Source organism: Corvus kubaryi, unplaced genomic scaffold (genome assembly GCF_017639235.1).
Source record: "Corvus kubaryi isolate FWS band 111438036 unplaced genomic scaffold, C.kubaryi_AGA036_p1.0 37302, whole genome shotgun sequence".
NCBI classification, from domain to species: domain Eukaryota; kingdom Metazoa; phylum Chordata; class Aves; order Passeriformes; family Corvidae; genus Corvus; species Corvus kubaryi.
Genome location: NW_024581095.1, coordinates 3,737,504 through 3,809,592, shown reverse-complemented (window position 1 = coordinate 3,809,592; position 72,089 = coordinate 3,737,504). Strand labels below are relative to the sequence as shown.

The following is a 72,089-nucleotide window of genomic DNA, read 5'->3' as shown; positions in this document are numbered from 1 at the left end:
GACATACTGGGCTAATTTAAACTTAACATTATCCATGCAAGACATATTCATGGATGCCCAAATAGAATTGTATGACTTCATGAAAGCAAGATAAAAATCTTAAACATTTAAATGGCTAAGAAAAAGTTATTTTGCTGAAGTCTTCAAACATCTTAAGAACTTGCAAACTGGTAATATTATAGTTATATAAGAAATTCATGTCTTTGATCTAAAAAGGTATGATAAAATTGCAGTGTTGATCTTCTAACAGTTTACTTCTAGCAAGAAAAGATCATAGATAAAATTCTTATTATTGAGAAAAAAAAAAGATGCATAAGCACAAAGTGCTGTAAACACAGTCTAACCACATTCATTTTTAGAAACACTTTGTTTATATTTTACAGATATTTATAGTGTATACAGTTGATTTGATTTCTCAAATACAAAGGATGTTTAAGCAATACATTCTTCCTGATCTGTAGCATGTATTTTCTGCTCAGAGCACTTCTGTATAAACAGAACTTCGGTGCCTGAAATGAATCTTGTGAAAATCAGTGTGCTTCTGAGAAGATGCAGAGCCTTCCAATGCATAAGAGCCTAAAGATAACAATGCATGCATGCTATAGTACCAGAGCCGTATTTTCAACCCAGTATGTAACCACATTTGATTTTGACAACTGTATGAAACATATCAGCCTTTCAAGGATCGCAGGCTACCTGCTGTGCTTGTTGGTGATATAAGACTCTCACTCATCAGTGAATATGTGAAGAGTTCTAATTGTAATGCTGTTTTGCAGTTTCAGGATTTTCATTATTCCTTTTTTTTAACCATAACTCGCTTTGAACAACAGCAACAGGATGGAGTACGCTTTTATTCCCTTAACAAAGAAACATATGTTTGATTTCACTTAAATGAAAATTTGTTTCTTAATGGAAAAATTTATCTTATTTTAGACAATATCACCCCAGAGCAATTGCATCTAATTATACACATTAGACCTTGCAGAATATCTGTGGAAATTACATCTTCTCCCTTACAGTTATCAGTCACAATACTTCTGGCTGACCCTTTTTCATGTTGCAAGAAGAAAAAAAAAGCAGACCTTAAATCCATCCAAACTCCTGTTTTCTCTAAATGAATGCTCATGCCTGCTCTTTTGATAGTGGTGGTAAAAAATCTGTATAACAGCAGCAGCAGTGACACCCAATGGTCACTCACATTTTATACTTTCAACGGGGAGCATGAGATACATACTCGGAATGTGAATACATGCCACTGAAAGTGAATAGCTCAAAGTAGTAGTACAAACTGAATTTCACATCCACACATTTCTCATCATAACCGTGCTACAAACATGGTATTTTAAGTTCACTTGAATTCATCTTTTATTTGGATCAGTCAACAATAACAGCCAAAATAAAAACAAGCTACTAGCAAAAAAAATCACAACCTGTTAAATGTTTATACATTGTAAAATATTTCTGCACCTCTAAGACATTTTAAAACATGGACCATAATGGGGAAGAAAAAAAGACTAAGAGTACTTTAAAGTGGTTGTTTCAAATAACAATAAAAATTCCAAGCATCTGTCTTGGGGTGACTTTATGACGTGTATCCCCTATCACCTGCTCTATGCGCAGACATGAATCCTGTGTCCTTTTCTGTAGCTTTAAGGCAGACCTTTAAGAGAGAAGCGGGGGGAAGCCAGTGGAATTCCTTTGGTGCTGTGTTCAAAACCAGAGATAAGCTCGCTGGCTTCTCCTGCCCGGCTGCTCAGCTCGGCTCTCTGCAGCAGCGAAGAAAGTGGCATTCTCCCGCTTTCTAGCTAGCTTTTTTTTCATTAGCTAAAGCAAGGAGTTTTCCTGGAACTTCGGATTCTTCTTCTTCTCTTCTGGACTCTTCAACAACACCAAAACATCGGCCGGGAGCCCTCACACCTAAGCCCGGGGGGCCCAAGCCGACCCAGCCCTGGAAAGGAGAAAGCCACACCCACAAAGGGCTCTGAAATCTACCCAGGTTCTCTCCACAGTGAGAGGTTTTATTATTCAGAATTATTCTTTTCCCGTGCCTGCGTGCATTGTGTTTGTTAAATAAATAGGTTTTTTCCCTTCCACTTTCCTCCAAGGAATTTTCTTTCCGAACCCGGTGTGGGAGGGGCGACTGAAAACTGCCTTCTTTGGCAGGGACGTTCCTCCCAGAGCATTTCCCTTAATTTGTCTCAAACCGGGACAGCATCATATGAAGTTCCTTATTAAAAGTTAATCAGTTAACAATTACTGTTGTGAGTGACACATAATTGTTTTTTAAAGCATCTATGAGCTGTGACAAAGCACTGTAAACATCACGAATATTACCAGTTTTGATCTTACAACAGAAACAAGCTGCTCTCACCCCTAGTGATAAGGATGCTGACCCTGATCAGTAAATTAAACATAAATCATTGAGGTTTACTCTCCATCTCTCATCTACTGATTGACTTGCCGAACAAGATGCACCCAGTAAAAGACGTTTATGTTAGTGAAATGGTCAGTAACAGACCAAATTCAAAATGTCTCTGTAACACTTAGCCAGGATTAATACCGAACCTGGAGAGAAGTAAGACCACTGTTTCTGACACCAGAGGACTGAAATTTGTAGGAATTTCACACCACTAAAGGAACTGTCCATCCAAAAACACTTTCACAATCAACTGGGTGCAGCAAATTCCTCCAGGACAGATTCTGTCTGCACTGTAAATTGTTTGCACCAGTTTGGGAAATAATGGACACCCCAAGGAGGATTTATTCCCTCACGTTTACTAGCAAGTCCTGGAGGCCACCTTCACTCCCACACAGCAAAGGGCACAAAGCCAGGAGGTTACACAGCCCTAAGGTAGGTAGAGCTGAGCTTTACCCTCATGGGTGGACAGTGAAGGTATTACCACCACCTCTGCGAGATGCTGTTCTCTACTTACTAATAAACCTTGCAAATTCAAGCTAGATCAAACATCTCTGTAGCTGACTTTTATTCTAGGCACTCTATGAGGTCACAGATCCAAGGCTAAACTAGTGCTTTTTCCTCTAAGCCCATAACATTTTAATTTTGTTGCCTTGTAAAATTGTGTTGCCTTGTTTTTCTCACATCTTCACAAGAAGTTAATTGTATAGAATAAAGATCTAGAACAACCCCTCAATCACATACTCCCATTAGTGATATTTTGTATAAATCCGATTAAGAGTATTTTCAAATGGCAGAAATTACAGAAGTCACAAAAAATACACATACACAATATGTGATGCCACATATGCAAATACAGCCTACATAAATTTTGAGAAAACGTGATTCAATAGGAAGAGAAACTGCACTGTGAACTTTTCCAGCACCCTTCATCTTGTCAAAAGTAAATAGTGCTGAATCTTTCAGCGCCTCAGAAAAATTTCTTTTGGCTTCAACTGGCCTTTTAATTCAATTGCTATCTACATTAGTAGTTTTTTGCTCCATAAATTAGAGAAAGATGGATTCAATGGATGGGCTGTTGGATGGATAAGGAATTGGTTTGGTGCTCACATCCAGAGGGTCGGGAGCCCAGGGGTATCTCTTGTATTTATGACCAAGTATATATATGACCAATGTATATATATGACCAAGTGCTGGTGCTGCACCTGGGTCAGGGCAACCCCCAGTGCCAACTCAGGCTGGGCATGAACAGATCGAGAGCAGCCCTGCCCAGGACATGGGGGTGCTGGGGTGAGAGCTGGACATGAGCCGGCCATGGGCACTCCCAGCCCAGAAAGCCAAGTGTGTCCTGGGCTGCATCCAAAGCCCCGTGGGCAGCAGGGGAGGGAGGGGATTCTGCCCCTCTGCCCCACTCTGGTGAGACCCCACCTGCAGAGCTGCCTCCAGCTCTGGGGTCCCAGCACAGGAAGGACATGGACTTGTTACAGAGCAGGTTCAGAGGAGGCACCAAGGTGATCAGAGGGATGGAGCACCTCTCCCATGGGAGACTCAGAGGTGAGTCCTGAGGAAGCGGGGGAGCCTTGGGGCTCTCACACGGGCTGTTCAAAACCTCACTCCCTGGCATCCTTGGTATGGTGGGGACTGGCGGTTTCTTTGTTGCTTAGCTAGCATGGGATTTTGTTAGTCAGAGGAAAGATGTGTGCTAACGTCTTTACAATCTGATGGGTGTTAACATCTTTGAAATGGGTCTTAAATGTCTCTACTGACTTGGGGCAGCACCTTCGTTGTCGGGCCCACGCAGCTTGGCTCCTGAAACAGACAAGGGTCAGCACAAGCCTGAACTTCTGAACTTTGTGGTAAAACAGTAGGTTCAAGGGGTGATACGAGGTAGGCGGTTCAGAAAGGCTGCACCTTCCTAGCACCTTAGCCAATGGGGAAGGAAGAGGGCAAGACGCGGCCGGGAGTTAGTATAAAAGGGAGGCTGCATCCTCCAAAACCTTGAGAGAAAACCCCACGGGCATATGCTCCGTTTATTCAAATAAAGTTGAAGGACTCCTCTGTCGCCTTCTAAGATGACTGTGTCTTTACAAACAGACCATGCGAATCTGCTTGTAGATAGGGCTAGGAGCTTAGAGATAGGGAAGTAACAGAAGAAAACTCTCAGTTCTAGAAGATGTTACTAATCAACACAGACTGTTGCTCAGCCAAGGCCACGTTAAATTCCTGAACCCAGAGAAAAAGAACAAGGACTTATAAAATTGTGGATAGGTTTTATTCTTTTATATAACAAAATGGGGGGAGCATATTAGAGGGGGGCATAGAATAGGAGATTTGAGAAGTTTGTACCTTCTGAGTATCTCAGCCAATGGGGAAAGGAAGAGGGTGTTGCGGCCGGGAATTAGGATAAAAAAGGGGTTGCATCCACCAACAATTCGAGAAACCCCATGGGAAATACCCATGGCTTCTCCCGTTATGTGAATAAAGTTACAGGATTCCTCTGTCTCCTTTTTGGACATAAACTTCTGGTGCTTGTGAATTAATTTTCCTGACAGACATAAACCTCTGGTGTTAGTGGATTTTCCTGACATTAGCTTCGGCAAGAAGCTTTTTTTCCCCCCTTTCCCTGGCCTTGGAGACTGCAACCCTCCAGCAGCTTTTGTTTTTTCTTGAACTGTTCAGCTTGATTTTGCTCTGAGATCAGAGAGGACAAATCTATGGGAGAAGCATTCGCTGTGGACCGGCAGGGACCTGAGGAGCTGCTCTGTCCCAGTCCCAGACCTCAGAAAGGGCTGACCTAGCAAAAGTAAGGACCCTGAGAATCCACCAGCTTCATCTGCTGTGAGGAGGAGACCAACATCAGAGATTCACCAGGTTCCCATCTGGTTTTTTCCCGAGCTGCTGCGTGAACTTTCTTCCTTCCCTGAGACAAAAGCCAGCACCATTTTGTTACTCCTTGCCATGTGGCCAGCCATTTTTTTCTTTCCCTGGCATTTTGGGGTTTTTTGTTCTGGTGTGGGGGTGTGTACGTGTGTGTGGGCTAAGATTCTGAGAATTCAGTATCTAGCATTTATTCATTTTTTCCCATGCCATGTGGACACTTTGTCAATAAACAGTTTGTCAATAAATGGTTGGGTTTTTTTCATTTTCATCCACTAGTATTCATTTTCTCATTGGCAGAAACGGATTGTTGGAACCCCTTTTTGTGTTAGTGGAAACACGCATTCCAGCGTTCTTCTCCTAAACTTGTCTCTAAACTGAGACAGCTTCAAACTGAAAGTCAGTAGGTTTAGATTAGATACTGGGAAGAAATTTTTTACTATGAGGGTGGTGAGGCACTGGCACAGGTTACCCAGAGAATCTGTGGCTGCCCCAACTCTGGAAGTGTTCAAGGTCATGTTGGATGGGCTATAAGCAACCTGGTCTTGTGGAAGGTGTCTCTTCCTCTGGCAGTGGGTTGGACTGACATAAGCTTTAAGGCCCATTCCTACCCAACCTGTTTTATGATTCTATGGTTAGTAAAGTCATTGAAAACAAAAAATAACAGGACTTTCTCTGAATTGCTCCCAGAATAAATATTCAAAATATAAACATATTCATAGTTTTCATAAACATAGTACTTGATGTTACGATGTCAGCAACTGTAAATTAAAGGCCTTCGGTATTGTAAATAATTTTTTGCATTTTTATATTAATTCATTGTGGGTTTGGTTTTTCTTTTCTCCTGTTTTATTGATTAAAAGATGCAGTACATGTAGTTAAGTAAGTTGTTTATAGTCAGGAAAGGAGCCAAGGTTAATGTATGTACTTTGCTGCGAGTTCAGAGTACTGACAAGCACTTAACTGGGACTTGAGTAAGTAACAGTTAAGTCTAGAAAACAAACTGGAGTGATGGTTTGTTCAATATGGTGCAACACATGAAGGCTATACATTTCCATACAAGTACTCTGCTGTGGGAGGTCCATTACTGGAGGCGTGCACAGTCAGTAACTGAAGGCTACACTGAGAGAACTGTGTGTCATGTTCCACTACGGGGAACTGCAAAGGATTCTTTCAAACGGCTATCTCGAACAAAATTAAGCACAAACGAGACCAATATTATATCTGAAAACCACTTATGGATGAGAGAAACCAGAGGAGGACACTAAAAGCAGAAGCGAAGGTGGGGAAAGAAGAATCAGAGGGAGAGAGAGACAGAAACAGCGAGACAGGGTGTTACCGCCAAGACTCAGGGGCGCACTGTCAGTGTCCGATGGGTAGGCAGTGAGTGCATGCTGTGAGCCTGGGGGAGTCTGCACAGCTCTTGGGAAGAGAGGCCAAGTGCGACTTGTGGCAGGTGGGTGGCAGCTGCCTCTGCAGCAACAAGTGGCGGGACTGCCACTGACGTGGCGCGCGGGAGGCGGTGGAGCAGCGGGCAGGATAGGCTGTGGGATTGTGGCAGGTTGCTGCGGGATTGCAGCGTCGATCCAAACCGTGGACGGGGTCGTGGCAGGCTGCTGTGGGAGCGAAGACAGGGCAAAAGCACGGTCAGAAGGCAGAGGCAGGCAGGGCAGGCAGGCAGTAATGAAGCAGGGTAGACCACAGGGAGAAGGACCTCAGGCAGGACAAGCTGGACTGAACAAGGATGGGAGCAACGAAGAAACAAGCAAATCAATGAAGCTAAGCCTCTTGTGACGCAGTTAATTGCTTTTATATCCCAAGGCTCCTCCCATAGTCCGATCCCTTGAGGATGTCCATGGGTTAGTCAGGGAAGTCTTCTCATGGCAGCAGGGGTTTCCTGCCCTCTTGGGGCAATCACTTGCAGCCTACTGGTGGAATTTTCTCTCCCTGTATTGGCTGTCAGGCAAAGTCTCCCTGGAGATAGAACTTCCCTCCATTTTCTAAAAGGAGTGCCTGGTTAGAGACCGTAATGTTGGTGGTCTTCTCCCCCTCACGAGTGCTCGCCACCCTCTGCACGTGACAGCGTGTTAACACTGCCAGCACGTGTACAGCCCCTCTAGTAATTTTCCACCCGATGCAAAAAAAAAGGATTTTTAACCCACAGTTCGAGAATTAAACCAAACAATGTTGAGGCATAAATAAAAATTAAATTGGTTCCTTACACTGTAGCACAGACATCACATCAACTGGAAGAAAATATAATGCAATGAATTAACACTGAATGAAACTTATGCGAGAATATTAATTTATTTTTGAAAACTTCCCAGAAGAGCATCAAATAAATGAAGCTCTGTTTATACAAAAGAGATTTCAAAAGTCACAGAAGTACATTTCATTGAACTTCATTCTTGGCAATAAACTTACTTTTATGTGTCAAAATCTCCTTCAAACACTAGTATCTCTGTGCTGTATTACGAAATTCATGTTTGTAACACCCATTCTTATGATATTCCAGAAAAACTTCTGAATATTTGCTTGCTGATGGCATGGCTATTTTTTTTTCTGCTCTGCTGTTGATACTTGCAAATATGATGTTCATAGGCCCTGAAAGGGTAGCTAGAGAAAGTTCAGAGGACAATCAGATCTGTTGAGGGGAAAGACTATGCAAAGTAGTCTTCATCAACCTAGAAAAGAGATGACTCAGGATGGTTAAGACAGCTACATAAACCTGCAAATGGCATGCAGAAGGTGAGTAATAGATGATTGCTTACTGTTTCTATGATTATCCATCTTTTATTCTTGAAAATAACGAAAAATATCTGGAGTTTAAATCACAAGATGCATAATCCTCATTTCCACTGGTTTTAGTAATTTTACAGCTACAGAATCTGTGGAACATAAACCATAAATGGTACAGCATAACATGTTCTGTGTGCTGCAGCTGCCACAGTGCTGAGCACAAGTGAAGGTCAAAAAGGACAAGCTTACGCTCCAGATATAATAAACTGTATTACCAAGAGGTTAATGAAAAATTTCAGAAACTCAAGGTGTGATAAATTTATAGTAGAGTTTACATGAATTGCACACTTGATTTATGTACTAAATTGGTTTATTACCTGCTTGTAAGAACATAGAATGAAAAATACGGGGCAGGTTTGCATGGTACTTTTTGAAGGTAGGACACAGATATCAAATTTAGGCTACTAGAGAAGAGATTTTCTGATCATTAACTTTTTTCTGCTGTCCTTCTACAGGCTAATTAGGGAACAATTATTGCAAATCAAAATTTTTGAAATAGACTTTAGACTGTCATCTCAAACCTCAAATCTGTTGCTGAGAAGGAAAAGCATCCTTTTCCTTGATCTTGTATTAAGGTAATAGGTCTAGACAAAAGACCTGTTTGCTCTCAGAAAAGAGAATGGCAGCAAAATGGAGCTCTGTGATGCAGGAAATATTTACAAGCCTTCTCCACGGGAGAGATAATCTTCTCTCACAAAGTGGGTCAGACTACTAAAGAACATATCTGAGGATACTTAAAAAATGAGAAGCCTGCTTATTAAGACATATTTGATTTGAATGGGCAACTTTCATCTTTAATGTGCTCTGACAGGTCATCTGTTCTTGAAGACTATGTAGTATCTCAGTCGCAGTGAAAAGGTAGGAAAAACTTAGAGCTGTCATAGTTTTAGACAACTGGTTCTACCATCAGTATACCTTCTGTGGGGGAAAAATATGCATATATGTATATTTTAATCCTAAAAGATCCCATTTTTTTAGCAAACTTCCCTGGAAAATAGGACCTCGTTGTAAGTTGTAGCATCAGAACAAGGAATTGGGAGGACACCTGTCAATACAGTTGAAAACAGAATTTTCTCACCATAGATGTGCCGACTTTGGGTGGGAGAAGCCATGCAGACAATCAATGTGATCGATAGAGCAAGCTTCGTTTATTAGCAATACAGAGCCACTTATATAGTATTAAGTGTACGTGCTTATCAGTTCTTTAATTAGTTTAAACTTACAAAAGCACATTCTTACTTCTACATAATTGGGTTAGATAAAAGACTACATTTGGCAAGCTTTATGTTTTGTCTTGAGAGATCAAAGTTTTTCCTCCCTTCTCATGGACAGCACATCTTTATCAAAACAGCACTGTACCTCCTAAAAACTCCCTTTTTGTTCCCAGGCCTGTTTCTCACGCAGGCACTTTCTCATGGAGGTTTTTTTCTCATGCAGGCCTTTGCTTGCAGGCCTTTGCCTGTACAGTTCTGTTATCGATTTGTTCCCTTTATCAATAATCCACGTCCCTGATCCTCTAACCATTCTGCAACATAGATGTTTTCCAAACAATATTTTTGTATTCTTTAAATGTCTTTTACAGTTGTCATGGGTTAGCAAGCATAGTCCCGGAAGGGATGTCCTTGCTAAGGGGTGCTTACAGCTTCCTCTGTGACCTGACAGAACCTATCAGCTGGCCAGTTTAAATATGGACAATTCTTTGAGCCACTTAAAATTGTGACCACCTCTGTGGTCCACACTTAAGAATAGACTAACCCCAGGGCAGGGCTCTCTCTCTCTCATTTCCGGCGCTGGCACAGGTGGCTGCGGGCCCCGTGCGGGGGCCAGCGGGCCCAGCCCAGGCCCTGCTTGGGCCAGGCCAGGCCGGGCCACGGCCATCCTGGAGCCAATGGGCCCTGTTCCACCCACGGAACTGCCCCCCCACCCCCATCCTGCTGTGGGCAGCCAGAGCGGCCCGGCTCCCCCTCTCCAGTGCTGCCAAGATTCAGCTGAAGCTGCACCGCTGTCTGGCAGAGATCATGTGACCAACAGCGATAATCGACATTCCAGCTGCAAGGCCTAGATGAGGTTAACCCTTTTAGTGTTGTGAAGAGCTGAAAACCTGAGGGAGAAGAAAGAGGAGATGCTTAAAGCTGAAATTCTGTTGTAAAGCTATGATGTATCAGAGTACCCATTGTAATTTCATGAAGGCGTGGGGGGTGGAGCGTTCAACTTGTACTTGTAAGCAAAAGCACCTGCGCTGAGATAGGCAGATGCTGACGCAGCTGTAATTTCATGAGAAGTTTGAACAGGGAGAGATGGAAGCGATGAGGACTTTTGCTGCAAATGGAAAAGGAGAAAACCTCAGTTCCTAGAGATGCTTCCAGAGATAGTCCTAAAGATGAAGATGAGGAGGGATGCTCCCAGGGAAGGAAAAGGGCCTCTGTTCTTAGAGATGAAATGCTCCCAGAGATGGGTGAAGAGAACTTTTGTTTCTGAACAGCTCAACCTTAAAATTGTACCCCCAGTAATTCAAGAGTGGACCCTCGAAAGCAGCTGTGGAAAAAGCTGCAAGTTGTGGGAAGGGACTCATATGCAAGCAGAGAACCAACCTGGGCAGCTGTCTTGTTGTGACAATGTTTTCATAGCATGAGCAAGAGAGACCCCTCTTCCTAAATGGACTGAACAAGGTTATTATGGAAGTGGTAAACAGACCGAACATCTCAAGGGTAGTCTTTCTACATTGTCAGTGGGAGAAGGGAGAAAGGTTGGGGGGAGGAGGGAAGGAGAAGTGTTCTGAAGGTGTGGTATGATTTTTTTCCCTTCTTTTAGGTCTGTTAATAAACTTCTTTATATTCTTTCAAGTTTGGTGCCTGCTTTGCGTTTCTCCTAATTCTTATCTCACAGAAGGTAAATAGTAATGAGTATTTGGGACCAAACCACTACAACAGTCTTCTGTCAGTATCAGGAAAAACTGAATCACAAGACAGAGGTTCTGCTCTAGATTAGACAAGGCTCCATGCCCAGCAAATACCAGTCCAGAAGATCTGCACATAAATTAAAACAATGTGATCTTAATTCTCCAGAATCAGCTTCATCAACACTCAAGTGCTGGCAGACCAGAACTTGAGATCTCAGGACTGTCTTTTGCTGGCTGTTCTGAGGTGTGCAGACTACGAATCCTGAGTGCTTCAGAGCTCAGCCCCTAACAGTCCCCAGGAAGACCGTGAAAGCACCTAGTGAAAAAGAGGATGTGATATGGGGCAAGACTCAAGAGCTACCAAGTGGTCAGGGATTTATCAGAGCTTTTACCTAGAAGGGAGTATATATCACCCTTTCCAGCACTTATCAGAATATTTCTTGATACTTAAGGGCAGTTTATTAAAAAACAACAACAACAAAACAACCAAAAAAAAACCAACAAAAAACCCACAAAAAAATCCCACAAACAAACAAAAAAACCACCCACCATGCTCTGTAAAACATTCAAAATTTCAATGAATCACCATGATTGTGTAGAAACACAACCACCCCTCCCCCACCAGGTTCAGGAAAAATAAATTTTCCTCGAAGGAAAGTGAAGGAGATAAAACTATTTATTTAACAAACACATGGGAAAAGGAAAATAATGCTAAATAATAAAATCTTTTGCTGTGGAGGAAAAAACCTGGGAAAGTGTTAGTCCTCCTTTGGTCTCCTCGGAGCTGGGGCTTGGCCCAGGGCCAGGCCCTCTGTGCCTGGTGGAAAGTCCTCCTGATGTGCTCTGGTGTTGAAGCAGTCCAGTAGAAAAGGGAGAAAATCTGAAATTCCAGGGAAGGAAAAACAAAGTTCAACTCTCAGTCTCTCTCTGGAGAAAAAGAAAACTGAACAACTGGCCAAAAGCTGACTGGAAAGCAGCAAGCTGGATGCTTACTCGGTTCCCTGCTGCAGCTGAAAAAAAAGAGTCCCTATCTCTATGTGACCTTAATAAGCTGCAAACTGCTTTGAGAAAGTTTTGCTCAGTTTTCCTTCCCCCTCTCAGGCTCAGTTTAAAGGCATAGAAAGGCACAAGAATTAATTTCTGGGCATAGGGCAGTGATATGGGATACACATCACAAAGTCACCCCAAGACAATAATAAATACATCATTTTATACAACAACAATAGTAACAGAATAAACCCTGTTTCTGGGAAGTTTACATGATTTGAAACATACCATACATCATTACCCTTTTAAAAATTAATTTACTTTTGTACAAGATGTCAGCCCATAAATCTAGTCTTAGTTTGATGCCAAATTAATTTCTGCCTTTCTTGTTTTATATATTCTCTATATTCTTTACACACATATTTGTATCTCTGCGGCCTATTTTATTCCTAGCCAGCCCCAGTACTTTTCCCTACCTTCTCCCTACCCTGATAGGCAAAAAGACAAAACACATTCCAGAGGCTCCAAGGTGGGGGTCCAAGGCCCCTATCCTATCTTGGTTCTCCCTGGGAGCCAATGTTGAAACCAGTTCTTCAAGACACATTTTCATAAACAAAGTTTAGTTCCTGTCTGAGGGGGGAGGATTTAGAAAAGGGTTGAACTGGGAGAGAATGACCTCACCACTTACGTCTCTAATTGGGGATTTTTGTAAGTTATGCTAATTTGCTAAACTTATAAAACTGTATTCACTCCATGCAGGGGTAGGCATTTTCCGTAGTATCTGCCCCGGAGGCCTCCAACAAAGACCAGCCTTTATATTACTTCCCATATTAATATTATCTCAAAAGAGAGTTCTTCTATTGTAGGTTCTTTAAGGCATCAAGTTACTCTAAAAAGCCACTCCCTCAACAGTCTGCAAAAACTATTTCAGCACACAAATTATGGCCAAACCATAAACGTGGATGTTCACTCTTAACTGCTACTGACTGAAAGTGAAAACTTCATTATAAAATTTTCCTTTTTAGAGAGAACCAAGATAATTGTGACATAGCTTTTCTGTCCAGAACAGACATGCAGTCACTCTGCTGCTATGGACTGAAAGAAGAGTGAAAATCCAGGCCACTCTACAATTCTTTTTCCTAAATAAAAAGGACTAAAGACTTAGTTTCAATTATTTAGGAGTTAATAAAGGAATTTTATTTCAATTTTCTATGGAAATATCACTGGATTACTTATATAACAGGTGAACATCTGAAGTCTTATAACACTGGAAGGATAAAGCATTCAAAAAGTAAAACTAATTTTCTTATTAAAACCAAAGCCAGATGGACAAAGGTAAAAAATGCTAGTACTTCACCTCTGCCTTGAAGCAAGAGAGAATTTGTAGATTATGCAGTTTTACTCTTGACAGAACCACTATGTTTTCTTTTACCAGTGAGTGAACACTAGCTAGAAATTGTAGATTTAGAATTGCGAAAGAAACAAACAGGAGAACAAAACTCCAAAGGACAAGAAGTCCGTCTAATTCCATTATCATGTTCTAAAATATGACTTCAAATAGACTTTAAAGACAGATAACTTTATCAATACGGACACCTAAGGTAACAGCCTGATTCTTTTCAGAACAGCCATAAAACATGGGAAAATTCTGTCAAAACTTTGCATCAGAATTTTGTTTAATTATAATTTAATACAATGTAATTGTAATAATACAAGCTGCATTTGTATTTGTAATAATAAAATGCAGAGAAGCAATTGGGCAGGGAAACCCTTCTCCCATGGGATGTTCATAGAAACATAGGATGGTTTGGGTTGGAAGAGATCTTAAAGACCATCTTGTTCCAACCCACTGCCACAGGCAGGAACACCTTTCACTAGACCAGATTGCTCAAAGCACCACCCAACTCAGCTTTGAACACTTCCAGGGATGGGACAGCCACAGCTGCTCTGGGCAACCTGTGCCAGGGCCTCATCACTCTCACAGGGAAAAATTTCTTCCCAGTATCTAATCTAAAGCAACTTTCTTTCAGTTTGAAGCTATTTCCCCTTGTCCTTTCACTACGTACTCCTGTAAAAAGCCCCTCTCCATGTTTCCTGTAGGCTTCTGTCATGTACTGAATGGCTGCAATTAGGTCATCCAGAAGCCTTCTCTTGTCCAGGCTGAACAACCCCAATTCTCTCAGCCTTTCCTCTTAGGAGATGTGCTCCCTCCTTCTGAACATCTTGGTGCCTCCTCTGGACTTGCTCCAACAGCTCCATGTCCTTCCTGTGCTGGGATCCCAGAGCTGGAGGCAGCTCTGCAGGTGGGGTCTCACCAGAGTGGGGCAGAGGGGCAGAATCCCCTCCCTCCCCTGCTGCCCACGGGGCTTTGGATGCAGCCCAGGACACACTTGGCTTTCTGGGCTGGGAGTGCCCATGGCCGGCTCATGTCCAGCTCTCACCCCAGCACCCCCAAGTCCTTCTGGGCAGGGCTGCTCTGGATCTGTTCATGCCCAGCCTGAGTTGGCACTGGGGGTTGCCCTGGCCCAGTTGTAGCATCAGCACTTGGCCTTGTTAAACCTCATGAGATTCAAGGAAAAAATAAAGTGGTATTAGTACCTTACAAAACTCTGCCCAATAGCTTGTCCTAACCACAGGGAATGTCCTCCTCCAGCTCAGATGATAAACATGCTATACTGGCAAGAGCTGCATTGCAAGATATATTTATAGATATTAGCAGCTATGTAAACATATACACAAACAGAAAGCACAACTTAGCAGCCTGTTGAAATTGTGTATGAAGTAGTAATATTCTGTATTATTAAACTTCTCCCAAAAATGCTATTTATAACTTTCTCATAGAATATATCAGCTCTCCTTGATGCATTCTATTCTCGGCAAGACAGGCTTTCTGAATAGATACGCATTCCAACACTGCAGTTATAGTCTACTCCAAAAATCTAAAAACAGATCTGTGGAAACCCAGAGTGCAGAGAATATTTCTCTGCCTGTTTTGAAGGGTTCTACCCCCCTGGACAACACTGTTTTTGGCCTTCGTCCATAGAGAAAATTGCTTACCTGCTGGGAAAAATTAGAATCTACACTGGTGTGAATTAGGTGATAGAATACTATGTAAGATTGTCACAGGGTGAAAAATTTAGAGGTTTTGGGTTTATTAATATAGTAAGTAGATAATAGCAAAAACCATCAAAATGGAGGATTGTTGTTCTCCAGACCTTCTTCTTCATCTACTCCATATTCTGCGGTAGAAGTAGTCTGGGATGATTGGATAAAGAATTTCGCAGTTCCTGCCTGCGTGACTAGATGATTTATTAGACATTGGTAGGAAAGTGAAAATATCTTGCGTTTTAAGTTTTCATTGGGTGATTTACCTTTAAAAAGGCTGTGTAATCTTGGTAATTTGGTTTTTCCTGTGTTCTCTGCTTCATGCTATGTCTGGGTCACGTCAGTGGCTTGTACTTTTCTGATAAGACGTAATAAACAGCTACAAAAGAAAGAGAAGGCTAAAAGTCCCATTCGTCTCTGACTCCTGGCAAAGACTCTAGAAAGTCTCCCCCATCAGGGGAGGCGCAATTAAGGTGTGGATTGCGTCACAGATCTAAGTTTTCTTAGACACACAAAAAGTATTTGTATTTCAATAATTATTTCAAAATCTTGGAAATTGTTCTTTAAAATGTTATTGATAGCAAAAAGTTAATGTTGTGAGGAAGCTTAAGTTTAACTTTTGATGTGTAAAGTCCTGTACAAAGATACCTCCATTAACTTAATGCACAATATTTAAAAAAACAAAGCTCCATGCACATAAGACATTTGAAATGTATTCATGGTCACATTACAGAAAATAAAAAATATTTTTCAGTACAGCCCAGGGTACAACAATATGAACTTATATAGTATACACAAATGACATCTTTTACAGAAGTATCTCCGATAGTGCCGTTTTAGTGTTTACTTACTAAATTTCATGCTATATAATAAAATTAAGCGCCAGTTCTATTGGGTAAACCCCACTGTATTACAAGTGGGTTTGGAGAATTAACAGTCATTGCTGGGTTTTTATTATCATTTTAGAGTCTTATCTCCACAAGTCTTGTATATTTAGTGTAAACATGAAACTAGCTAAGTTTATAAAATGTGTAAAATATGGTCATTATGTTTTATTATCATTAATTCCAAATATAGGTAAAAATAAATCTAAACAGGAAACACTAACTCTCTAGAACTGAGATCAAGTGATCTGACAGGAAACAATTAGTATTTTATCCCCTAAAAGGATATAAAGGTCAGTCTGACAGACTTCAATGCCAGGGAAAGCTATGGAGCAGGTCATTCAAGTGCTATCATATGGCACATAGAGAACAACCAGTGGATCAGGATTTGTGAAAGGCACATCCTGTTTGATCAACCCAGTCCTATGACTAGAGGACCCATTTGGTGGATGAAGGAAAGGCTGTGGATGTTGTCTGCCTGGACTTTACTACAGTTTTTTACACTGTTCAGTCCAGAATGGTAAAAAAATAAAACAACTTAAAAGTATATATATATACATACACATGTCTGGGTCCTGGTTGATGGCAAGTGAGTCAGCAGTGCTCTGGCAGCCAGGAGGGCCAGCCACGTCTGGGAGTGCATCAGGCCCAGCACTGCCAGTCAAGTGAGGGAAGGGATTGTGCTGTTCTGCTCTGCACTGGTGCAGCCTCACCTCAGGTGCTGGGGGCAGTCTTGGGTGCCACAATGTAAGACGTACATCAATCTACTAGAGTATGCCCACAGGAGGGAAATCAAGATGGTGCAAGGTCTTGGAGGCAGAGCTTACAAGGATGAGATCACTTGGTTTGTCCACTCTGGAGAAGAGAAGGCTGAGGGTGACCCCACCACAGACTACAAGTTCCTCAAAGAGGGAAGTGGAGACAGAGGTACTGGTATCCTTTCTCTGGGAGCACACAAGGAAAAGGAATGAAGCTGCATCAGAGGAAGTTTAGATTGGAAATTGGGAAATGGTTCTTCACTGAGACAGTGATAGGTTATTGGAATAAGTTTCCCACTAACGTGGTCATGGCATCAAACCTGTAAGAGCTAGAGTGTCTGGAAGATGGCCTTAGTCATATAGTGCAGTTTTAGGTAGTCCTGTGAGGGAGTTGCACTCAGTGATTCTTATGGGTCCTTTCCAATGTAAGATGTTCTATGACTCGCTCTATATATAGATTAATATTGAAAATGTTTTATATAAATCAGTAACAAAACTAAGTCTAGTCCCATCAGAAAACCCCACAACAGTGGAAGTGTTAGAGACACACAGTAAAAGTAACAACTGGAACAAAAATAATTTATTTTGAAGCAAAATAAAATGACACAATGAGAGCAAAGAAAAAGGTATTTAGAGACACATATATGAAATAATGAATTAAAAAACAAACAAACAAACCAAAGTAGATCAGGTGAAACATTCTGTTGGATCAGTCATAACATGAGAAGAAAACAACATTCTCTGAAACTCAAAAGTGGTGACTAGAGAAACCGAGGAACCACCCTAGTGAGATTCAAAATAAACTAGGTACTGATATTGAATCATAGATTTATTTGATTGGAAAAGACCTTTAGGATCATTGGCTTAAACTATTAACTCTTCAGTAACAAATCCACCATTAAATTATGTCCCTAGATGCCACATCGACATGTCTTTTCAATAAATACAGGGATAAAAAAGATCCCTCAGTCAGAAAATTGCCAGAGCCTGGAACAGTTGATAGGAAGCATTACAGTTTACTGTACAAGTTTTCCATTTCTATTGATCCTGTCTAGATTTCCACTCTTGAACCACAACAGAAGAAAGCAAAGGGAACACAGCTGGACCTAGCAGGGCTGTCTAAAAAACCATGTTGCTGTTCTGTTGGACACAGATAGAATAAGGAAATCAATGATACTACTTTATCATTACTTTCCATATCATGAAAAGAGTTGCAATACTCACTGTATGTTCTTGGTAAGTTCTTTACTCTTTCCTTCAAATAGCACAGTATGACACAGTATGATACAATGAGATGAAGTATCATCAGGTGGGGTCGAGGTACAACATATTGGTAAGTCCCTAAATGTCCCACTCCAACCTTTCAGGTCCATTCTGTGACCTTTATGCCTTGCTTTCCTTTGAATGTTTGCTATTTAATGAAAGCCCACAAAAGTGTCTCTGGTGACTTCCTAAATTTCTGTCTCTTTATCTATGGCAGCAGAGAAGTCCATTGATTCATTTTATTGTTCTAAAGCTGTCCTTCAGCAAGAATGTATCTTTCTTCATCAATATTCTGTTTAGTAGTCCAAGCAATTCTGAAATTTTAGCCGAAAAGACTAATTCCCACCTCAGTCTTTCTAGATTTATCTTTGCTACTTGAACACCAAATATTACTTGATCATATAGTGTTCATCTTCAACCCCAAATAGCAGATACTTTTTCTGTAGGTAAGTGTTAGATCAGCTATAAAGCACAAGCAGACCAGCCTGAAGAGACCTTCTCTAATTCGAAGCAACTCTCTTGATCAGGACTTGTTAGATATCATAGTAAAAGAAAAGCAATTACCTTAACTATACCATCCTCCTAGCCAGGGAAGAAGTGCTCTAAAATCTCTTTTCCTCTTTTACATATCAATCCAGCATAAAATTCATACTACAGAGCTGCTGTTCATTATATTTTGTTTGTCAGAAACCACAATTTGGTTGGGTTACCTATGAAGATTAAGTGAGAAGACTGTATGTTTTGCTATGGAATTTTCAAAACTGACATAAGAAATCTGAAATATGGAAACTGTTTTCATTAGGAATTCTGCTACAAGTAGACTTACTGTAATATTATGGGGTAGGAATACTACCTCTTGTACTAATAGGAAGAGAACAGCCTCGGATTTTAAAATTGTAATTATGAAAAAAAGAGGATAAAAACCATGAGGAATTTCTAGAGCATTTGTAACTTCCAGACTCAGTAGCTAGAAATACTAAAGGTATTTAAGATATTTGTTCTTTAAGGAAATATTCCAGGATAAACTCATTAATAAACTCATTTAAGGGTTTCCCCCACTTCACTCCTTTCTAACATTAGGTGAATCAATTCATTTGATCATTTCATGATCATTCATCTAAAACTTACTTGTACAGCTGCTGCAAATAATAAAAGGTGAATGGAAAGAAAGAACACATTGAGTACATTTATATGCAGTGGGCATATTCCAAAGAGTTATCCTAGATGCTGCACAATCCCAGTATGCTTCAGACATACTGCAAATTATGGAGATTACATCTAATTACCATCCTTATCTTCATGCTATCTCCAAGCACGCTGTGAAGGACAGAAATAGACTAGGTTTTACACAGTATTTCTTTCTTGTTCATATATATTAAAAAGAATGTAATTCAATTCCAATAACAGAAAATACTTCGGAGTATTGACTACTTCAATTTTTAAACTGGAAGGAATATTCATTTTGGTGCTTTCTTTGTTGACAATTTACATGACATCAAATAAAAAGTCCACACAATGACATCAATACACAAAACAAGTTCTGGGGAAAAAAGACCAAAAGCATTTCAGAAAACGTTAAAATGCATTTAGCATGTAACAGTAAAGTTCTTACTAGCAGGCACTTACTGAGAAATATTTTCCTCAGTGGTTAATGATCCAAGATGCAGCTGATGACCATTAACTGCTCCCAACTGGTCATTAACTGGCAAAAGAACAAGAATTCAACCACGATTAAGAATCGTTCATTTAGTTCTTTGGATACTAAGTCACATTTTCAACACCCAAACCTTAAATCACAAGGAATTTACATTTTTCAGTTTCTTCAATTAGTTTAAAGAAAGGAGAATCACTATCCATAAAGAATCATCATCATTCAGCTGTCAACATTTCCAGCTCACAAAAAGAAACTCCCAACCTGATACATACACTACACATACAGGGCACATATGCCTGCTCTTACTTACCCAGTCAGTAATGGGCCAGGAACTGGCTTTCCTCAAGGAAGATTAGAGAGGAGGCAAAAAAATGTTTAGGTTCAGGTCATTTAGTAAAAAAGAAAAGAAACAAAAATTTAAAAAAACCAGACTGCATACAAATGATCTCCCACACTGAATTATAATATGTGCTCTCTCTAGGAGATATTCAGGATCAGGATCTCCTCCCTGACGAGGAGCACAGACTGCACATTGCTCAGAGAACTCTTTAGTAAGGTCCCTGGTAAAATGCTTTAGAAGGTGCTGGGGCCCATCACTTCTGGTCACTTTTTAAGCACCACCTTCTATTAGCACAGGATCAGGCAATTCCAAAATGCTGGAAGTCAGACAGGTGAGACAGAAGGTCAGCTTAGCTGAACACGCATCTTTGGATTTAAGGTGACAAAAAGGAAAGTGAAAGCAAGGTTGGGTGACATGGGAGGAATACAGAGATGCTGCTCACCACTATAGTGAAAAATCTGAGCATCCAAAGCTCAGTTGGAGTTGAAGCTGGCCAGGGCTGTGGCAACAATAAAAAGAGCTTTTAAAAAGATGTTAACAGCTAAAGGCAGTATAGAAATAAATATTAGAAATAACACTGGCCACACGTCACATCATGGGGACGGTCACCTTATGAATAGGGACATACACAAACCAAGAGATGTTTGAAGTTTGCTCTGGACCAAGGGAATGACACAAAACTGTGTCAAGGCAGGGCTAAGCTGTGCAGGGCCAAGAGTTGGATTCAATGATCCTTGTGGGTCCCTTCCAATTCAGCACATTCTATGATTCTGTGATAATTCTATGAAAATCAGAGTTAAGGATTAAGCAAAGATGATGATTAAGCAAATGATAGATGAGCAAGTTTACATCTTGACTCGGTGAGATACAGCATTAATGACTTCCCACCCTCAAAGGCAGGGTGGGTATCATTCCACTAATGTGGAATACTGAGCTCACACTAAATCCACCAAGTACTATCAGAAAGTCATCCCTTCATCCTCCTCCTTACTAACACCCCTTGTCCACCACCTTTGTTTAGAACTGCAACAACCACTTAGTTTTGCCAGCAAAATATTTTGGTCAGGAAATCAAGCTGAAAAGATGACCAGGTTAAAGCTACATCTGAGAGGCAGTTAAAATTTTGAAGACTGTGATGACTGCAGCCTGAAGTTACTGAAAAACTGAAGTCACGTCTTGTATGTTCTGTGTGGGCTGTTCTGCTCTGATCTGGAAACTTAAACAAAAAATAAATATGGAATGCCAAGACATCATTTTCACAGAAACACTTTTCCGACTTTGCTTTACATGGTTGTTTTACAGCCATGTTTTAAATTCTTGTTTTTTGTCTATTTTATTGTGAGTTACTGTATATATTGTATTTTCTTCTAATAGTAAAGTTGCTTCCCTATTTATGGAATACGAAAAGAAGAAATGTCAGAAGCAAAGTTTGCAGCAGATAGTGCATGTTCAGCAGAATGTATGGAACCATTCAGTATTTGCTGCTCACGGAAATTGCAGGTACCAGGGCTGTCTGTCAGATGCTTTCTGTGTGCTAAGCTATGCAGTCTGTCTCAGTTTTGGAGATGTCCTGGAATGAGCGTTTCCTCTGAAGGGACAGGGCTTCAATAACTCCCTCTTCTTCTGTCAGTGACATAAACGGATACCAGGGGATGAAAGTGGAAAAAAAAAAAAAGAAGAAGAAAAAGGAAAAAAAAGGGGAAAAAAAAGTAAAACTGTTTATTAACAAAGTGCCTCTGCGTCCCCTGGGATCAGATCCCACTCAGCCCGGTCAGCTCAGGACGCAGTCGGCTGCGGGGACCAGCCTCCGGACTCCGGGAGACCAGAGGTCTGGCTCGTGGGTCCTTCCACAGGACCGCGGCGATGGAGGCAAGCTGTGGAAGGAGGAGGCAGACTCAGATCTGGGTGAAATCTGGGAAGTTTATTATGCCCTTGAACACAAGGTTCCACCTCCCAGGGGCGCCCAGCTCTGAGCGAGCTCAGAAGGCACTTGCAGGAGGTTTTATGGGAGGGTGGTAACAAGGGCGGGATCATAGGGACAACCAATCAGAGGAGGGAAGGGTGTGGTGAACAGGATGAAGGGCGCATAAGGGAACCAATCATGGGAGAAGGAGGGAGGGACCTTTTTCCTTTGGCCACTCACACGACGCCCCAGCCAGAGCTTTCTAGAAGCCTGGGGGGGTACCAGCACGATTGGCAAGGGCCAGGGAGGAGATAAAGGAGGGAAGTGGGGTAATTGACAGAGAACTGGGAGGGTACAAACTGGGTAAATACAAAAGTACAAAACCTGAGGGGAGACCCGGACTAAACCAAACAAAAACACACCCACAACAAAGCAAGATACCCACAAAGCACAGGAAAAAATGAAAATTGAACCTAACACCCCACCCCCACCTCGCCGCATGGCCAAGAGGCAAAGATGGCAGCTGTCCTTCTTTGTCTGTGGGAAGGGGGGAGAAAAAGAGTTCACGCAGCAGCTGGGAACCTGTTGGATTTCTGGCGTAGGTCTTCTCCTTGCAGCAGGCGAAGCTGGTGGAGTTTAATGTCCCTTCTTTTTCTGGCTTGGTCTTTCCAGGGCTTCCGACCGAGGCCATCCCCACGGGCTCTTTGGGCTGAGGGAAAAAAAAAAAGCAAACTGAGACAGTTCAAGGGAAAAAAACAAAAAACAACAACAACAACAAAACAAAACAAAACAAACAAACAAAAAACCAAACCAAAAAAAACCCCAAAAAGCTGTCAAAAGGATTTGCTGGTGAAAAGCTTCCAGGCCATGGGAAGGGAAAAAAAACCAAAACAACAAACCTCAGAACCTTCTTGCCTCAGCTGGCGAAAATGAACCCAGCAAAGGCAATGAAGTAACAGTCCGTCCAACCGCCAATCACGCCAAAGAAAAAGAGTTTGAGCACAGCCCGCGCCTGCGTTCCCAGGCACCGGCCCCGCCCCCTGGTTCCTCTTAAAGCTACAACAGCCTTTCTGGGCATAAAGCAGATGATTAGGGAATTGAGTATCATCATAAAATCACCCCGAGACACAGTCACATTGACATGGTGGTGAGCTTGGACTACAGTATCTTTTCTTTCAGCAGTAATTATCAATTTTGCCTTATTATCACATTCATGTCATGTTTTTTTGTTAAATCAGAACAAGAGCAGATCTGATTTCCAGCTGCTTGCTGCACACCATGACAATGCATTCATCAAATCTTTTGTCAGGACCATTAGCTAGAAGGTAGGACGTTAGCACAAAGATACTACTTGTTCAAATAAAACTAGTAAGATTTCCCTGGAGACACATCAAGCATCTGTAGAAGCTTGCAAACAGAAACTGAGATAACCTTAGACTTTGGGCATTTCCTGAGACAGACAGCAACCACAATGTACATATTCTAAAATCTGGACTTCTGTCCTAAACACAACTTTCTTCCTCCAGGTCTGTGCCAGTTTGGCCAAATCTAGAAATACATCCTCTGAGAGAAGGCAGGTTATAACCATCCCTCCCCCACCAGGTTCGGGGAAAAAAAAATTTTCCTCAAAGGAAAGTGAAAGAGATAAAAACTATTTATTAAACAAACATGCAGGAAAAGGGATAATGATGCTAAATAATAAAACCTCTCGCTCTGCTGAGAAAAACCTCGGAAAATTTCAGAGTCCTTCCGTAGATCTCTCTCTCCCCCTCCTTGGAGCTGGGACAGGGTGGTGGGCCCACCTCCAGGGCCAAGGCCTCGGTGGACAAGTCCTCCCAATGTATTCTGATGTTGAAACCGTCCAGCAGAGAGAAAAAAAAAACCCCCAAAGTCCCAGGAAAACAAAGTCCAACTCTCCGGAGGAAAGGGAGCTGGGGAAAAAAAACTGCTGAAAGCTGGATGGAAAGGAAAGCAAGCCGGGGTGCTTCCCTTCCCTCTCACCCTCCTCCCGCAGTTGGGAAAAAAAAGTCGCTGTCTCTGTGTGACCTTGAACAAGCTGCAAACTGCTTTGAAAAAGTTTTGCTCAGGTTTTCCTGACCCCTCTCAAGCTCAGTTTAAAGGCATAGAAAGGTACAAAATTAGTTTCTGGGCATGGGGCAGTGATAGGGGATACACATCACAAAGTCACCCCAAGACAAGGTCCTACCTCTATCTCAGTGTTGTCAGCCTTGTGAAGACATTGCAATCCTCTCAGACCAAGTGTGGCTTCCCCGGTGTTCTGAATGCCTTTATGAAACATGAAAATACATTTCTGCATTACACCAATAGTTAAAAATCATTATGGCATTAGAAAAGCTGAACTAGTGTTTTTATTATTTTTCCTAAACTAAAGAGAATGTGAGTATCTCCATCAACAAGCCTTCTTGTAGATGTGGTATCTGCAACTGGCATGAAAGCATGAAATTAAAATAGACCATCACTGAACCAAGACAAACACTGACCCATGGCTGCCCCCATGGTGTTGGAAGCCCAGATAGTATTTCCACAAGCAAAGCATGAGATGTCTGAGTGAGTTGCACTAAAGAATGAAGGAAAGAATCCCCAGTCAAAACACATACATCTCTCCTCTAACTTTTGTCTTGTAACATAGAAACACAACTGTAAAATGTAGATACTATAAACTAGTCTGTGGTAAAAATATAAAATTATGCCTCAGTGGCTGACTTAAATCAGGAATTAAGGTGGTCATCAGTGAACTTGGTTGGAAAAAAAAAGACAACCAAGACCATATCCCAACTTTTCTTTAAGCTCAGTCTCCAATTACATTGTTTCACAGGAAAACCCAGGACCAAGCAAAAGCAAAAATACTTCCAATAGTACCCAGAGGTTGTTCCATCCTTTCAAAAAAAATTGATAATCAAAATAAATTTGAATACATTTGCAGTATTCTGAAGCTAAAACTATGATATTATAAAAGTCGTGAGAGGGAAGAACTAAATGAGGAGGGAAAAAGAACAACCTGAAGGATGAAATGGCTCATCTATTTTGAGTATTTTGAGTATTTTGAGTATTTTGAGTATGGCAAGAACAGCTACAGATTTGTATTTTGTTGTCAATTTAAGGCCTGTTATTGGGACGTCAACAATAATGTTAATAGGATGCAACTCTGAATACAAAAACATAGTAGCCTATAAAAGAGTGTTTGTAGCCTGTCCCCAGCAGATTTATTTTAATATTTTGTGTGTGTTTCCAGTGTTTGAACTCATATTTTTATAAGAGCTACATTTTTAGAAAATACAAGTTTGCTGTCTTTTGTCCCGAGACCTGAAATAGGCTAACGAGTTACGTGGCATTCTGAAAGATTTACTGCTTTCTCTGAAATTAACTCCAATACTACATAAAAAACAAACAAACAAACAAACAAAAAAAACAAACAAAAAACCACCAAAACAAAAAAACCAAACAAAAAAAAACCCAACAAAAAACCCCCCAGTATAGCATAGAACTTGTGCTAGTTAAATTTCTGTACTGCTGGGCCCTTGAAAAATTCATCCTCCCAGTTTCGTCTGTTAATGCAGAATACCAAGCCTTCTGAATCCCTGCCAAGCATGCAGCATCAGTATGTGATACTTTCCACAGCTTCTCAAGAGCCATTTGGACCCACTACATACACTGTACCTGACAGTGACTCAGCTTCCTGGGAATGTGGACACAAGTACTACATGGTATTACACTTGTCAAGAGTTTTGGGACTGGTGAACTGTACTCCACTACAATGTTTTAATTTGTCAAGGAAAAAACGGTATGCTGACATGCCATGTAACAGATTTTACTCCTTTTTAGCCTGTGAAAACAATAAATCTGATTTGCAAGAAGCTTTCTAGAGGGAAAAGCTGAGGCTAATACTATAGAAGGAAAAGTGAATTTTGTTCAAGCACGTAAGTTTTTGAAAACAAACAGGCAACAGGGTTGAACTGGAAGCACTAAAAGAAGTAATCTTCATCATCCCTTTCCTTCTGCAGAGAGAACAGTAAGATTTAATGGTTACTGGTGTATTGCTCTGCATCAGATGCTGACAGTTACTATTTTACTTCCATTTTAATTTTCTGCTACAAATATGCTGATCTCAGTAAATAAATTTACTGCTTGAAGAAATAAACTCCCATTAGGATCCTAATTTTAAGAGAGCAGCAGCTGCATATGCTTGCATTGTTAAATCATGTAGTCACTACAGTCTAGTTAATTTAACAGTTCAGAAGTATATGCAGAGGGAGGGAAAGAAGGGGATCTCAGTGCCCCATTTTGTCCATCTCAGTTACTCTCTGAAGTAAGACAAGAATATCGTTTCTGGAAAGAAATTACTTACTTAACACCAACTAGACCTGGCTCCCTGTGATAGTAACAAATTAACACTTAAAATGCCAGATAGTGGAATCACAGAAGACTTTGCTTTTTAATGCAAGTTAAAGCTCAGGTTTCCCTGAGATCTGCATTTAAGACTTCCCCTCAAGTTGCCTGAACAAGCCCGAGTTATTGGATAAATGCAGCTGCTTCTACCTTTAGTATTGTACTCCAGTTGGAAACACACTAAGATAGTCTCTTCAGATATCTCATTAAGTGAACTTATTTTTCAGATTGCTGAGGACACAAGTCTTTCAGTAGAGCTTCACGCAAACACTCTGAAGAATCTCCACAGTAAAACACATGGCTCATGTTAAAATAAGCAATATGCCAGCTTCCTAATAACATTGTTTTTCCACCCACAAGTGATGTTGAGCACTATTCTAAAAGGACATTATTGTTCTGACAAATAATAATAAACCTAATGAGCACATTTTTCTAATGTTTTTTTTCCTCACCCAAAAAGTGAATCCTCCATATTTCTAATTCCATGTAACACATTACAAATATCACTTGCTAAACCAAATCATAAAATGGAAATGAATGGAAAATATTTTGTTTGACATACATAATGTGAAGAAGTTACGAGATAAAACTAATAGCTAGCACTTTGCTAGTTTTAGTATGAAAGTGAAGGACAACAAAATATGTATTGAGTGCACCAGACAATCCGTGCAAACCACTGAGGAGTTCAGGGTGAATTAAATGCCTTCAGAGTAAGCATAAACTGTTCAAAGAACAGATTCTTATAAATGAGACACTACCTAGCATTTTTCCACAGAGAACAGAATAACAGCATTTCACCCTACTGAGCCCAGGTCAGTTCTGCTGATGTTTTAAAAACCCCAGTACTGGCTAACATTGACTGCATATAAACAAAGTACACAAACCAACAAATGGAAGAATTAACTAGATCACTGTTGTCTGTGTGGTTTATCTGGATAATTTTTCAAAATGAAGCAAACCTAATCACTGTGACCATACCAACTTTAATATTGCCCTTTATGTACGCAAGGGATGTCATCTTGAACTGAGACTTCTTTAAGTCTCAAATGCCATCACAAAACAATGTGCAAAACACAAGCTTCCTGAAATTAAAGAGTAAGTTCCAAAAGACCCATTAACATGTAATTAGAAAGATGAAGGTACTACATAGAATGCCCACCAAATCTACTGCACAATTTTTTTCCATAATCATTCCTGCACCAAATTAATTTCTTCTTTTATTCTTTCTGTGACTGTCTTGGGGTGACTTTATGATGTGTATCCTATATTGCTGCACTATGCCCAGCAATTAATTTTGTGCCTTTCCGTGCCTTTAAACTGGGCCTGAGAGGGGGGAGAGAAAACCAAGCAAACTCTTCAAAGAAGTTTGCAGTTTGTTTTCATGTTTCAAGGACACAGACTCCTCTGGCTTCTAAGAGCAGCGGAGGGAGCAGGAGGAAGCACCCCAGCTTGCTTTCTTTCCAGCCAGATTTTGGCCAGTTTTTCAGCTCCTTTTCCTCCAGAGAGTTGAGCTTTGTTTTCCTGGGACTCTGATTTTTCCCTTCTTCTCTGCTGGATGGTTTCAACATCAGAATACATTGGGAGGACTTTCCACCGAGGCCTTGACCCTGGAGGTGGGCCCATCACCCTGTCCCAGCTCCAAGAAGGGGGAGAGAGATCTACAGAAGGACTCTAAAAATTTTCCCAGGTTTTTCTCTCCACAGCAAGAGGTTTTATTATTTAGCATTATCATCCTTTTCCTGTGTGTTTGTTAAATAAATAGATCTTATCTCTTTCACTTTCCTTCGAGGAAAATTCATTTTTTCCCGAACCTGGTGGGGGGAGGGGTGGTTGTAACCTGCCTTCTCTCAGAGGATATATTTCTAAATTTGCCCAAACCAGCACAGTGACTTCTCTTGAAATTGACTTCATCGTACAATAATCTTCATACAACAATGTTTCATTAGGACATAGCAAATAATGATTATATATTCTAGCAGAATAGGAAACAACACTAGCCCAAAGCTAATTGAATATAAAAACACCTAAATGGAATGTGTAAATACCTTTTCCCATTTTTATTCAGTTTTATTATCATGGAAATATACTTCTTGTATTCACGGACACTAAATACTTTGATTAAGTAACAATGTGCTAAAACTTACTGATGTGTTTCCGATTCTTCATTATTTATGTAGCTTTTGTATGTAGATGACAAATACGTCTTAACTCCAGCATTTGGGAAAGATGTTCAACTAGATCAAATTCTATCCAGTCTATTCCATCAGAGTTTGTCGCCAACAAACTGTTGCTCTGCGGCGTAAGGGCTTCAACATGCATATCAATAATCCCATTATATGATGCTCTTTCTAACCCAGCAGTGAAATCTCTGTAAATATTTCATGTGGTGATCATAACAGCTGCTCATTATGGCTTGTCAGTTTTACAGACATTTTAGTTAGAAGTTCCCTGGTGTTCCAAGCAGTTTTGTGTTTGTTCTTTTAATTAAAAGGGGAGGGAAAAAAACCAAAGTTTTTTTCTCAATTAATGCGTGCAGCTTCCAGCAACAGGAATCTTTCCTGCTACAAGAACCCTGAAAAAAAAAACCAACCTCAAAAAAACCAATCTGGGATAAAAGCCATGCATAGCAAAAAATAAAAAAAAAAAAAAAAAAAAGAAAAAAAAAGAAAAAAAAAAGCTCAGTCACATTAGTAAGTGAAACTTTTATTTAACAATGTGCATTCCACACATCTGTAACATTCCAAATGCATCTATTATAGCAATTAATTTAGAAGAGCAGGGTTCTGAATTGACTTTGCTAAAAATGCTTTAAAATTACTTTAAATCAAGTACATCTTAAGCACAGCATGCACAATGTACAAGTTCAAAGGGAAAACAAGGAAAATTAAAATACTTAGCGCTACTACCTATTGGTTCTGGCTCATCTTACTAGCTTAGTCTTCTGGTACTTGACTGTTGCAATCGAAAGATTTTTTGCACAGCATTTTTAATGCACCTTTTGGATAAGTTGCCTTAATACAGTGCTGTTTGAGTGTAATGCAAGAAACCCCAGGAAGCATGTATTGCTTGTTTTTCACAAATAATCTCAACTGTTTTTTAGTTTTCATGCCTTCAAACAGAAAAAAACCAAACCTAGACCCCATGCAGTGCTACAGGCTGGGGGAAGAGCAGCTTGAGAGCAATTCAGTAGAAAGGGACTTGGGGGTGCTGCTTGACAGCAGCTGAACATGAGTCAGCTGTGCCCAGGTAGCCAAGTAGGCCAGTGGCACCTAACCTGTATCAGGAATAGTGTGGCCAGCAAGAATAGGGAAATAATAATCCCCCTGTACTCAGCATTGCTGAGGCCACACCTCAAATGCTGGGTCCAGTTCTGGAGCCCTCTCTTTAGAAAGGACACTGAGGTGCTGGAGAGTGTCCAGAGAAGGGCAACAAGGCTTGTGAGAGGTCTAGAAAACACATCCTGTGAGAAAAAGCTGAGGGAGCTGGGATTGTTCAGTGTTGCAAAGAGGAAGCTCAGGGGGGCCTCATTGCTCTCTACAACTCCAACAGGAGGTTGTAGTGAGATGGAGGTTGGTCTCCACTACTGTACCTGCAGAGAGAGGACCGGAGGAAACAGCCTCAAGCTGAGACACGGGAGATTCAGATTAGATAACAGAAAAGAATTTTCACTCTTAGGGCGGTCTGGCATTACACCAGGCTGCCCAGAGAGGTGGTAGAATCACCATCCCTGCAGGTACTTAAGAGGCACCTGGATCTGGCACTGGGTGGTGTGGTTTAGTGGTGACAGTGTTGGTTGGACTGGATGATCTTAAAAGTATCTTCCAATCTTCATAATTCTATGATTCTATGAGAACACAGAAGGACCTTCATTGCATTAGTCAATATCCCTGCAGGCAGTTTGAGGACTGCTTCTGGAAACTGTGTAAAGAACTTTTAACATTTCCACAGGAGACCAAATAACAATATATTAAAAATTCTTAAGCAGCTCCTTAGACAGACTAGGCTAGGACATTTAGTCTTTCAATGCTTTAGTGGCCAACTCTCACTTTTAAACAGGAAAAAAATTTCATGAGTCTGGCGTAATTCTGAAACGTAACAAAGCTCACTTGCTTAGGTCTGCTCACATAACTAGCTTCAAAATTTTGAAAAAAATAATTTAAAACTAAACCAAATATCTGTTTGACTATTCCCAGAATGGTAACTTCAGTACTGAGAAAATGTCCAATAGAGCTTTTTAGCAAAACAGGCAAGGAAAAAAAGAGTGTTTTTTCTGCTATACCAATAAAAAAAATTCTAACTCCAAAAGGCCCTGAGGCAGACTTTCCTTACCAGATCAAGTATTCAAGAAAGCAGAAATGCCCAAAAACTTGTAAAGTTGTAGTGAAAAATGCAGTAAGGTCAGTAAAGTAGGGTAGACTTACTACTACTGCAAATGAAGTAATAGTATCTAATTGCTTTTGCAATTGTCTTCTATAGCTTTCACAGTCTTTCCTACGGGCTTCATGCTTTCAGTGAGAGTACGTGTCTGTCTGAATGTGTGAACGTGATGAGAAAACCATTTCATGGTAGAAGCTACTGCCTCAGTAGCTCTGAGTTGCTTACATCACTTTCCTTACAAGAATTTATCCATCTGCTCAGCTTGAAATTTAAGGATACTTTGAGGGAACTGCAATAATGACTGAAGTTAAACATTTGCTCACTGAGGGGTGGGATCAAAACAATACGCAAGACCTTTGCCATCTCTTTCAGTGAACACAGTGTGCAAGAGACAGTTCTTCAATAGTAAGTACTAATGTCAAAAATGGTATCTGTATGAAGTCAGAGCCCTGTTTAAATGAAACCTATATGAATCTGTCATTTGTGTTACCTCAAAGACTTTTCAATGTAAAAATATTTACCTGGAGCACTCTCAGTATTAGTTATTGCAGGTTTAAATGTGTTGGTGTTTTAAGAGGTCTAGTTTTTTTCCTGTTAAAGGAATTTTCCCCCATTCTGTTACTAAGATGATAAATCGCTGGGTGCTTGAGAGCAAACAAAAGACCTGGCTACCCTTTTGTTTCACCTGGGGGTGGGGTCAGTTCGCTCTCAGCATTCGGAGAGAGAAGCTGCAGAGAAAGGAGCTGCTGTTTCTTCTTCTTCGGCCGTTTTTTTTCTTTTCCGCTGGAAACAACGCCGGGATCCCAAAGCTGTTTTTCCCTGCCCCGCTGCTGCTTTGAGTTTTCGCTACGCTGTAGCCGTGCTTGCCTTGCCTGCCCGACCTCCGGGGGCGTTCCCCGTTTGGGTACATCTCATCTGTCCTCTGGGATCTGTGCTCATCCCTGCCGCTCCAGCCTGCCGCTCCAGCCTGCTGTTCCCGAGAGTCCGGCCGGACACCGAAGCCAGCCGTGTGGGGTTTGTGAAGTCTTTGAATTCTTTGTCCCATCCCTCCCTGGGATCCCGGGGCACCAGTGCAGTGTGCTCCCCGAGCTCGCTCCGGAGCGCCCCCTGCAGCCGCGGGGGAACCATCGCACCTGCCCTGCTCACCGGGAGCCGCCAGCGCCCCTGCCGGCTGTGAGCGGAACTGCACCCGAGGGGAAAGGGCCTGACAGCCGAGAAGGCTGGCACTGGGTTTGTGATTGTTTGCTGTTACTGCCAGAGTTGTTGTTGTTTTGTTGGACTGGTTATATATATATATATATATATACATATATATATAGTAAAGAACTGTTATTCCTATTTCCCACATCTTTGCCTAAAGGCCCTTGATTTCAAAATGATAACAACTCGGAGGAAAAGGGGTTATATCTGCCACTTCAAGGGAGGCCTCTGCCTTCCTTAGCAGACACCTGTCTTTCAAACCAAGACAATGATAAATCCTCACTTTCTGGTTTCTTCATCCAGTTTTTAAGGAACCATTAGCAATCATAAAGTTGCTTCTCAGTGCAATTTCACTGAGCATCTACAAAGGGCATCTGCTCCTCCAGATCTGCATGCCATCACCTGGCTGACTCTTGGCTATAAATAAAGGCTTGTGACTGAGTTATAACTTTCTCTGGTGAACGGCACTCACGTATCTGTTCCAATGAATATTATGAAATTTTCTGGAAGTTTCAGATATTTCTATCTTCTCTGTGTCAAATGTGGTACAGATTCAGTTATAGTGAAAAAATTCCCAAGAAGGACATGAAGGAAAACTTAAGCAAGGATGGAACTGACAATAATACGTCACATTTGCCTTGTTTTCTTAGGAGATCAAGTTAAAGAGATTCCTCATTGATGTGCTATATCAAATGACGGGGCACCCAAAGGAAAACAGAGCCATACTCAAGAGAATGTTAAAATGCTAGCTGGAAAGGAAACATTACCATATTATCTTGTAAACAAAACCCACAAAAAAAAAAAAAGACTAGTTATGCATATGACAGATCCAGCCCTGAAAGAGGGTAAATAATTTTCACAGCATCAGAAAGATAACTCCTTTAAACTGCACATAATGTATCTTTTTTCATTGTAGCTATCCTCCTGAGCTGGGTTTGTCTAGGCTAGACTTAGTTTTCTTCACAGTATCTGGAGTGTTATGTTTTGGATTTGTGCTGAAGACAGTGTTGATACCACAGGGATGTTTTAGCTATTGCTGAGCAGGGCTTGCACTGAGCCAAGGGCTTTTCTGCTTCTCACCCCACCAGTGAGCAGGCTGGGGGTGCACAAGGACTTGAGAGGGGACACAGCCGGAACAGGTAACCCCAGATGACCACAGAGATATTCCAGACCATATGGCATCATGCTTTACATATTAAGTTTAGGGAAGAAGAAAGAAGGGGAGGATGTTTGAAGTGTTTGGCTTCTCTTCCCAAGTCAACATTACATGTGATGTAGACCTGTTTTCCTGGGAAAGCTGAACACCTGCCTGGCCATGGGAAGGGGTGAATGAATTCCCTGATTTGCTTTGTTTGCATGTGTGGCTTTTGTTTTACTTATTAAACTGTATCTATCTCAATCCTAAGGTTTTTTCAGTTTTACTGTTCCAATTCTCTCCACTGTCCCACCAGAAGAGAGGAAAAAAGTGGCCCTGTGTGGCTTAGTTGCCAAATGGGGTTAAACCACAACACTTACTACATGTGCCCATTACCAGATTTGTTTCCAGGAGATTTTGTGCCTTGTTGGGGCCCTCCCCCTGCCACGTGGTCCTGGGAGAGGGGCCCTGGGGGGGAGACACAGGGTTTCCCAGCCCCTGGTCAGCCTCGTTCCCCATTGCTTGTTTTGTGTTCCCCTGCGCAGGGAAGGACCCTTGGGTCCCGTGATTGCTACAGTTCCTTGGCAAACCTCTGGCCATGTGGCTGGAGAAATAAACATCTCTCTGAAACATCTATCAAGAATTGGTCCATATAGATTTCTTTTCCACGGGCCTTGTTGACTGATACGTGTGTTGCAGTTTCCCCACTGTAACAAATGGTGGCGAATTGCGAGCAGAACGATCCCTGATCCCTAAGGACAGCGACTGATTTTTGAGTAAACTCTGGATTTCTCTTCTTGTGTTTGTTTTGCTGTTCCATCTCTAAAGTATGGAGGAACCATGGAAAGACTCTTGGCTCTCAGAGCCGCATATGGACATTTATCTTAAACTTGAAAAGATTCTTGAACAACGATTTGTAAATTTTAGCTTAATTCAAGATCAAAAGGAACTGAAACACTTCCTGGCATGGTTGTTTAAGAACTTTTTCTATGTTTTTTGGGATTTAATTCTTACCAAAGATTTCTGGAAGACCATTTGGACACAGTTAATTTCTGAGTCAAAATATATGCCGATGGAAGAATATTTTCGTGAACATTATTTAATTACCGAGACTGTTGAACAATGTCAGCTGTGTCCTTGTGAAGTTAAAACTGCTTCAGGGACCATGCGACCCAGGCCACGTGCACCAAGCGCTCTGCGAGCAGCAGCAGGCAATTCCCATGCGTGGGCGGAGCAACGTGAGCTGCAGTGTCAGCAGTGGAGAGAGGTACGGCAGGAGTGGGGCGACCTGGTGGTGCTCACCCGGCCCCGTGCAGCGCGTGATGGAGCGAGCCCCGTGAACGCCCGACCGAGAGGGGCGGTGCGCAGGCGGCGGCTGGCGGCAGTGGCGGCGGAGCGGAGCCGCGCCCAGCCAAGACGCGTGCTGGAGCAGGGCGTGGGGGGGGGTCGTCGCTCGGGGGCCCGGCCGAGGCGTGGGCGTGGCCCCAGGCAGTGGCAGTGCAGCTGAGAGCAGAGGAGGCGGTGCGCGGGGAGCTGAGCGGCGCAGCCCGGCCCAGCCCGTGTGGCCCCGAATGCGACCCCAAGAAGAGTGCGCAGGCACGAGCAGCCCCGACGGCCCCAGCAGCACTGACAACCCTGGCAGTTCCAACATGGAAGCGAGTGAAAGCGAAAAAGAAAGCAAAAATGCAGCGAGACAGAAAACAGCAGCCACTCGGAAAAAGGAAAAGATCATTGTAGCTAAGGTTTTAGGAATAGTAAAATGGTATAATGTTAAACAAAATTATGGTTTTATAACAAGATGTGACAACCAAGAAGACATATTCGTTCATAGAACTGCTATTAAAAAGAATAACCCTAAAAATTACCTGCAAAGTGTAGGAGATGGGGAGGTTGTACAATTTGATATAGTGCAAGGAAAGAAGGGTTTACAAGCAGCAAATGTTACTGGGCCTGGGGGTATTCCAGTCAAAGGCAGCCATTATGCACAAAATTATAAACAATATCCGTCCCAGCAACTTCCCTACCCACAACCTACTTTCCCCTTTTACCCTATACCCAATATGAACCCTTTCCTAAGTCTACCCCATCACCAGTTTATTTCTGTTTTTCACCCCATGGCTTCCCTATACAATTCTCTTTCCCTACAACTCCTCTCCGATGGGGGGGATGAAAAGGGGGAGGGAAGAAATTAACTATTTTTGTTTAGCTTTCCAACAGGTACAAATAGAAAAAACCCTCTCCTGCCTTAGTTTCCCCACAAAGCATGCCCAGAGAGTCCTGTCTCCCTTCTGTCAGCCTTAAGATGTTCCAGAGAATCTGTTTGGACATTTAAAGACTCAGGAGGGTCTCTTGTTTTGTTTTGAAACTGTCCTTGTTATCTCATGTTTATCCAGTTGTTTTCAATGTTAAGTTTTAAATCTCTTTTTGTTAAAAATAAAAGGGTGAAATGTTGGAGCCCTCCCCCTGCCACGTGGTCCTGGGAGAGGGGCCCTGGGGGGGAGACACAGGGTTTCCCAGCCCCTGGTCAGCCTCGTTCCCCATTGCTTGTTTTGTGTTCCCCTGCGCAGGGAAGGACCCTCGGGTCCCGTGATTGCTACAGTTTCTCGACAAACCTCCAACCATGCAGCTGGAGAAATAAACATCTCTCTGAAACATCTATCAAGAATTGGTCCATATAGATTTCTTTTCCACGGGCCTCGTTGACTGATATGCGTGTTGCAGTTTCCCCACGGTAACAGTGCCTAAGCAATCATTGACTGTATGTCCTTGTGTTCTGGTAGACACAAATAACTGATTTACAAGGCTCTTCAAATGCAGGTCATTAACCTTGACTAGAATAAAATACAACAGCAATGTAATCATCTTTATCTCCTATATGAATTTGCCTGTGTCACATTTTCAGCCTGCATTTGTTTTATTTCATATCTCCTGATACAGCTGTTCTAGCATGTTTATTTGCCAATATCCTGAAGGAACTGCTTCAGTTCATTTACTGAAGGTAGTTACTTCAGTGTTTTGGACCCTCCATTATCCATAGCCTGACAGTTTGCCATTTGAAGGAATGGCAACAGATGCTTGAGAAATGTGAACTGCAAAGGTGGAGATGTGGATTTGCATTAATCAGCAGGCTTTTCCTAATCTTTTAAACCAAACTCTACATCAAGCCAGTTAAAACACGACAAGTGAGACACTTCTAAAACATGACTAAGTAGGAAAAAAATTTCTGAAAACAACTGATTTCTATCTCCAGCTTGCATTTCTATTATAGTACAGTCATTTCTTACAAGGTTTATAGGTTACCAGATGTCTCGGTTTTGAAAGACAGGTGTCTGCTAAGGAAGGCAGAGGCCCCCCTTGAAGTGGCAGATATAACCCCTTTTCCCTCCAAGTTATTATATTTTGAAATCAAGGGCCTTTAGGCAAAGATGTGGGAAATAGGAATAACAGTTCTTTACTATATATATATATATATATATATATATAGGTATATAACCAGTCAAACAGAACAACAACAACTATGGCAGTAACAGCAATCACAAACCCAGTCCCAGCCTTCTCGGCTGTCGGGCCCTTTCCCCTCGGGTGCAGTTCCGCTCGCAGCCGGCAGGGGCGCTGGCGGCTCCCGGTGAGCAGGGCAGGTGCGATGGTTCCCCCGCGGCTGCAGGGGGCGCTCTGGAGCGAGCTCAGGGAGCACGCGGCACCGGTGCCCTGGGATCCCGGGAAGGGATGGAACAAAGGCTTCACAAACCGCTGGGCAGCCGATCCCGGACTCTCGGGAACAGCAGGCTGGAACAGCAGGCTGGAACGGCAGGCTGGAACGGCAGGCTGGAGCGGCAGGCTGGAGCGGCAGGGACGAACGCAAATCCCGGGTGGCAGGCGAGATGTATTCAGATGGGAGAACCCCACGGAGGCCCAGGCAGGCAGGGCGAGCAGGGCTACAGCGTAGCGAAAGCTCGAAGCAGCAGCGGGGCAGGGCAGCCACAGCCCGGTCTCCAGCAGGGCAGCGAAAGCGGCTTTTGGGGTCCCGGCGTTGTTTCCAGCAGGAAGAAAGAACGGCCAAAAAGAAAGAAGCAGCAGCTCCTTTCTCTGCAGCTTCTCTCTCCGGACGCTCAGAGCGAACTGACCCCACACCCAGGTGTAGACAAAGGAGTAGCCAGGCCCGCCCCACCCCCCTTTTTGTCTTTCTTAAGTACAGCTATTTGTCCCCTAGCAACAAGCATATGGGAGAAAATTCCTTTAACAGGAAAAAAAACTAAGACTAAACTGAAACCCCAACACCAGATCCTTTCAGTTTTGTGACAGAAACTTCCTCCAACTGGATACCTGGCAAGCACATCAAATACGAAACAATTTTCTTGCAGTTTGTCTAAGCACTCTGATTCCCTTTAAATAAACAGCAAAACCTTCACTGACTTCAGACCTCTAGTTTATGATTTTATTTCTATTCAAATTAAATACTTCCTTCATTTTGTATCTTTAAAGACAATCTCAGAGCAAAATACTGGGGGCAAAACAGGTATCAATTTAGCCAAACAATTTTTTGAAGTAAATGAATAATTTGGAGAGAATGATGATTTTTCTGGTTTATAGTTCACCTTTGCTCAATACCTCCATTTAATACTAAAAATTAATATATTAATTATGAAAGCTTGAATATTAGTAATGATCACAAAGAAACTTTATATGTGCCACTTGTACTTCCTTTTGGGCATTTACGAAGGTGTTCTGTAGACTGGAGAGGACCACGTGTTTTCTAACCAGTTACCAACATTCCCATTATGCAGATTTTGAAAGGCATACACGTGAGTAGGCTGCCCAATTTCACAAGACTCCTCTATATAGCAGACTCATTCTTCTGGCTGTATTTTCCATGGAAGCAGCACAAAAATAATTTATTCCCAATTTGTTTCATCATATATTACTGAGATACAAGAGTAACTGTCTTCCTCAGTATTTCTGTAAAGCTTCTTTAATCTAACATTGATCTTTTCTGCCAGTGGATTTCTGTCTTCTGGGGAAAAGTACTCCACCCATATAGAAACAGAGCTGCCTATTGTGCTTCACAGACACGTCATGAAAAGAAAGTAAGTAATAAACAAGCATATTAATTTATTTACCACAAAAAGAAAGTCACTGCCACTGCCAAAAGCAGAAATGAAGCAGACAAAAGGCACCAGTTACACTTTCATTAACTGAGTATTTTTGCAAAAGCTGCATATTTTCTGCTCTGCACTCTAAAAATTGCAATGTTGCATGCAAAACCCAACAAAATTGGCTATTTTTTAGCAGAAACAGAGCCATCTGGTGGGGATGGAAAAAAGTGTGCACACACACAATTAAAAAACCCACAACAAATAAATAAAACCAAAAAATCCCACAAACAAACAAAAGAAGTCTAAAGTTCTAATACCTTAACTGTACATTCATTCTTCTAGGGTAACAAAAGATTAAGAAAGTATTTTATATTCATTCATTCATAAAAACAAATACTACTTAACCCACAGCCCTTTTGAAGGCTTTCAGACTCAGATTTCAGTAATTTTCTTACAGTTCCTTACACCTGAACCTACCTTTAACAAAGTAACTGCTTTAACAAGAAGTTCTTCATACTGTCATCATCTCAGTAATGGTCAGCAACTGAGAAACATGTAAAAGCAGCCAATAAGCTGCAGCATTGCTAAGGTTCCCATGTTTCTGTCCATAATCTGTCAGTAGATGTACTTTGGTCTACTCTGTTTATAACCAACACATTTCAGGTCATTTTGTTCAGATACTTCTAATCATGTGCAAAGAGACCTCACAAACTAGGTGTGTATACAAAATATTTTAAAATTCTAATTAATGATATTAATTAAAACTAGCCACATGCAAAATAAAATTCGTATTTTCCCCATTCTCAGTATTCATGACACCAGAAAGAATGTAGTCTTGCCATTGCAAGTAAATTTTGGTGTTAATCTATTAAATTTGGAGAAGTTCTCAAACAAAAAGCTTTTTTAGCAGTGGCTCCAGCTTTCACTGTCCAGACAGAGCTTGAGGTTACCTCATCAACATCGTTCCTCTTCAAATGAGAGAAAATGCAGTTTGCAGTCTTAGTTTTGAGACTAAAAAAGTACAACAAAAAGTTTAGATCAGTTTAGTCTTAAACAATTACAGTCACTTCCTTGTAAAAGACTAATGGAATCCTATACATTTACTGAGTAGGGGCTCCAATAATGTTTTGGATAATTCATTTGCACTAGCCATATAGGGCCATATGCTTAGCTTTTTGCAGAAATGCTGTATTGCTGCCTTGTGAACTCTTGGACCTTTTCTGAAGGGCTGCTTTCCAACTGGGTGGTACCCTGCATATTACTGGTGCATGGGATTGTCTTTCCTTCAGGTGCAGGCTTTTGTACTTCCTTTGTTGAAATTCATGAGGCTCCTGCTTGCCCATTTCTCAATCTTGTAAATGTCCCTCTGGATGGCAGCAACCATCCAGTCTATCAGCCACTTGTCCAGAGCACAATATATCCCATCACTCAGGTCATTAAAGAAGAGTTTGAGTTTGCATTTTACTAGCCCCAGTATTGATCTGTGGGGTTCAGCACTAGCGACTTGACTCAACCTGGACTTCATGCTTTGACACTCTGGACACAGTTATTGGGCCAGTTTTTAACTCAACATATTTTTCCAGATACATATAACAGATTTGTCTGTGTCTTACCTTTACTTTGTAAAGCCTTTACCACAATGTCTACTTGCCTCCACTATGTATTGCTATGAAACAAGGTAAATGGATAAACTTCTATTTCGTCTGTCTTCTAGTCACGGTGATACTCCTGAACCAGCAAGGGAAATCTTTAATGAGTCATAGGCTAGATTATAAATTACAAGAGCAATTCTTCCTTCCTTCTCCCCCCAGATAACCACTCCAGTGCAAGCAAGACTTCTGATAACTTCTTCAGAAGAGAAAGCTCTCACATTGCTCTGCCTCACAAGTTTTGTAATCTATGCAACACATTAAGCACCAGAAACTGTAAACCATGATCTCAGAGACTAAGAAAAAAGAAACAAGTTTACCAGCTATGATACTATATGTCTTTTCATGACCTGCTACACCTCACACAAACCATGTCAAGAGCTGGAAAACTAATTCAGAGTTTTAGGCCACACTGCCAAATATTAAGGAAGATCAGTATCTCATTCTTTCAGGGGTAATGAATCTCTTGCTATGAGCCCATTCATCAGGAACTTACCAGGAGACACTCATCTATATGAAGCAAGCAAATCCTGCCCCTTTCCTTCTCTCTCTCAAAACCCATCAAGTCTTGTGCTTTCACAGGGTGTAGTCTATTTTGCTTTATTTCCTGGACAGCTATTTACAAATAGAAGATCTTCTTGAGTTGCGTACTTAACCTCCACCTAATTTAACAGGTACATATAGAGAATTAGATGAAACGTGAGCACTATGTCATAATCCTTTGTTCTAGCACTTGTTTAAAAAATCTTAGCAGAGTCAATGAGTACAGTCCTTTTAAGCCAAGGAGGAGGGCACACAGCTTCATAAGAATGACATGAACAGCCAATGCAAGAGAGAAAAAAATTATTACCTAAGTAAAGCCAGTATAGAGGATATCTTACTCATTAAAATTTTCCTGTCAGTATTCAATGATATTTCAAGTAGTAGGCAATACAGTTTAATGTTTGGTAATAGTGGCTAACTTGTGACCACTTGCATTGTGCTATACAAATGTGGCTTTAATAGCATGACTCATAACATAATAAAAATATAAGTCAAAAAGAACAACTAAAGCCATATTTTAGTTTTGATGCTTCCATACACATTCTTGCTAGCCTTCAGCATTGTGTTTCTTGGAGTCAAGAAGAACTCACATTTGGAAATGACAAAGCACACACAGATGTAGTAAGAAAATAGGTTTTATTTTCAAATTTTATAGAAACATTTTAACAATGCTTAAATAAAGCCACTGACAGCAAGTTTCTGTATATATTCCAGATAGAAACTCAAGCACTTAAATTAACAAATATTTTGATTTTGCAACCCAGCTATTCTATCATAACTATTTACATTTTCCTACAAATACTAAAAAGTGAACTTATGCCATTAAGATAACATGTAAAAATATTTCTAAAGCATAGCCAAACTCACACATTCCCATGTCTGCATTTGTCCTGCAGACAAATCCCCAAAGGCACTAGCCCAGATTATGTGCATATTAAGTCCTTTTTAAACAAACACGGTTCTCTTCAATATACCAAGTAAGTTGTTTTCTCCCACTACAGTAACATTTAAGGATAAACGGGGCTCAGTCAGCTCAGTTCAGTTTTCCTGTTTTATGATCAGAGTATTCCATCTTGTTTCAATTAAGTTACATACCAGACTTTTAAAATTAGACTGCAAATTTCAGTGTAACTTCTTTGGATAGACACAATGGAATACTAAACAATGTTTAGCAAATTAGAGAACACTACAGATTCAAAATATTTCAAGTTGTTCAAATGTTGAATATAATCTTTTATATTTACGCAACAAGAACTTTGGTACAAGTATTGTAATAATGCTTATTTTTACAGCTTTCTTTCAAAAGTCCCTGATTTGTTCATAATTTATGTGCATATAACAGATATCTTTTCTGAAGTCTTTCGTGGCAGGGCTTTAGTTAATGGTGGAGGCTTGTAGAAACACACTGCCATGACCACAAAGATGATTGTGATGGTTTTGCAAGCAGCACCTGAATGCAAAGAACAGGAGAGTCTTTATTGCACTCACTTTCAGTAGCAAACACAGTGTTCCACTCATTTATAAGGCTTTATATGGTGATTTACATACACCCAGTAAGACTGAAATTCATAGCTTCCATTTAAATGTATTTTACATGAATAGCAAAGGGCAGATAAAAGCAGTCATCCAACTGAATTCAGACCCCTCACCTGCCTGCCAGTTTTTGCTTGCAGCAGCTACTACCTTTGTTCAGTTCTGTATTTCTTCACCCCATTCTAGCCTCAAGTGTAAGTCTTCCTTATTTCTTGTTTCAGTACTGTCATTCATTATATCAATATTCCATTTTCCAGAAACTAAAACTTCACACATAGAATGCCTGTTAAGATCAGCCATCTTAAAAAGTTACAGAAAGGTGTTTGTGCAACTTGGAAGGCCAAGGAGAAGGGCAAAGCAGTATTTTATTTTATCACAAATATGCCACGAGATCCTTAAACATGAAATTGTGACTACTGCTTTTTCAGTTTCAGAATTAGTCATCAGTACTTCAGTTTACATACTGTAAATATCAAAATTGCCAGAACACAGGACAACAGCACTTATCACAGATGCAAGCTTAGCCTACCCTCCCTCCCACTAGCATATATACCTCACATTTGAAGGGAACAGATTGTTAAACAAGTCAAGAACTTTTCTGACTAGTGTTCAGAGATATTTTCAAGAACTTAATATAAAGTTAGGGAAAAGAACTGAAATACAAAAAGAGGAAGAAAGCTCCCCAGCCCTTAACTGCCAACACACCAACCCAGAAAATCACAGAATGGTTCGGTTTGGAAGAGAAGCTAAAGACTGTCTAGTTCCAACCCTGTGCTGGGGGCAGGGACACCTTCCACTAGATCAGGCTGCTCAGGGCCCCATACCTTGAACACTTCCAGGCATGGGCCATCCATAACTTGTCTGCGCAACCTGTTTCAGTGCCTGGACACCCTCTGAGTAAACAGTTTCTTCCTAATATCTAACCAAAATCTACCCTCCGAGTTTCAATCCATTACCCCTTGTTCCATCACTATGCTCTCTGACAGAGGCCTCCTCTATCTTTCTTGTACCAAAAGGCCACCATAAGGTCAGCTTGGAGACTACACTTTCTCAGGCTGAACAATCCCAATTCTGTCAGCCTTTTCTTTATAGCAGAGGTAGTCCATCCCTCTAATCATCTTCACATCCCTAATCATGCTCATTGCCCTGAAGACAGACTGAAGTGTAAGCCACTCCCTTAAAAATCTAGTGTGACAATGAAGCATGACCAAAGAGCAAAACTATTTCATGTTACTATTAAAAGAGTGTTTTAAGTAGCCTTTAAGGTTTAATTACTGTGGTGTTTCTCTTTCCATAATATTTTGCTGATCATTTATGAAAAAAAAAACAACTTAAAAAACACTGCTGCTAAAAATGAAAAGTGTAAGGTTCTATTTTAAAATAATTCCCATCTATCAGCCAGGCTCAGTGTATCTATTATCTAGTAGATGTATTTAATATAAAAGACTTACTTATGCCCATCAGCAAATAAGCCATTCTTTCATTGTCATATACCCAGCAAGCTCCTTTAGTTTCACATTCATTAATATCCCACAGAGTACAACTGTTGTCTATAGCAACACCAAACAAAATGGGTCCAGGAATAGTACCTAAAAAACACAGTAACATGTTAGAATGTTTGAGTTACTTGGCATACCTGGGGTTCATGTGTACAGTGAAATGCCATACTGGTGGGAAAGATAAAATGGGAGAACCAAACACTAAACAAAACATTTTAATCAAAGTCATAGGCCTCATATTACACAGTAAGTCTGCACCTAACATTGCTCTCAGTTAATAGGTAGGATGCATAGAGTTAATTCTTTATACAGTTCTCACTTTGTTAAGCAAGAAGTTTATTCCAAGACTTGAGCTTCTTAATTTCCTTGGTCTTCATTGTAGAAAAAAGTAATTAAAATCAGGGGTGAAAACAACTAATCAAGGAAGCAGGAATTTAACTGAAAGGAAGAAATTCCCTTTCTTCTGATCATACACACCAATCTGTTCCAAATGAAGAGAACTGAAATACCATGATGTTTATGCGTTCAGTTATACATTTCTTCCCATTCCTCAGATGTAGCAAAGCTTCCAGTAAAAATGTCACCAAAAAAAAGCACAGTGTTTAAAATTATTCTTGCATAGCTTTTATTAACTCCGTGTGATTTTTGTGTGTTATAATGCACAACTGTCTTGGATCCGGGTATAGCCAATTTTAGAATAAACGTACCAGGTACATCACTGCATGTCTACCCAACCTATTCAAGACCTAAACTCTCCTAGAGCTAACCAAGTAGCTATGTCCCTCACTAGGTCTTCAGCCTAAAACCCTTGTGTGATTCCCCAAGTCTGCAACAAAAATATGTTGCTGGTAAGTAATGCTGTTAATTGATGCCTTCTTCAGTCATAGTATAGGCAGTGCAAAAAGTTCTATCTCTCCACACTGAAGTCAGGAGTTAGAGCTGTATCATAAATATATGAACTCTGAGTAAAGTGAAACAGAGAGACCCTCATATAACATTGAGCACTATCTTCCAGTTAATTTCTACCTGTGAGGATGTTTGCTTTTGTTACACTTTATTGGTAGAATGACTTAATCACAGTTTGAATACAGCAAAGCAAAACTCACACTGTTAGATATGTGATCTCAAAGGAGAGGGAATGGCTGCAGTACTAAATATTGGAATAGAAGGCCAATCTTGTGTCTTGTCCCAGTCTTGAATTAAATATGCCATTTAAAAACAGTCTACTATGAAAACAAGAATTTAAATTATGTCTGAGAAAATTTGAATCAGTGGGGACCAGAAAATACCTATGCATAGCTCTGTTTCCTTTGTTAAGGAGATTCATCTGTCTTACTGAAATGTTGGAGATGCTTAGATTTAGAATGTAAGTATTATATTTCCCACATCATACTCAATAATTATTTATGTACAAGTATCTACAATTTCAATAAATGCTAAAACTAGTCAAAGGTATTTTAAAGGAAGAAAGAAGAGGAAAGGCTCCACCTATTCACTTTTCTTTTAACTTCTGGATTTCAGATGTTAACTACATGAAGCTCTTTTCTATTACATCAGTTTTTCTTATCTCAGCTTTCAGAATAGGCCTTCTTCTGGGGAAAGTAACAACAGATGCCTTTAACTGAAAGAAGGACAGTTACCTGTATTTGGTTTGTGCTCATAAGACTAAGAAAAGCTACAGAGAGCATGAATACCCTATTAACAAGGAATTTGAATCCAGATGGTACCTTACAACAAGTGTATGCTATAACCCAATGACAAACTGCTTCAAGCTCCTCTGAAAGCTTCTTAATACATTATTTAAAAGTCTAGAAAAAATTGTCAAATAAGTAGATTATTCAGAGGTAAATGTTTCAACAAGAAAGTCATACCCAGTAGTCGCAGAAACACTGACTGTACTCCAAGAGCAAATGAGCGCTGTTTATCTGGCACACACCTGTAAACAAGATTTGCAGTTTAACACAGAGTAAACAAGTTCCACTTCTGTGCTGTGTCCCTCAGTGAATATGCTTTATCTCTATATACTCTTTTAACCTGTTAATTGCTGAGGGGTTTAGAAATCCAGTGTGCAGAACAAGTAACTGAACTATTTCAAGTGGTGTTTAGATAAAAGATAGAAAAAACAGCAGTAGCCCATCAAGAAATTTTGGATTTAACTAGTTTAACAAAATAGTATAAATAAAAAGGAAGCTTGCTATCAGCACCCTGATATACTGCTGAACACTTTTTCCATAGAACAACCAAGGAAATTAAAACAGTGCTAGGATGCAATCCTGAGCTATTATACCTAAAGAAACATGAATTGAGACTAGACTACAGCACAGCACAACATGCTGTATTTCCATAACCTTTGCATATATTCATCTGACCTCAATAAGTGTGCTGGCCTCTGCTATACAAACCAATATATTGATTTAACAAGTAGCAAAATTCACCTCTTTACCTCTTACCTATTTTAAGATACTTTTCCAGGAACAAACATTCCCATGACAGTGTCTTAAAGGTGCTACCATGGAGGTTAAATACAACATAACTTGCTTAATTTAGTTTCAGAACTATTTCCTTTAAGAAACTATCATGTCTTTTAATAAACTCACACTGTTGAAAAAGACCATATTATACATTCAGAAGCTATTCCCACATTATGGAGTATGTGTGAGAATTAGGCACATCAAAACATCCCAGAGGAGCACTTATCAGCAGTCAGTGTTGGGACCCTATTACCCATAAAGGCAATTAAGAGAAGGAGAATGAGTTTCACATCATGCAGGTGAATATTTCTAGCAATAGAACACTGTCATAAATATTTCATTTTATGTTTGAAATTGCACAAAATAGGCTCACTGAAAAGATATCAGGATATACAGTAAAATTTACTGACATTTAGCTTTTTTAATTAATTTTTGAAAATTTAAACTACTTACAGTCCTTTTTTCCATAAAAACTGTTTCACTATTTCAGCTGAATTATATATGGATTCAAATATCCAAATGCTACTGCTTAGAATTAGTGAAATAAAACTGTCAGCTCAATTTTGAAGATAATGCAGAACTGCACATTATTCTGCCTGCACACCAATATGACAAGCTGTTAATTCCAGATTTACACCAAACCTGGACAGGAGGCTACTACAAAGCACTGGTTTAGGATGTTATTGATTTCCTCAGCCCCATGCCAAAAGGCATCTAGCCACATCCTCACAAAGCAACATGTCTATGCATCATGGTTATCTTTTCACTAGAAGTATTAGAGGTACAGGTCAAACTTCAGTATAAAGCAAAACAGCTCTACATTCAGAATGAGAAGCACATTTTAAAATTCAAACCAAAAAAAAAAATTCAGCAATTTGAAAGACAGCGAAACCACTGGTTAACTTGCTATCATGTCATATTAATGACCACCATACATACAACATCAGTATCATGAGAAGTAGTCTACAGTTCTTGACAAGTTTTCAAACCAGAACTCTGAATTGAGACAGGAATAAAAGGCTGAAAATACAAGATCAGTTGTTATTTTGTCCATTTCCTGATACAATTTGAAATACTGACACTATCAATAGACAGGCTAGTCAAATATTTTCTTCATCAAAGCAAATGGCATGTTATTCCTTTTTGCTTTAACTAAAACAGTCAAAAGCACTCCCATAAAACGGATTTTGCTACATGTAAGAAAGATTTTTTAAAGTAGATTCAAAACATTTCTACTAACGAGTGAACAGTGGTATGAAAGTCCTCTGTTTAAAGTACTGCTTGCTTACTACGCAAACTTGTTCAAACAGCGCATTGCAAAGCAAAACAAATAGAAGTATTTCACTGATATTAGTTTTCACAAGAATATTACCTTTCTTTCAGACCAAAAAACATTACCTGAGAATGGCCACAGTTGTTGGAGTATTAGCCATAAATGTAAAAACAACAGCAAAAAAGAAGAAGGTCAGGAATAAAGGTAAAAATTTGCATTGGGTTGGACATTTCCCAGGGACAGCTTCATAGAGAAAGTCTTCTGAACCATTTTCTCTTTTTGATTTCCCAATACAGGAACAGTTGTGGTATGTCTACAAATAATTTATAAGACAAAATTTAGCTCCAAGAATGACACAAAATGAAACTATTTTGGTATATTTTCATTGTGTCTGCATCACACAAGACAAGAATAAACATTGACTTTACCATATGGGAAACAGTCCATTTGCTGATGAGCACATGACACTAACACTAATTTTTAAAACTGGTTCATCGGAACTTGACTGATCCAGCTCACCTGAGCAAAAGATACTTTTGGCTTTTTGACCTAAAAATACAGTAATAGTCTCCATTTTGTATGGAGCAAGCTTTTAGCAACAAGCATAAAAAACTTGCAGAAGTTAGAGCCAAACCATATGCAGACATAGAGGTGAGATCTTAAGACTTAAGCAGGAAAGAATAGAAGCAATATAGGACCACTCTTATAAGCAGGTGAAAAAAATGGAATATATTCTTCATCTAAATCCACAGAAGCTTGTTTTCAAAGAAAATAAACAAAACTGTGTCAGTGAAGTGTGAAATTTCCACAGCAAGAAGTCGTTAGTCTCCTACATTTTCTTATGGATAATACCTCCTCTCATTTTCCAATATAAAAAGCAGAAAGGCCTTTTCTGGGTCAGCTTGACTTTTGGATCTCTCTGTATTCCTCCCACATCCCTGCTCAAGAGTTTGTTGTACTAGTAGAGACAAGCACAGAAAGCCCCTCAGTTCTGGGAAGGCTTGAAAATACCCAGGCACTTTCATGGCTTACCATTCCTGCATTAGGGGCTACTGACATTCAAGTTTTCAAAACTCAGATTGTCACGTATACAATAAACATTGCATTTTGCTTAAAGATATAGATAGGAACTTCAGGTAATGTCAAGACAATTGCTGACTTTTCTGATTGTCAATTCTATGTAAAGTACATTTAGATTTAACTTATTATCAGCATTAGAAAGTCTGGTAGAAGTATTTGCAAAATGGCATCACACAAATGAGAAATACTGTGGCTAACCAGTAAGCCCTTACAATGAAGGGAGGCTCAGAGATGGGAAAAAGTGATGTGCCCAGAAAGCTCACAAAACAACGCAGGCTGTGAATGACCAGAACATTTGCAAAGAAAGCTATACAGAAAAGAAACAGCTATGCCACTTCAGTGAATCAACCAGTGGTGTAAATGCTTCTCCCAGAGCTCATTAAGAGAATGGAAACATACTCCTAAGTTAGCCAGACCAGCACAAACATGGCAGGTGAAGGACAGGGAGGGTGGTAAAACAGGTCAAACTTCAATATAAAGCAAAACAGCTGTACATTCATAGTAAGAAGCACATTTTAAAATCCAAACAAAAAAAATTTCAGCAATTTGAAAGACAGCAAAACCACTGGTTAACTTGCTATATACTTGGTGTATAGCAAGTTATACCACTTGGTATAACATGTTATATTAATGACCACCATACATACAACATCAATATCATGGGAAGTAGTCTACAGTTCTTGACGGTTTTTAAACCAGAACTCTGAACCAACAGAGTATAAGAAGCCAGACAACTACCAGAAACATTTTATAGAGCAATAGGCTTGACCTGGCTTCAACCCATGTAAGCCTTCCCAACAACTGAGGAGGGCCAGCACTGTGACAGTGAACACGTTAGAGACCAGCAGTGGGAGTCACACTGGTACCATAAGCGAACTGCAGTTGCTGGATTTTGCTAAATACAACCTCCATTTGTATTGTGTTTTCAGCATATTTTGTATCACTCTGATAAATCAGAAACCCCATGAAACATCAACTGTCATCAAGTAAGTAAACTTAATATTAAACATCACACTTTCACAAGTAGAATGTCTAAAAATACCTGGTCAGAGTATATCTCTTAGTAACTGCCACTTAAATTCATAAATACTGCAATTTCCTGTCATACTAAGGGAAGAACATTTTGAAATATAGTGCATTTTACAGGAAACCAGAATAAACCATGTCAGCTATTTTCATTGCATAAAGTACCTTTTTCATGTTGTTAAAAAGATATGAGGCACATCCGGCAAAACAGGGAGAAAAGTACTGGATGTCATCTCTGCCACAAATTGGGTAGTACATGGAGCGCAAACACCTGCAGTTAGCGTTGCATGGTGCTGTTAAGTTATATAGAGTGCCTGTTCTGAAAAGCAGAAGTTAATAGACTTTTAATAAAGCAATTGAAAAACAGAAGATATGTAAATAAGTAATGCAATATTTATAGCATATTTTAAAATATTCTATTCATGTTATTTATGCACTTAGTTGTTTAAAAATAAGCATAGTAGTTACTGCTCTTGAATTTCCATTTATTATGCACCTAGTTATTTTTATGCTATTATTCCTTCCAAAGATTATTCCTCCAATTTCCACTCACAAGAGATGACAAAATTTTGTATCTCAGCCCAACTCTTCCATGCAGACAACAAAATTGTATGAGCACTTAGACAACTGCATATGTTAAATGCAGAGTACAATGACACACCCTAAAGGACCTTAAAGATTTTCTCTGGCTGTTTAGGGAATAACTAATAACTAACAGAGTTTACTTTAACTCTTGCTTACTGTATTTACTCTCAATTCAGGCATTTACTTCCAATACAGGTCATCATATGGTTTTATTTTATGTATTCCCACTATATTATTTGCATGAAAAATCACCTTGGGTTCTGTGAGAACTGTCCTAACTGGAGAGAATGAAAACATCCATTGATTTTCTAATATTAGTTCATTAATAAGTAAAGAATTTTCACAGGTTAAAAGTTCAATCAGCTAAAACCAGGTTACTGACACTGCCAGTAGGGTTTAAATATTGTACTGTAAAATGAAAGTTCCACATTACATTAATTATCTAAAAGGCATGTTTCTTCATCAGAATTTGAGATAGCAAAAAATACTAAAAGGAGAAACAGTTTATCTAGGAACTAACTTACATACGTTCAAACTTCAAATGGAATATTAGGGACATCGTAACTACAAATAAACTCCATTTTGTTGTACTACAGCAGAATCCCACTAAACTAATTCGTGTTTTAAGCCTAAGCAAACTAATTTCAATCCTTCTAAGTATGAAGAATGAACCACAGTGCACCATAAGCAAATTCATTAATCACAGGTTTGTACATACAGTGCATTGCTAGCCTGTGAGGCATGCAAAGCCTAGAAATATTTCACCAATTTGGTGGCATTTGTCCTGTCTACATGTGCAGACAGTGTCTCTTTCCCCTGACCTCCAAAGAGGGACTGATTATTTAGTTATGGACAGTTAGAGAAAAATAAAACAAAAAAGATACCCCTGGCTTTTCTAAAAAACCTAGCAGATGAGGCCATCAATTGCTCTTTAAAAAACTCTATACAAATTTTTAAACAAGAGTCCCAAAGACATGTGGAAATGAACAAAGTACAGAAGCAGTCACTGCATTTCTGTTCCGTCAAGTTTTCAAGGAAGCACTGGGCAATAGAATTTGGCAAAGCCAATTATTTAAAGTGCCTGTTAGACAAAATAAACCATGTTAGTTCTGCTGATAGCCTAATTTAGTAACAAACAGTGTTACTACAAGATGCTGACACAAACAAGTCCTCCTGTACTCATATAATTCTGAGACTAAACCTGCAAAATCTTCCATCACCTCTCCAGGCTATTTTTCAATAGGAAGATAATGCTTGCCATGAAGGATTTCTTGAAATTCTCCACAAAAATCAACATCAAATTCCAGTTCAACTCTCAGAGCAGGCTCATAATTTATTCCTTCAGAAGCATCTGTTCAGTAGCATAAGCAGGAGGCAAACACTTGGCTGTTCTTCCACGAGTTTATAAATCTATTAATTTTTTAAAGCTGCTGCTACATATTTTATTTCTTTGTAGAAAACAGTTTAAGAACTGACACTGTGCTGGTGCCACTAACTATTCTGATGCACATGTCCAGTAAAATACAGTCCAACATGTAACACTGAATTAGGTAAAACGGAGTCATTTTTTTATAATGGATACTGAGGTAAAAGATATATTTCAGGACTGGTTAACTCCAAATTGCTGTAGATAAGTGGTCTTCAGCAACAGTTATGCTATATTACTGACAAAGATACACAAAACTGCTAAATACAAATTAGCTGTATTTAGCTTAGGAGGAAAATCGGTTCATGGTAACTTTTGGCAGCTGTTTGTTATCATAGGACCTGGTATAAAAATATGGATAATTTCATATACCATTTTCTATACCATATCTTCAGCATTTTATTGATGAATACAGATTCTTTTGGTCAGTATGTAACTATAAGCTTTTTACAACCAAAAGCTGAATTCTGATTTTCACATTTCTGAGTTGTCCAAGGCATCTGTCTGCTAGATTTTTTTCAGACTCTGAAGCAAAGCCATATTTTAGGCATCAAATTTCAACACTGGCCTTTAAATATACTCTCAATTTATATAGCAAGTTGTAAAGATGAAATCAGAATGAGCCATAACTTGAGCTTTAAGGTTTTTATTTTCTTTCAGTCACCAGTGTATGGAACTTTGTTGATTCTCTTTGCATACCTTCTGGAAAAGGAAATACAAATGAATATTTGAGTATCATAGCAGTAAATTTCTACTTTCCACCAACTTGCATGTGCATTAGAGGCTACAAAACCAATTTCCTCCCCAACCCATCTTCTGCTACCTGTTTTCATGGTACACATCATGCTATTGTGTCAGTAAAGGGCAACACTCCTCTTCGCCATCTTATTTAGCTTCAAGTGCCTTTTTATGCATTGGAGCAGAACTATCAGATCATAATTTTGTACAAGATAGTGGGACATAGCCCTGGTCTAAAACCGGGGATTTGGGAAAACAATAAAGAGGTATTGGTAAGTTATTCACCAATTTACACAGCACAAATCATGCCTATGATTTTGTCACATGTCATCTAGCAGTCCCTAGGTACCCGCCTTCTAGAGTTATTTGGCACAGCACCATCTGGCTCTTTGGCAGACCCTCAAACAGTTGGTGTTGCCTCTGGCTCTGTTAATTCATGACAGAGTAACTGACCACTTGAGAGCAGACTTTTGCAATAGCTAGCTGCCTTCCTCCCACTTTTAAGAACTGCTGGTGTATACTATTTGAAACTATGGGAATTTAATAAATATTAACATTAAACCCAAGAGTGCACTAAAATATATTTACCCATTATACGTTTCAGAGACACCTGCAAAAGGTTCATTCCCGCATTTAGCAAATAAAAACACTGTGTTTAATATTAGGGCCACTGAACAAGTGCTTATCATGAACTTGATTATGCCTTTGCAATCCATTTTACACTTGGAAACCAAGACACCACTTATGACTTGGCCTAGCGCTGCTGCTGGAATTAGTACAAGTCCTAGAGGAAAACAAGACAGAAACAGTTACATAAAAATGCAAGACATAATTGGCAAGCAACTGAGTGCAATTTTATGCTAAGAAAAAATAAAAACAGCTGTAAAATGCAGTCCATGTGATATTGTTTTCAAACCATACTTCCAGAATCTAACTGCATGAGTAATTTATTCTACTGTTACATCACCTTTAGCTTTTCCAGAGGTTTAACTGGACAGTGTCATTTATAGTTGTCCAAAACCCAATTCAAGACAGCCAAACTAGATGACTTAGGAGCACAATGAGGTGGGAATCTCTGAACACCAATAGGCATCTCCATGAAAATAGAAAATACTTTCATTCTTTCAGTGGTTTTTTGATGTGTCCATGTTCTTTCTTATACTTCTGTTATGAGCTTTTTAATAAGAGAACATAACCACTATTATATAAGATGCAGTAAGACATCTACTGAAGGATGTAAAGAAGTCTAGATCAGTGGGTCAGTTTTGCTGTCGTAGTCCATACAGTCCACAATGATTTATCCTCTTTGCACTTCAGATAAATAACTGAGCAGTTTTATATGGCTAATCTATAATACAACATAGATCTCAGTATAAATTCACTGACCTGAGACAGCTAACTTTAGAGACAGTTCAGGTATGGTGACAAAACTGCCGAAGCCACAGACACCCATAGTCAATGATAGTTTAAATAGTTTCCATGGTCATTGGTAATGCTTAGATTAGCTAGCTCAGTTCAGGTACAGCTAGTTTTCAGCATGACTGTTGTAATTTCTTTACAGATGTACATTTAATAAGCACTGTTGGTATTTTCAATGCAAAGACATTCAGACAAGGTCTATGGACAAAAAAAGGCAACACTCAGTTTTCCACTTCACTCCTGGTTATAGGTTAACAACTGAGCATGTATTCCAATGTATTTTCATGTAAAACTTGCAGATGCTTTGTTTTGATGCAACAATACCATCTGGTATTGCCCAGAAGAATAAGTAACTTAGAAAGTCTTTCCCAAACACATTTTTGTTGGAGAAAGAGCAGTTCAACTACCATAGTTATATTGCAGCACTCTACAGCTTAGCAAGACACATTCTAGAAATATTAAGTCTGCATACTGCAAGCATCTGTTGGCATTATGGACATTTCTGCCTTGATCTGGTTGCTATTCTTCAGAATTAATTGTGTTGAAGTTAATCATGTGACCCTACTGAGCACAGCTCTTCCAGCAGGTTTTTTTCTGTTTCTCCAACACTCAGTTTTTCATAGCTTTCTCCTGTTCTACCTATTACTTCCACATATCAGATAATAAATAGGTGACAGTAAGCCAATTATAGAACCAGTTACATAATAGCTTTATTACATATTCTGATTAGTCATTTTATTGCAAACTCATTGTAATTGTCGGTGTGGAACTAAAGAAGAGAAAGGCAAAGTCAACTTCTTATTTGTAATAAGCACTGTTTTTTTCTAGCTGCCCTTCATCTTGATTGTTTTAGGAACTAAGATACTAATGTTCCTTCAGACAATTTTAAATAAAGAAAATTAAACTTTTTTCACCAAGAATAAGAAAGGAATAAACTACAGTGTCATCAACACACAAAATCCTCGTTCTACTTTGAAAATGAGCATCAAGTCTTCAGAACCTACAAACAACAAGTAGAGCTACACCCTTAATGAATTAAGTACTAGAGTACCCAGCAGGCAAGAATAACAAAAATATTGTTCTGATTACTGTATGCCATCTAAGTACATTCACAAACATCTCACACAAAAAAGGTACCCATATAATCTTCCACTTGTAACGTCAATGAAGTATTCAACACATTATGTTTAAGATTTTAAAATAAAAAGCCGTATTACCTCCAAGAGTTGCTGAAAAACTTGATGACTTTCCAAACTGATTTTCTATAAACTTTGGTAGAAATGTGGCAAATCCAGTAGCAACTAAAGCTTCTGAGGAACTGGCTATTATTAGACTCATAAGCACTGGATTCCTCAGCAGTATCTATGGGGAGAAATTATCATAACGCTCTGGAAATTATTTGATTTTGGTACCAACTAAAGTAGAAGTCACTATATTGTAAAAGCAGATACTCTGAAGTGGAACTTCAGTAATACGCTTTTCTAACAATCTCAAGTATCAACTAAATGAATGTGCATTAAATTGTCAGTAACATTGAAGTCTTCCATACCACAACATGATAAGTCGTTTCTAAAGATATCTAACATCTGGTAAAGAATTTCATTCCTCAGAATATATTCAGTTTTAGCAAATTTGAGATTTTTCTTACCAGGAGAGCCATAGGAAAGTCTTTAAAACTTTGTCCAATATTGTTGGTCTGAACCAGTACCTGACTTCCATCATCATGAGTTTCAGAGATTTTTTCAGCCTGTATTTTTGCAGTTCCTATAAATGGTCATATTTATCGACAATGAAAACATTCAATATCTGCACTCTTAGACAATTTCAAAAAACTACAAAAATTTGTGCTTCCTTTACTTGGCAAAGCTATTTCAGATATTATAGGTCTTCTTGCCTGTTTTATTGGTACAGATTTGTAAAGAGATCAATAATGTATTGTTAAAAGAAGACTTTTGTTGAAAGTATCACCCTTCCATTGGAAGGTCTTGGCTGCAATAAGATATTATCAGGGACATCCTAAAAACTTCAGAGTATGCTGAAGCCCTTTGGTTTTTTTTTTTAATCACCCTCACATTCTCCCATTTCCTACTCCATTTTTCCTTTTCCTCCATCATTTCTCCTTCAATATTAGTATAGTAAGTCCCCTTGGATGCTCATGGAATTTCTACATGATTCTTGGTGGGTAACACAGAAATTTTAAATCTTTAGTCTTGGGTGCATAGCTATAAGCATCTCTCAAAGTCTGACCACCAGTTTCCATAATTAGGTATACGTTTCCAGTCCTACTGTACATCATTATATAGAATCATAGAATGGTTTGGGTTGAAAGGGGACCTTGAAGATCATCTATTCCCAATTCCCTGGCCATGGGCAAGCCCACCATACACGAGATCCTCCCTCTAGCTGATCTGCCTTGTTTTAAAGGCTTCATATTGGAGGGGGAAACAAAAAAAAAAGTACTTGTCCTCAGATTTTAGTCAAAGACAGTCAACTGAAAAACAAAATCAAAGAGGAAACATTCAGTCCAGTAGTTTATAACCTGCAAATATGAACAATCTCTCTTCCAAAGTAGCCAAGTATTACTAAACCTTTACCTGGTAGGTGCCTCGGAAAGCATGAAAAAGGTATTATAAGAAGCCAAATTGCAAAAAAGCATACAAGAAATCCTATCCACCATGCTCCAAGCCAACGGGGGTCATCTTGATCCACCTTTGTACTGGAAAAGTAATTCAGAAGAAGCAGGTTTACCTTTCTGAATTTCAGATTTCAGTGAGCTGGAATATTTCCTTTTAATACTTATTTAACAGAAAGCCTTTCAATATTGTAATTTTCTTAGTTTTACATGTATTACATATATTGTTTGCTTGTTTCAACCAACTACACAATTTTAAAAATAATTCCACCAAATGTAGCCTTCAACTCATTAGTCAATGTCTTTCCAATTTAAAGACCATTCTTTGGCCCTGATTTCAAGATCCTTAGGCATTATTAAGATACTGGAAAATCTGGATTTAGAAAGATTCCTCATAATCAATGAGTTATATCAAAACCAATTCAGAAGTTTAGAGTGCCATTGCATTGACCAGAAGGCTCTAAAACAGAGGAACTAAAAGTTTAAATGAAGTTGTTGGTTTACACTACTAAAATTTAAAACATTTTTTTAAATAGTGGACTATTATTCAACTGATAGATTTTCTAGCAAGCTCTTCCCTAGGAGTTAAGGAGCAATATCCTAACCCTCATCTTACAACTCAGGGAAACAGTTCATGAGGAATCAGTAGCTGCAGCTTAACCCCAAATAAACAACTAAGCAAAAGAAAAAGTATTTTTTGCTGCTGAGGTTTAAAATAGCAAATATTTAAATGCTAGAACAAGCTATTTGCACTACAAAGAAACTTTCACACACAATGGAGTCACTACTCACTCTGGGAAGTAACTCATTTGCTTGAAGACTTTATAAGTGCAACTTGTTTCCAAGTTAATGAAGCTCTTGAAAATGCAATATTTTCTGAAAAACTTTCTCCTCACAGGGAAAAAAGCTACAGATTTTAACAAAAATTATTAGGAAAAAAAAGAGGAAGCAATAAACTAAGTTGTATCTTGCCTTTTTGGCATCTGGATATCAATATAAACCTTAAGCAGCTGCCCTCCGACAACATAGCCAACAGCAGGACCCAGCAGAGACATGGCATAGCCAATTCCTAGAAGAGAAAATACATCAAGTTCACCATAACTTCTTTAAATTTTTTTAAAGCTTTCTTTTAATAAAATTCTTAAATCAATTTCAGACCAAAAGTTTTGTGTAAGTCAACCTGCTCTTTCACTGGTGTATAGAAGACAAAATCTATAATTATGCCTCAACAAGGAAATTTGCAGCTCTCAGAAGTTTCAAATCAGAGGTTCAGGAAAATTAATTTAACTGACTGTACCTTTAAGCATTATTAGATTGCTTTTTTGCCCATTTTGTGCCTACATTTAAAAGCTAACTGGTGAAAAAAAAATTAGTGAAATTATGAACATTGGTTATTAACAGTATTGACCACAATCTTTGAGAACTTGCTTGTTTATGCTTTTGAATCTTAAGTTGGTTTCTAGATCTTCTAAGACCAGAAGACAGAGTTGCATTAAAGTGTCTGACTGGAATAATACCTGCCTTAAAATACAAAACCAGGGCTTTTGACAGCTCCTGACAGTTTTAAAGAAAAAAACCTGACCAAACAACAAAAAAACACCTCCCCCCCAAAAAAAAAAAAGAAATTACGCACCATCAAAAAAATCACCAACCTGCAAAGTTGCTGGTGGAACCATACCCTACAAAAGAGTACATGACTTTTTTGATGTCACAATAGCATCCCTGGCCTACCAGACAGATTTCTGTCGCATTTTAGCACTCCCTGATAGCAGGAACACTGTCTCTGCAGATTAAAGCTTGCAATTAATAGCAACTAGATCCATCTTTAATTAGTAAACATGCATTCCTTCTGTTTCCCCAGATGAAACAATCTGGATTTCTCATTTGTTTCTGAAGTGCATGGATCACAAGTACTTAATTTCCCTCTAGTTAGTAAGAGAAAATGATGGGGGAGTCAGGAGGGTGAGAGGAGTGCAAGAGGGGGGAAGCAATGCAAAATGTGACACTCAAGTAAGTCAAAATAAATTTTGAGTAGCTATATCCCAGGTTTTCCCACCAAATAGTTTTTCCACTATTTGGGAATAGTGACATTGTCATAGGAACTTTCTGAGTTAAGTTCATATTCATCCTACAGAACTTCAAACTGAGCTTAGAAAGTGCCTACTTCCTCCCACACACTCAATTTAAATACCATTTGGAATTGTTTAACTTCAGCGGCTTTAGTTGTAGATGTCCCAGTCCTTGTGAAAATGCATGCAGTTTAGACGAGAAAGAAAACAACAACTTATGAGTTGCAGGCTTATAGTAAAAGATGCGAGCAGCTATTTACAGACAATTTTATGGGTGGGTTCTGGATTTATTTTGGTTTTGTTTTGTGGGTTGCTTTTTTGGGGTTTTGGGTTTTTTCTGCCTTGCATAAGTCTTCTTCTATTAGGTAAAGCAACACAATATAATTTAACACTTAATACATTGCATGAAGCAAGAAAAAGAATCAAGGTGTAGTTACCAACCCACTCACTTGCATTCCAGTTTTGTTATATTAAGCAGAATACACTGCTCTTCTGAACTCAACTCAGATGCCTGAAGATTGTGCACTTTTTAAGTATGAACACTGACACCATTCTCCTGAGTCTTCAGGTCACTCCTTGTTCCCCCAATCATGCAGACAGCCCTAATTTTGCTCTGTTTATTTCACTGGTTTCAGGGGAGGAGGCAGAGGAGGAAGAAAAAGTGTAATATTATCTCTCTCAAAATAAAGAAACAGCAAAAATAAAACTTGTCTTTGTCATCTAAGATTTATCATCTGCAACTATCCTATTTCTTGGCATCTAATGAAGTAGCTTGCCTGGAAAAACTGTGCAAAAATTGCATGCAAACAGATAATTATTTCAGTTTTGTCCCTTAAAATATTGATTTAGTCTGGAAAACAGTCCTGGAATCTGAGATGCTTTGAATTCCTCCTATAAGTTACAAGTATAGATAACATGCTTTTAATCAGCTTACATACAAGATGGGGGAAATAAGTATCTTCATACCCATAGAAAACACTTAGACTGCAAGGAACTTTGCAATAAAATTGCACATAACCTAGAGAATGGTGACTGAAAAAGATTAAAAACCATTGCTAAGTATTAGTATTCCTTAGCTTTTAAACAGTCCCAGGAAAGCAACCTCTGTACTTCCAGTACAGCCAAGTGCCAAATTTCTATGTGGCTAGAGAACTGGATTGATCCCATGAGGCACAGCAGTGTTTGTGGACTGAGTGGACAGCCTACTATTAGAAGGTACATCAAAAATATTAAAGGATACAACAATATGCTCTAGCTTCTGACCTGATTGATTTTGACCTGACTGATTCTGACCTGACAGATTTTTCAACATCTGTGACTAAAAAGTTAAGTTTTTGCTACAACTTACTCTGTTATTAACAGATGGGCTACATTAACCATTTAACAATTTTTAGTTACTGACATGAAAAATTGACAGAAGGGGTGCTCAAAGTAGCTTTACCAGGCTCTACAAAATAAAAATTGAAAAGACTTGGTACTTAGAGCAGACTAATAACTAAATTGCACAGTAATGGATGTAGAAATACTTCATGTACATAAGTAATAATTACAAGACTGTGTAATTAGAGGAATTCATAAAAACATTTGGAAGACATTGCAGTCTATGATCTATCCAGACAATGTATATGGACAGTTTTTAAGTTACCTATATAAAGGGAAGACTTGTGTTTTGGCACACTATCATCAATAAAAGCTGTCCCCAAAGTATATAGAGGGGTTCCTCCAACTCCCAGCAGCAGCTGTCCGAGGATAAAGACATACAGATACTTGTGAAGTGAAGAGTTTGTGCTGGCACTGCAAGTGGCATTAGCAAAGATGGTTTCTGCAGTTTGACATGTGTCTGAAAAACAGAGACAGCAAGATTTTACAATTCTGTAACCTAACTCATCACGTCCAACTTAAAGAAAAATCTATACAAAAGCTAAACTACAAAAGAATGCTGTTACGTCAAGCTCCCATTTTAATATTCATACCTATTAATATATCTAACATGGCAGTGCCAAGCCTTCCACAATATCATATCCCCCAAAAGAAACACTTTTTCTTGGGCTTGGTTTCTGTTTCCTCTCCAGGAAGGCAACATGAACAGCCCTATTAAAATGCTTTGGCTTGTTGAAAGTATTATTGACCAGACGTATGAAAAAACTGAACAACCTACCACCTGTCAAATGGTCATTCCACAGGTTATGAATACTCCTATGTAACAGACACTTCATTTTATTCTTGTACCTTATAACAATTCTGAGGAGCACTAACAACTTCCACTCTTAAGTGACAGAGCAGCCTGAACAACCTGAGGAAATCTGGGCCTGATTGAAAGTGCAGAAAATGCGAAGATAATCCTCCCTTTACGTTCACTCTTTTGGGAAGTGTTTGCTTATGAAAAAGGGAAAAACCTTAAAAACCTATGCCACTATCTCTCATAGAACACACACTGCCATGCCTCCAAAAAGAGAAGTTAATGTAAATCCTCTGTATTTGTGCACACACACAAAGAGGAAAGTAGTGGTACAGCAGTGTAAGGTTGTGTCTGCTGCTGTAATATTTGGCACTACAAGGAGGCAAAGAGGAAGTGAAGACAGGGAGTATGTTTTGTCTTCTCCTTTCTCTTGCTATCATTGCACTTTTGGTAACAGAATACCAAGTGACAAGATTTAGGAGCATGGTTCTTTCCATGTTTCTCAACATAAGGGCATAAAACCCAAAGAAAGAGGATAAACCCTTCAGTTTGGTAGCAATGAGCCCCACTGAACAAATACATGAAAATGTCCTCCAGATCAGGTAACTAGACCGATTAATTCACATTATTTCACCAGAAAATTATTACAGACTTTATTTTCCTTAAGTTCTTTTACATCTGAGAACACTTTTTACTAAAGCAAAGAAAGGGCAAGATCAATCCACACTTTGGGCTCACAAAACAAAGCATAAGGAAGTGCTGGCCACACACTAGGTATTTAAGAAAATTTACCTTAATCATTACTTCCTGTAGCACACAAAAAGCGATACAGCACCATTGCACAGAAACAGGCCAACACAAGGGATAAGAAAACCTCACTTCAAAAGGAAGAGTCTTTAAAGTTTTCCTTCCTTTCCACTTAGGAAGTATCCTGGGTAATCTGTCCCAATCTTTGACTGTCTTCACAATGAAGTTATCTTCCTTGTGTCGAGTGAGAAACTATGATTCACATTTGGTGTCACAGACATATTGAAACATATTTAGTTTTTAAAATAAAATCCGAGACTGAAGTTTAAAGGCACACTGCTTATTATATCTGCAGTTTTTACAGTCCTCTGTGCCGTCTCTGATTTATGAAATTAAGTTGATTCTGTTAGGACACACCAGCAGGGGGAGCCCCCGACTGCACATACCGGAGCCAGCTGCGGCACCGGCGGCTCAGGCAACTTGGACAAGTTACGAGAACAAACAGCTGGTCACACTTGGGTAACAAATTTGAGTCTAAAACCTTTCTGGAGAATAGAAAACACATTTTACGGTGGCTTAAAAAAAAGATTAATAATAGGCAGACCACTGATTAGCAAATCTTTCAATATGACATGGATTAAACTATTACCAGGAAGAGGTATTATGATAAATAAGTGGTCAAATATATTTGTAGAGTAGGATACATATATCCTCAGAATAAAAGTAAATTGTTATCTCAAGATAAAGCAGTAAGTTCCAGGAAGTCTGTAAGACTTATGCTGGAGGCTAGATGTATTTTGTATTTCAGACTAGACTTATTAATTAATATGGCAGCCATATTAAATTTTGCATCAAACTGTACTTTAAAGTTATCCTACATGTAAAACTCACTGTACTGACATATAACAGACAAACATTATTAATCAAGTAACCAACTAGTAAAGAGCTGTTCAGAAATAAATTAAGTGGTAGATTTTAATACAAAGCCTCAAATACAAGCTTAAAGAAAAAATATTAAGATCTCTGTAAGTGACTCACACAAATAATGAAAAAGGAAGCCTTTGGGGTTGTGGTGCTAGTAAACTCTGCAATTAATTGTACAGTTAAAATGTTTCATCAACCTCAGAACTAGCTAAACCAGACATCCCATCATCCTGTACAGTGGTTTACTTGACAGTTAAGGGATACTGTTGCACTGCACCTGAAGATTTATGTTTACTGCCATGGTGTAGACACATTCCAGGCACTCTTAGTCATTTATCTTTGATAGTGTTTTGTTTAAATCAGCTTAAGATCTTAAATGTACTCACACAGGCACAGCAAAGGCACCTGCATTACAACAGTCAAAACAGCAGGCATGCTGTCAGCTGACAGTACTACGGTGAAGAAAACATACTGCAATTCAAAAATTCCCCACTACTTTTAGATTTCACAAGTCCATGTAGAAAATGTCCCTAATAAAGGTACCAGTATCTACAGCCATCTTCAATGATGGATGTTGGATGAAACAGTAACATATTCTTTGGGATTTCAACTAAAAGTGTTTGAAAGGGGAAAGATCAGTTGCAATAGCTGGTAATCTGCTCTCCCATATTGTCAGTATCTTGTCCCAAATGGGGAAAAAAAAAAAAAAAACAACAAACCCAAACCACAAAAAAAATCCCCAAAAACCAAACCAAACAAGCCCAACCAATGCAAAACAACAACAGAAAACAAATACAAATCACCCAAACAAAAACAAACAACAACAACAAAAAACAACAAAAACCCCACCCCAAAACAAAACACAAAACCAGAAAAAAACCCACAAAAAACCAACTAAAATCAGGTTTAAACTTTTATGTATTAAATTCAGCTTCCCTTTCATCCTATAGTGAAGTAAGAAGGTCAATACTGAAACCAAAATTTTAGAGAAATTGAATTGTAGCAGAGCCAGGAGCAAGTAACCTGTTGCCCCTCTACCAAGAGCTAACAAGTAAATATCTGCTCATAGCCCCCAAAACTGTAAAGATGTTTTCCTTTGACCTTGTTCAGTTAAAAGTTCAGTTAATTTCCATTTCAGATCCTCATTTATTAGACAGGGAAAAACAGCTTTCCAAACTTTTTAAACTAACATCTAGACAGCTCATAAAAGTTGACAAATTAATTACCACTAGAGAAATTAATTTGAGAATCAACAACCTTTCATCAGGTTGCTTAGCTACTGATTCTTTTTAGTGAGCACTCTAATATGCTTAGTCATTGAAGGCATAATTTTGATTAAAGACTGCAAAAACAAGACAATCCTAAAAGATCAAGTCATCCTGCTTTAAAAATATCTGAACATTTCTGTATTAGTTATAGATGTGTCACTAAATTGAAATACAGTTGGCATTAATCATATTGTGCTAAGTCTTGTTTAATGAAAAAAGTTTCAGAACTGACAGATAGCTACACCCATGATTTAAGTACTGCTTTGTTCAGTACTGCTTGTCTCCTCTTTATTTCAAATAAATCCGCAAGTTAAAATCAACATCTTTCTTAAAAGAACTTAGAGAAACTTGTTAATGAATTAATCAAGATGCCTTTAATAGTTCAAAACCACAAAGAAATGCAAGAAGTAGTCACCTTTCAGCAAGATGCTAAGTCTAACATTTAACATCTCTCCTATTTGCTGACCTAACTTGATTCCTAGTCACAAAGAGATGCCAGATAATTGTTTCTTTAAAGTGAATTTTAATTGCATTCATCAAGGCAAGGAAAAAAAAGCGTTTTATTTAAATGTTGTTTATGACTAAGAACTGATATTGACACTCAAATTTCTTCTGGAAAAATAAAGTTTACTGTGCAGAAAGGCAGCTCTAGGACTTAACAGATTTCACAAAATCATCTTATTTTTAGTTACAGATAACACCCTATTTTAGGACTTTGACAGAGATTAACTATGTTGCACCAAGTTGATACAGAGATTTAAATTTTTTAGAGTAATTTTCAAAAGGTAACAATAAGCTTACCTTCAAGTTTACCTCCATATTGGTATTTTCCACTACTAAAGTGTGGTAAGGAAAATACAAGTGAGCCCAGTCCTAGCATAAATGCGGAGAAAGCAAGCCATCGTGGTTTGTGCCCTCTTTCTCCAAAGTAAGATACAAACAGTGACAATACACAAAAAGCAATGTCATAGCTTGCAGAGATTAAGCCAGTGAGGGAACTGTTCAACTCATAACGCTTCTCAATTGTTGAAATACTGATGTTAATCAGGCCATTTACCACAATACCTACAAAAATAAAAAAGGAGATAATTAGTCAAAGATACTTTAATTCAATAGAGTTGCAGAGATAAATTTACCCTTGTGTGATGGAAAGGTTAAAATTAATATATATTTATACAAGATTCCTTTAAATGGTATTTATTAGCTGTAAAATACAGGTATATAGTAGATCAATAAGTGCCAGCTTAGCCAGCCAAATTGCACAGGACCTGTGGATTTGTCAGAAGCACAGATTTCAAATAGAATGCATTACAATGTCATAAGATACTTTTAAAATAGTCAAGGTTACAACTTGTATTAGAATACAAGATATGACTGGAGCAAGTTCAGGACATAGTTTTCAAATTACTGCAAACAACCAACTCCCCACCACCACAAAGGGAAGATAAAAGAAGGCTTCTGAATGAACATGTATCCTATATAATACAAAAAGTGTAAGGCTATTTAAAAATTCTTTGCAGCTGTTTCAGAGCAGCTGAGGGGATTTACTTCAACAGAGCAAAAAAGGTTTACCCCCCTGAATCTTTAACTTCCCTGAAGCAAAAGTATCAAACAACCTGGAAAAAAGGCACTGCACAAGCTGCCCTACTGAAGCACAGATGAACTGCAAAACAAATTATACAAAAGTAGAAGTAAGCTACAATTGCCACTGCATGCTTAAACACTCTCTTCATTTTTACAAAAGCATTTTTTGTAGACTAACTTGAATCTTCCATCCTGCTTCAAATTCTGTTTCTATGAGAAAGACCAGGTAGTTAAACTTTCAGGAGTTTGGTTTTAGCAGTCCCAAAATAGGATTCAGTTACACAATAGATCGCTGTAATTATAACACTGTCAGATAACTTAATCTATCATAGCCTAACTAAATTGTGCCCATAATAAAATACATACCTGAAAAAAAAGTTGCAAAGTCTTAGAGTCAGAGATGCAAATACATCTGAGTTCTGTAACCTTACAGATGACTGATGAGCCTCTACCCCTACTCTAAAACTGCAACATGACTCTCTACTGTCATTCTAAAATGAGAACACAAGACTAGTGACAGAAATGTGTTCAAGTTAGTTTTCAACAAGCTTTGCACCATCCATAAGTACAACTACTTGAGCCAAACTTCAACATCTCCTTAGAGCACTCAAATGTAATAAAAAAATTACTCCAAATATAAATGTTTTTCTAATGGCCAAACTTCAGCTTTCTATATGGAAACAACTCTTGGCACAATCTTAGTTCCAATACCCTACTACGGCCTCTTTATTAAAGCTGACAATTTCACCTGTCAGTTTAGTCATCACACTTAAATGCACATGGGTTTGACACAAGTATTCAGGTGTCCTTCCACTGCTATTAGTTACACATTCAGCAACTTTATTTTCCTCTTTAGAAGCATTAACCAAAGAACAATACTAGCATGAAGGAATGAACAAACAAGTTTTTCCCATCTGCCAGAACTTCAAACATTCACTAAGGCTTTAAAACACTCATGTGAAGGTATGCTACACAGCAAGTGGATTACAGAGCCTAGAAGGCATTGTATTTTATGTAGTTTAAGTCACTACCTTTAATTTACATCCTAAAAGCCATAAAACCTTCCAGGTAATTATACTGGATAATTAGATTTCATCTGTAAAAATGCAGATGTGATGAATGGCAGCATAACTTCTCCAATTGCATAATCTAGTGATTAATCACTAAAGTATCTCCAAGAAAAAGATACTACCTGATAATGACTTGATCTGAAAAACAAATTCTGTAAGGACATCCCAACACTTAAAATTGTAGTATAGAAATTAATTTTTAACTATTCTCAACCAAAACTTTGTTGTCCTGCCACATCTGTTAAGAGATTTATGTACAGTGTGTACTGACCCATAAAATCCAGATTAATTATAAACCAACCTTATTTGCTATCACAAAGCAAAAGAGTATTTTTTCTCTTCATCCATTCAACAAAAATACGTGTTTTGCAGTTGTTATAAGAATGGTGGCTTTAACAACAGGCACACAAAAATAGCAATTAAAAAGGCCTTGGTAAAAGTACCAGGCCTAATTGGCCTATAAAATATTAACATTATTCAAAGACTTCAGGTAGATTAGACTGGACCAGTCTCAAACTGTGGTTCTGTTGCTTTATGTACTAAAAATTATTAATGACATGAGAAATAAACAGTCCTTCTTGTACTCAAAATAGTGAGATAACCTCTACCTTGTTTTCTACTACTATGAACTGCAGCATATCCAGTTACTGTATTACTAGATGCAATCATACATTTAGGCAACTCTAAGTGCCATACACAAAGCAAGTATTAGTCATGTAAAAACATTCTAGGCAAAGAAGTGTTTTCTATTCTGGAAATACAGGTTTCACATGTACTTCAACCAGAAAGAGCCAGAAATTAGAGTTAAGTTCTACCTGAAATCCTCTGAGAAGTTGCAATACAGCATATCAGGTGCTAATGATAACAACCTATTCTCTAGAGCAGCTAGAAAATATTCTGACAAACACATGCCTTAAGTTAGACTCACAATATACCAGGTCACTGCAGATAATCACCTACTATGTTCACTCATGTAAAAAGTCTAGTAGAACAACTTACATTCATCAAAAGTGTGTTACAGATTACTTCATTAATCTTCAATGCATTAAGAAATAATCTTTTCTAGAGGTGCATTAGAAAGTTTAATAGATATATCTTATCTTCCACAGTGATGCTTTCTGTAATTTGGAGGGTAAGTCAAATGATCAGACCCAAACTAGAGTACAGTATTAGGACACATAACTTCAAAATCCTAGTTGTATTTTCTTTGCTTTTATCTAAACTCTGAAGCTGCAAGACCTGAATATTTTCACAAAGTTTCACACATAACCCTGAATTTCTTACTGATGACCCTTGTTTTTCCCACATCTCCAAAAGAATTGCAGGTTGAGTCTTCAGCACCCAGTTTCCTTTACATTCTAACCAAAGGAAAGGTTCTTGTCAGAAAATCCAGGTAACACATCAAGAATGTCACAGGATCTGTAATAGCCATGCCTAAACCAGCTTCCAAACCAAACATCATAAGTTTCCTTTAGTTAGCCTTCCTTTAAGGCCCTAAACCTGAACTAGATAAGTTAGGTGCCTGGCATACATATACAGTTAAATAAGAGAAGCAAGACCTGGATGAGTGGCACAAGCAACACCCAAAACCTCCAAAGGGGACAGATTCTTATGATACACAAGTTATTTTTATGATCGGGAACCTAACCAGACTACAAACAAGATTTTAAAGTATGCTGAGTTTGTTAGTCAGCTCAACAATCAGATCAGAAGGACTGATTTTAAGAAATTTAGACATCTTAGAAATAGTCAAGACACTTTGTTTAGTTTAACAATTTTTTTCGTGTCATATTCAGGGTATTTCCAATTGCCTATCCATATTCTTATGCCACTCAAAAATATTTATATGTGTATTCTAAAAGTCTTCTACTACTCAGCTACTATTGAAACCTATGATGTAAGAAGTTCTTTCACACCCTTCCCGCCCCTTTTTATTTATAGAGAAAATAAATATGACAGGACAACTGCAACAGTAATCATCTTCTGCTCCTACCAGCTACAGCACGGCCTTTCAAATCCAAGCAAGAAACAACAGTCTTATCCCAAAACTTTCTAAATACTTCTCTTCTAACACTAAACCTATATGCTAAGACAATATCAGAATCTGAAGGGACTAAAATCAGAAAAAGTTCACAGAAACACATACCAAGACACTAGTTCATGCAAGGACTTTCCAAGCATCACAAGTAGCATTAAAGTCCTTCTAGGTTTTAAGCAGAGCCTCTAATTCTCTTCTCATACCATTCCAGTTGCCTCAGTGTGGTTCCAGGTGGAACAGAGACATCCAAACCCTATGTTTCTTTGGTGTAGGCTGCCCTCTCCTCTAACTCCAAATATATAACATTTCCCTCTACCCCTCTATAGAAATTTCTTTATGAGTAACAACAATGAGCTTTAAAGCAAATTTTTCAGGAAACACCCTTTTCTTTTCTAGCTAGTCAAATAAAGTTGAAAGGTTATGAACATGAACTCAATCATCCTTTTGGCAGACAAATATCTAAGTTTTACAAACGTCAATTTTGTATATTTTTTACACTAATTCTTCTCCTCCCCTCAGTTAATTTCTACTTTTTAAGCCTAAGGCTTGCTGAGGTCCTAACCAATCATTACAGAAAACCAAAAATATGGACAAGAATCTCTGAACCTGAACAACAGGAATGTAGGGCAAACTAAACTTCAGGTTACTCCCAAGGGTGAACTTAAACCATTAGTTAAGTTTTAGGAAGATGGGTGCACTGGGATTCACAAAGTCCCACCCAACCAGGCCAGGATAGTGTTTTAATTAGTAAGCAGGTAGTAAAGTGGAGAGGTACTACAATTTTGTATTTATATTGGTGTTTTAATCCCTGGCTTGTAAGTCTCTGGCTGTGGTGCACATAAAGCACTATTTCCCTGTGATCAGTGGGGATGCAGCATTGACAAGAGCATGAAGCAAAGAGCTGGTAGGACCGTGGACTCAGCAGTGGTCAATAAAGAACGTGGGAAAAGAAGAAAGGAGAAACAGTGAACTGCAAAGAGTAATACCGTGCAACTTCCCCATCGAGGGCACAAGTGTACTTTCTTCCCCTTAGTCAAGCCATTACCGTCAGTGTTCAGAAACACCACTAGAGGAACTCTGTCTCTCCTTACCCACCACAAAAAACATCACCACTCCTTCCCTGCCTTCCCCAGCCCAGGCTCCCGGCGGTTCCCCCCAGCCCCGGGACGGGGAGCAGCATGTGCCCTGGGCAGCAGGAACAGATTACCTTGGAAGATGGCCAGCAGGCTGTAGGCAGCCAAGTACCCCTCGGAATTGTTGCAGAGCTGCAGAGCTCTGGGGGTGCAGTGGCCCCACCCGCAGGGCCCCTCCTCGGGGCCAGGGCAGGGCCTGGCGCGGGCCGCGGCGCCGGCACCTGGGCTGGCGGGGCCCGCGTGGTATCGCCGGCCGAGGTCGGAGCTGGGCGTCTCGAACGCCGGATTCTCGATGCCGCCGCCCTCCATGGCGCCCGAGACCGTTCCCAGCGGCGGCTGCGAGCGGCACCCGCGCCCAGCGCTCCGCTAAATACCCCGACGGCGGCCCGGCCCCGCCGGGCAGGTGGCAGCGCTTCCGCCGCCAGCCCTCGGCCCGCCCTGCTGGTTGCCCCCGCTCCTGCCTCGCGGCCGGCGCTGCAGGGACGTCCTCTCGCACCACGGCCGCGTAGTATCGACAGCTTTTAGCGGTTCACTGGACGTCGGGCGGGTAGACCGGCACGTCGATATTCTCCAACAACATTTTTTTCTGACGGGGAAAAAAAAAAACAACCAACCAAAGCACCCGCCAAGTACCTGAGAAAAGTAATCAGGAATGTTTCTTCTGCGACACGGAAAAAAAAAAAAAAAAACAACCAAACCCAAAAAACCCCGTTCCGTATAAGTGTTGCAAAAAGGGAAAGGTTGCAAAATGTACCAGATATAGTACTTTCCCACTTTAGGCAACATGACCTGCCCACAACAAAAACTATGGACGTTTGCAGATGCTATCCTTTTGAAATACTATTCTCTCAGAAAGTTTCCATGCGCAGGAGTTCCCAGTCATTAAACACATTGATTCAATTGCAGACATGAACCATGAGAATTTGTCAAAGGCATAAGAAAGTCTGAGTTTGTTTGCATTTAGTATAAATTGTTTGACTCCTCTGCACAAGAATAACTGGGAGAGAGTCTGGGGATCAATTAGCTGTCACCACTGGTGATCATCTCTGGGCAGTATGAGTTAGTCCTGAAAAGTCCTTCCCCCTTTAAGAGTCCAAGACATTTTAGAGTCAAGAGAAAGAGGATTGAAACTGGAGACATCAGCAGTGACTTTGGTTTCACAGTGAAAGCCAGGGCATTGTCTTGAATTCCCAACTGTCTGTTCTTAGAGAGAAGCACACATTTTCCAGTATTCATATAGCAGCACAGAAACTACATGGAGACTTTCTTCTGTAAAAAGAAAACAAGTAAGTTAGACAAGAGAATATGTTTCTAATTATTCAAATAGATAAATTGAAAATGGAAAATCAGCTGTTATTGCTGCTTCTGTGGCGTCTTGAGGGGACATGTGTGGCGGCTAGAGCTGGAGGACCATGGACTTCCTGGGCCTTCTCCACTCTCCTCCTTGGCCACCTCAGGGTCCCTCCAAGGTGCTGTCCCCCCCCACAGCCAGCAGTGATCTTCCCAAGCCCACAGGAGCACAGAAAGCTGCTCTCCAGTGAAGCATTCCTCTGCTGGTCACTGACGATCTGAAGCCCTGAAATTAATTATAGTTTCAGGCTATAGTCCAGAATGTTGTTTCCTCAAGTGGGTATCAAAATATATCCCAGTTAACAGCTTCATGAGAGGTCTAAGGATATGCATAAACCAGCTGGCACACCAGTCTGTTTCAGAAAGAATATAGTAGAGTCTTCTTTTTGTGTTTCCATTTTTTGATTTTCTTTCATATCCTCCTAATTATAATAAAGTAGGACATGCCATTTGAAACAACATCCTGATTTTTGCTAGAGTGCCTACATACTTGTGTAGTAAGAGTAACTCATGAAATTGCTAAATTATTATACTGCTAATAAGACATGAAAACCGCTCTTGCTCTGCCAGATCAGCTACGTTTCTTGTTATCTTCATCTAGTTGTAACTCTACCAACTGGTGGTTTTGTTTTATCACCACAGGAAGGTGGCAGAACGGAAGGGAAAAAGAGAAGCTAGTGGAGCTCAGTATATGTTCAGATGAAGCCAACAACATTTTTAACGAAACTGGGGAGGAGAGTAGCATTGTGGTGTCCAGTGTAGGTCTAATCTGGAAATTAAATAGGGAATTTAATAATCGAGGAAATTAAATTGCATTGAATTTTTGAGAATTTGTACTATGCTAGTAGAACACATATTTTAGGAGAAAGCTACAGGGACAGGAAGAGAGAGATAGAGAATAAAATATAGTGTATTTTTGCACTGGTTATGTCCCCAAAAGCAATTTACAGAGAAATGCAGCAGATTTAACCAGCTTTTATAAACTGCTTTACTCTGAGACAATATCTAAAGCCATTATAGAAGTTTCAGTTCTTGCCATTTAAGACTTGATACAAAACCTACCAGAAAATGGCAAAATATAAGTGGTTTCTAGGAGAGTATCTAGAGTGCTCAGATAAAAAATAGTAAAAGACTGTGAGGTGAATAATCTATTTGCCTAGTCCAGAGAAGCTCATCAAATGGGCAAACATGACCAGCACTTTTATGTGTGTATTGCAGTCAAACGTACTTGATAAAGTTCTTTTATATGTTATTCTCCATAGTGTACCACTTGTTTCCCCAACTTCACATGAAATCACTTCTGAAGGATAAAATGTGCAGAAATACTACAGAGAAGTTTGTTTTCCACAAAGAATTGAATGAAACAAGCTTGTTCAATCTAAAAAGTTGAAGTGCTTCATGAAATACGTAACCATAAGGAAAAAGACAAAATGCAACAAAAGATTTCAGAACAAATGAACAAACTGACAATTAATTTTCTCTTTGGCTTTAGAAGGCTTTTAATCTTCAGTAGAGGTGAGTTTTTGGAACAAACTAGTAATGAATTTGCTGAATTCTAAAATTCCAAATGGAGCTTGATGAAGTTATGACTAGGATAAAGACAGGAGAACTGATTAACTAGGAAGTCCCTTTCTGATCCTAAGTTTAAAGGAGGAATGGGAAGCTATATTCTAGGGGCAAAATAAGTTTTATAAGTTTCTGTTTATTACAGAAGAATATAATACAATTAATACTGTAATACCTTGCAGAGACACAA

At 39.4% G+C, this 72,089-nt stretch overlaps 1 protein-coding gene across 3 annotated transcripts; it reads right to left on the bottom strand.

The window, feature by feature from the left end:
• Positions 1-40,908: 40,908 nt before the first annotated feature.
• SLCO4C1 (solute carrier organic anion transporter family member 4C1) lies at positions 40,909-69,507 on the bottom strand. Of its 3 annotated transcripts, XM_042028108.1 has the most exons (14): positions 69,058-69,505; positions 63,960-64,223; positions 59,686-59,880; positions 56,944-57,040; positions 55,934-56,055; positions 54,988-55,103; positions 54,557-54,701; positions 52,509-52,704; positions 51,882-51,884; positions 49,337-49,490; positions 47,191-47,378; positions 45,193-45,257; positions 43,274-43,411; positions 40,909-41,739 (listed from the first exon to the last, which is right to left on the bottom strand). In XM_042028108.1, exons 1-14 carry the CDS (start codon positions 69,290-69,292, stop codon positions 41,615-41,617), a joined length of 2,043 nt encoding a protein of 680 aa, XP_041884042.1. In that variant the 5' UTR covers positions 69,293-69,505; the 3' UTR covers positions 40,909-41,614. The 3 variants fall into 3 exon arrangements, with proteins under 3 accessions (XP_041884042.1, XP_041884043.1, XP_041884044.1); XM_042028109.1 differs by lacking the exon at positions 51,882-51,884 and having other exon boundaries at positions 69,058-69,493; XM_042028110.1 differs by lacking the exons at positions 54,557-54,701; positions 54,988-55,103 and having other exon boundaries at positions 69,058-69,507.
• Between the last annotated feature and the right edge of the window lie 2,582 nt (positions 69,508-72,089).

What these genes read in the sequence shown, in the direction of transcription:
- SLCO4C1 (XM_042028108.1), bottom strand. Translation starts at nt 69,292, where the DNA reads ATGGAGGGCGGCGGCATCGAGAATCCGGCGTTCGAGACGCCCAGCTCC. An exon ending in ACAACTGTGGCCATTCTCAG is followed by an intron (nt 45,258 to 47,190) that starts GTAATGTTTTTT and finishes TCTTGTTTACAG; the next exon opens with GTGTGTGCCAGATAAACAGC. An exon ending in AGTGTTTCTGCGACTACTGG is followed by an intron (nt 43,412 to 45,192) that starts GTATGACTTTCT and finishes TGTGTTTTTTAG; the next exon opens with GTACTATTCCTGGACCCATT.